The sequence below is a fragment of the Neomonachus schauinslandi genome, chromosome 5, assembly GCF_002201575.2.
Source record: "Neomonachus schauinslandi chromosome 5, ASM220157v2, whole genome shotgun sequence".
NCBI classification, from domain to species: domain Eukaryota; kingdom Metazoa; phylum Chordata; class Mammalia; order Carnivora; family Phocidae; genus Neomonachus; species Neomonachus schauinslandi.
In genome coordinates this window covers 57854007-57923234 of record NC_058407.1, presented here as the reverse complement: position 1 = coordinate 57923234, position 69228 = coordinate 57854007, and the positions used below count along the sequence as shown (strand labels likewise).

Here is a 69228-nt window from a genome sequence, read left to right as displayed (position 1 = left end):
GGGCAGGAGACCCCAAAACAGTTCTTATTCAATGGACTTACCAGGTAGAAAAATGAGAAAATAGAACCTACTGGCAAGTCAGATCAAATCAGAGCAACTTTTGTTTTTATCTTGTTATACCAGCGCAATACCCTAATTAAACACATTCATTACCCTGATAGGACCTCTTTCTAAGCCTGTATCAATGTAGGAATTGATCTTCATTTCTTATTTCTAGGGGTCTAGATGAGAAACTGTAGTCTGGAAAATAGAGAATGATGGCATATGGTGCCTCCTAAAAACTGGTACAGAAATCCCATCATTTTGCCATACAGGTTCCACACTGGTGCTATAACCTATCTCTGGCAGACGGCCAAAGGCATTATTAGGCTAATGAACAAATCCCAGGTTCCTTCTATCTTACTCACTCCTCTCAGCCCCAGGAGGAGCCCTAAGGAGCAAAAAGAAATCAGGGGGAAAAAGTTTTCTAGAACAAGAGGAGTAAGTCTTCAGGGAGCTACTGGGACACAATCCTAAAATTGAGACAGCGAAGAATTGGATCTAGAGGCATCCAACACTGTGGCCTGAAATTCCTGGACTCTAAATCCACAGAGCACCTCAAGGCTCTGCTCCTTCTGGACAGCTCAGGGAAGTTTTTCGACCCTGTCAGATTCTCCCATTTCTGACTTGAGTTCACCATCAATAACTGGGCCTATCCTCGCATCCAGTTTGTTAGTCAGCATCAGCATCATCATCCCCCTCCAGGTGAAAATGGCTTTTGGTTGAAATTCCTCCAATTTCCAACACTAGTGCCTTGGGAGTGACAGGGGAGAGAGAAAAGAATTGTAAACATGGTAGGGGGAGGAAAAATGGTGATGAGTTTGTCTCCAGGACCAAGGAGAAAAATGACAGAAGGATGATGGCAAAAGCAGATTCCCCTCCCCGCCTCCCTACCTTTGCTCCTGTCTTTGTCTTCCACCTGTTCCTCATCAATTCCCATCAGCTGTCAGCTGATTTTTTTTTGGTTGCTGTCTCAATTAGTAGAGGGTTTTTTTTTAGTAGTTTATTTTTTACTATTTTTTTAAAAAAGATTTTATTTATTTGAGAGAGAGAGCAAGAGAGCACAAGCAGGGGGAGGGGCAGAGGAAGAGGGAGAAGCAGGCTCCCCGCTGAGCAAGGAGCCCGAAGTGGGGCTCGATCCCAGGACCCTGGGATCATGACCTGAGCCGAAGGCAGACGCTTTTTTTTTTTTTTTAAGATTTTATTTATTTGAGAGAGAGAGAGAGAGCACACAGGGCGAGCGGCAGGCAGAGGGAGAGGGAGAAGCAGGCTCCCCACTGAGCAGGGACTCTGGGATCAGGACCCGAGCTGAAGGCAGATGCCCAACCGACTGAGCCACCCAGGCATCCCAGTAGTTTATTTTGTAGAGTAGTTTTAGGTTCATAGGAAAATTGAGCATTAAATACAGTCCCCAAATATTAAAATATTTCCGGTATTAACACCTTACATTAGTGTGGTACAATTAATTACATTAAAACTATTTATTATGTATTATTATTACCTAAGTCCCTAGTTTACATTAGGGTTTAATTCTTTGCATCCTATACTTCTTGGTTTTAGGAAATACATAATGTCATACACCTACCTTTATGGTACCATACAGAGTACTTTTCACTGTCCTAAAAATCTTGGGTGTTTTAGCTACCATTCCCTATCAGCCTGGTCTCCCCTGAAATAGGAGGCATCCAAGTTAACTCAATCAGCCCCCTAGAGCAGAGTGGCTGGTACATATGTACTCAACAGACAGCAGTCCTGCTCCTCTCCCGTAGGGACACCAGGGCTCCTCTCCTTCTGCTGGCTTACAGAGGGCCCCCAGGGCTTGGGCTTAGCACTCCTCATCAGGCCCTTGCTCTCCGGAGACCTCAGATTCCAGCTCTGGCTGAAGCTTTCCTCTGAGCCACTTAAAGAATCATCTAACTTGGGGTGCCTGACTGGCTCAGTTGGTAGACCATGTGACTCTTGATCTCGAGGTTGTGTAAGTTCAAGTCCCATGTTGGGTGTAGAGTTACTTAAAAATCAAATCTCAAAAAAAAAAAAAAGAATCCTCTAACTTTCTTGGGCTTCAGCGTGTTTGGATTCCACAGGAAACTTTCCTATGGCATCAAAGAAGTTGAAAATGGCAGCAAAGTGAAAGAACCAGCCTCTAGATCAGCACACTGTTAGTATTAACAGCTACTTTGTGCTTAATACTGCACCGGGGTAGATCTGCAAGTGCTGGGACCCTTATTAATATTGCTTTATTCACCTACATATGCCTAGTCTTTTTTTTTTTTTAAAGATTTTATTTATTTATTTGAGAGAGAGAGAGAGAGCACATGAGAGGGGGGAGGGTCAGAGGGAGAAGCAGACTCCCTGCCAAGCAGGGAGCCCGATGCGGGACTCGATCCTGGGACTCCAGGATCATGACCTGAGCCGAAGGCAGCCGCTTAACCGACTGAGCCACCCAGGCACCCATGCCTAGTCTTTAGTAATCACTCCCAATTAACACCCAAAGCCCAGAATGGCGACCATATAGGAGGCACTGAAAACATGTATTAATTGGATATAGTAATAAATGCACCTTTGGGACCTAAAGGTGAGTAAGACAGTCCTTTCAAGGAGCTCACAATCTAATGGGAAAAGGAACAAACCAGATGAAACACTGTAAGATTGGCACTTTATCAGGGGAATGAACAAATCCCAGCTAGAAAAGTGATTGCTTGTGGTTTGAGGTTCCAAGAATGACAAAGACTGCATCACAAAAGCAAGCCTATCTGAGCTGATGAGATAGGAGTTGGATAGAGCCCACCAGCACAGAGGCTGCCATAATCAACAGTTTTTTTTTTTTTTTTTTTTTAAAGATCTTATTTATTTATTTGAGAGAGAATGAGAGACAGAGAGCACGAGAGGGAAGAGGATCAGAGGGAGAAGCAGACCCCCCGCTGAGCAGGGAGCCCGATGCGGGACTTGATCCTGGGACTCCAGGATCATGACCTGAGCTGAAGGCAGTCACTTAACCGACTGAGCCACCCAGGCGCCCCATAATCAACAGTTTGGTGGCAGGAAAAGGCCTGCTCTGTGAGGGTGATTCAAAATAGTCTGAGGGGCTGGGGCACATGGCGGGCTCCATCAGTAAAGCATGCAACTCTTAATTTCAGGGTTGTAAGTTCGAGCCTCACATTGGTGTACAGATTACTTAAAATAATAGTAATAAAATCTTAAAAAAAAAAAAAAAGTCGGGGGAGGGCAACAGTGTAAAATAAGGCAGTTGAAGCTGCAAAGACTTGCCGAGATGAGGCATGCTATTCTGGATCCAGACTCTGTCCCGAAAGAAATGGGAGACCATCAAATGCTCTTGAGCAGGGCAATGACATGATCGGAACCACATTTTAAAAGGAATTCTGCAGGTAGAATGGAACAAGAATAAAAGGGAAGAGGAGACTGGGACGAGGAATCTTATAGGGTCAGATACTGTAGGAGTCAAGGTCAGAAATGAGGAGCGGTGTACTCTGGGGGTAGAACCAATGTAAGATGTGACTCATTCTCTTAAGCTCCTTTGTAAAGCTTTTTTTTTTAAGATTTTATTTATTTACGGGCGCCTGGGTGGCTCAGTTGGTTAAGCGACTGCCTTCGGCTCAGGTCATGATCCTGGAGTCCCGGGATCGAGTCCCGCATCGGGCTCCCTGCTCGGCAGGGAGTCTCCTTCTCCCTCTGGCCCTCCCCCCTCTCATGTGCTCTCTCTCTCTCTCATTCTCTCTCTCAAATAAATAAATACAATCTTTAAAAAAAAATTTATTTATTTATTTGACAGACACAACGAGAGAGGGAACACAAGCAGGGGGAGTGGGAGAAGGAGAAGCAGGGTTCCTGCCGAGCAGGGAGCCCGATGTGGGGCTTGATCCTAGGACCCTGGGATCGTGACCTGAACCGAAGGCAGACGCTTAACGACTGAGCCACCCAGGTGCCCCAGTGTATTGAATATTTTAAGTCCACTGTTGAGACTTACTGCTCAGAAAAAAAGATTGCTTTCAAAATATTACTGCTCATTGACAATGCACCTGGTCACCCAAGAGCTCTGATGATGTTCAATGAGATTAATGTGGTTTTCATGCCCGCTAACACAATATACACTCTGCAGCCCATGGATCAAGGAGTAATTTTGGCTTTCAAGTCTTATTATTTGAGAAATGCATTTTGTAGGGCTCCCATAGACAGTGATTCCTCTGATGGATCTGAGCCAAGTAAATTGAAAATTTTTTGGAATGGAATCACCATGCTAGATGCCATCAAGAACATTCTTGGGGCACTGGGTGGCTCAGCCGGTTAAGCGTCTGCCCTCAGCTCTGGTCATGATCCCAGGGTGCTGGAATCAAGCCCCACATCGGGCTCCCTGCTCAGTGGGGAGCATGCTTCTCCCTCTCTACTGCTCCTCCTGCTTGTGTGCTCTCGCTCTCTCTGTCAAATAAATAAAATCTTTTTTTTATAAAGATTTTATTTATTTATTTGAGAGAGAGAATGAGAGAGAGCACATGAGCGGGGGGAGGGTCAGAGGGAGAAGCAGACTCCCTGCTGAGCAGGGAGCCCTATGCGGGACTCGATCCCGGGACTCCAGGATCATGACCTGAGCCGAAGACAGTCGCTTAACCAACTGAGCCACCCCGGCGCCCAAATAAATAAAATCTTTAAAAAAAAATAAATTTTAAAGAAGAGAACATTCGTGATTCAGGGCACTTGGGTAGTTCAGTTGGTTAAGCATCCGACTCTTGATTTCAGCTCAGGTCCTGATCTCAGGGTCGTGAGTCTCCAGTCCCATGTGGAGCCCCGCATCGGGCTCTGGGCTCAGCACGGAATCTTTTTCCTCCCTCTCCCTCTGCTACTCCCCACGCTTGCGCTCTCTCTCCCTCAAATATGTAAATCTTAAAAAAAGAAAAGAACATTCATGATTATGGGAAGAGGGCAAAATATCAACATAAACAGGAGTTTGGGAGAAGTTGACTCCAATTCTCAAGAATGACTTTGAGGGGTTCAAGACTTCAATGGAGGAAGTCACTGCAGATGTGGTGGAAATTGCAAGAGAACTAGAATAAGCAGCAGAGACTGAAGATGAGTTGTTGCAATCTCATGATAAAACTTTCCTGGATGGGGCACCTGGGTGGCTCAGCTGGTTAAGCGACTGCCTTCGGCTCAGGTCATGATCCTGGAGTCCCTGGATCGAGTCCTGCATCGGGCTCCCTGCTCGGCAGGGAGTCTGCTTCTCCCTCTGACCCTCCCGACCCTCCCTCCTCTCATGTGCTCTCTCTCTCAGTCTCTCTCTCTCAAATAAATAAATAAAATCTTTAAAAAAAAACAAAACAAAAAAAACTTTCCTGGATGAGTAGGTGCTTCTTATGGATGAGCAAAGAGGGTGGTTTCTTGAGATGGAATTGATTCCCGGTAAAGATGCTGTGAAGATTATTGAAACGACAGCAAAGAAGTTAGAATACTACATAAACTTAGTTGATAAGGCAGTAGCAGGGTTTGAGAGGATTGACTCCAATTGTGAAAGAAGTTCTACTGTAGGTAAATGCTATTGAGCAGCATCGCATGCTACGGAGATATCATTCATGAAAGGAAGAGTCAATCAATGCACCAAACTTGTGTTATTTTAAGAAATTGCCACAATGGGGGTGCCTGGGTGGCTCAGTCGGTTGGGCGTCTGACTCTTGGTTTGGGCTCAGGACATGATCCCGGGGTCCTGGGATTGAGCCCCGCATCGGGCTCCCTGCTCAGCCGGGAGTCTACTTCTCCCTCTGCCCCTCCCCCCGCTCATGCTAGCTCTATCTAATAAATAAATAAAATCTTTTTTAAAAAAAATTCAAAACTATGGGGTAAATAAATGGAAAAGGACAGCAATACCTCTGTACCCAAGTAAATGGTCTATACTTGGTAAGAGAAACTGGTAGAAGAAATTGGGGCTGGAAGTTTCAAAGATGGCTGACAGGTCAGGGCCCCTTTCTGGGCATTTCTTGGAAAGACAGCCAATGGGAACAGCAAGACACAGCAGAGGAGCAGGCAGAGCCCTGCTGAAAAGCAGCAGTGCTCAGGCTGGCAAGTGGGGAAAGGCTGGGCATAAAGATCTACCAAGACCGGTCTGAGCTGGGAAGTGTCTCAGCCCTTGGAAACTTCAATTATCCTGGAGATAGCTTCACCTCTACCTTTAGGGGCTGTGAGAGGAAAAAAAAACACCAAGTTGGAGGAACAAGATAGTCCAAACGCATCCTTTACCTAGGATTCTCCCTGATCTGAATGCTTATTTCCTGAATCTCTCCTTCACCCTACCTTAGCCAGAAATACAGGGAGCCAGAAAGCTGACGGTTTCCAAAAATTGGGAAGGACATGACATTTGTAATCTTTATCCATCTCTTTCTTGCCCAGACTTTATCCTCCACTCTGCCCCAAGGTGGAGAACTGGCTTTTGCTCCTTTGTGGCTCCAGCTTCCTCCTGCCGCGGACATTTGTCACCCCGAAGATTTATCCTAGACAAAGGATCAGGAGGTGAGAATGTTTTCGTGTCTTCTGTAGGGAAGGCAGGAGAAAAGGGACAGGAGATGGTTTCTTTTAACCCGAAGAGTTAAAAGTTCTTCTTCCGAGAACATAGCAGGTGGAAGGCTGGGGTCCTTAGATTGGCACGTCATATCAACGTTGGCAACTTTCAATTTAATTAGACACATTTAATTTAATACCAAACACATTCATCATCTAGCAAGTACTGCATCCTAACCCTACCTCAACTGCAGGAATTAGGTTCAATATGGTGTCTAGGGGGTGATCACAGGAAAGAAACGAGCCTGGGAGCATCTGGTGTCTTTTAAAAATGGTGCAACACCCCCACCGGTCATGTCACAATGCTCCCCATCTGGTGCTGTGACCCACCTCTAGCAGAAAGCCGAAAGGGGTCCAAGGTGCCTTCTATATGTTGCTCACGTCTCCCATTTGATAAGGGGCGCTACGAACCCAAAGAAATGGATCCTAGAAGAGGAGTAAGTCCCCAGAGAGCTACTGAGGCATTCTGCTAAAACTGGGAGAAGCAAGGAGTGACTGCAGAGGAATCCAACAGCTGTTGCCTTTTATTTATTTGACAGAGACACAGCAAGAGAAGGAACACAAGCAGGGGGACTGGGAGAGGGAGAAGCAGGCCTCCCCCGGAGCAGGGAGCCCGATCCGGGGCTCGGTCCTAGGACCCTGGGATCATGACCCCAGCCGAAGGCAGATGCTTAATGACTGAGCCACCCAGGTGTCCCTGCCTGAACTTCCAGAACCGCAGATCCACGGGGAAGCCCAGGACTCTACTGCTTCTGTCTGGTAAGAGGAGTCTCTGGGTCCTGTGTGACCCTCTGAACTCTGACTTAAATTCCCCACCTAAAAATGGTCTACCCCTTCCCCGAAGCTTCTAGGTCTTCAGTCGCTCTCATCTTCATCCTCAATCTGGAACCGTTTCTTCTTTAGGATTTCTGGAGCTCTTGACTCTGGGGCTAGGGGAACGACAGGGGTGAGAAGAGAGAGTAAATATGTTAAGGGAGAAGTGGGGCAGTAGCGTTGATCTTCAGGACTGAGGAGAAGAGTGCTAGAGGTCAGAAGAAAAAGCAGAACCCAGTCAGACTCCCTACCTTTGTTCCTGCCCTCGTCTTCATCCTGTTCCTCATCGCTGTCTAGCAGTTGTCGCTTCCTGGGTGCCATTTTCAGCTGTTCTTTTTCGCCAGCAGCCCCTTCCCCTGAAATGACCATAAGAGGCATGGAATTAGAGAACCGGGCCCTCATATTCTCAAAATACCCTATCAGTCCTCTCGATCAACATGGCTGGCCCATAGTAAGTACCCAATAGGTAAGTGGTCTTACCCCCTGGGGACACCAGGCCGGCTTTCTTTTTTCGGGCTAGCAGGAGGGCCCTTAGGGCTTGTGCACGGTGCTCCTTTTGGTGCTCCTCTTCAGGGCCTTGCTCTCCTGGCACTTTAGGTTCTGGTCCTGGCTGAAGTTCTTCCTCCTCCTCTGGCTGACTCAAAGAAGCCGCTACCTTCCGGAGCTGGGTAGGACTCAGCTTAGCTGGAATTCTCCAGAAGGTTTCCTACAGGAGCAAAGAAGTTGAAAATGGGAGTAACAGGAAAGGAGCAGACTCTAGTTCACCAGATCTTGGTATTATTCATTGAATAGATATGATCCCACATTGGTGAAGATCCACAAAGGTTGTAAATTCTTACTGCTTATTTATCCAATATATGCACAGTGCCTGATACATCCGAAGGTTCCCAGGAAATTCAGTTGTTAATTAAATAAATCAATGAATGGATATCGGGGATCTAAAGGTGAATCAGATATGATCCCTGCTTTCAAGAAACCCACAATCTAGTGGAAGAAAGAACCAACATACTGTAACATCACAGGATTGGGGCTACATCAGGGGAATGAGAAAATCCCAGCTACCAAAGTTACTGCTATCACTTCAGAGGTTGAAGGAGTGATAGGGACACTTCTCTGAGGAGGGGACAACTGAACTGACTCTTGAAGGCTGAGTGGAGGTTCATCAGGAAGACGGGTGACAGGTGAGTGTCGCCTTGTATGTGCAGTCGGAGACATCCAGTGGAGGGACTGGCACGACCAGCTGTTTGGAGGTATGGAAAGTAGTCCAGGATGACAGTGGTGAAAGGGAGGTGTGTGGGTGGCGTGGCCGTGAGGGTGCAAAGGCTGGCCAAGGCCAGGCATGCCACTCAGAGGCTGCGGACTCTGTCCCGCCAACAGTGGGGAACCACCCAGTGCTCTGGACAGGGGAGTGATATACTCAAAACCCTACTTTAGAAAGATAACTTGGGGGGCAGCATGGAAGGTGGAGTAGGGGACGGGGAAACCAGAGAACATGAACAGGACGGGTGCTGCAGGAGCCTCGGTCAGAGCTGACCAGAAAGGAAGTCAGAGATGGCAACTGCAATGAGGAGGAAGAGATGTACTGTAAAGGAGCAGCAACACGCCGCCGTGGCTGAAAGTGGAACCAGGGTATTTACCTGCCCAGAGGCAGGAGGCCGAACCCCAACCTTGCGCAATAGCTGTTGAAACTGCTCATTTTCCATCGCTTCCTCATTTTCTTCCGTCAGCGGCACCAAAGGCACTGCCTGGGAGCAGCCTAGGACAGGGTCAGTGGTCATGTGGTGAAGACCGGAAGCCAGAACTGGTGGTCCATCCCACGGCCAGCATCCCACGGGCACGTGTCCGGCAGCCTCCGCTACCCCAGCCCTGGAAACCGCCATTTATCCGCTCACCATCCTCTTCTCGATTGTCAGCTGCTCGAATCAGACAGCTCTGGAGCCACAGAAGGGGAGCAGAGAAGCCTATGGGAAGGAGGGAAACTTACCATGGGCTCATACTGCTGACCCCTCCACCTGAGACGTCTCTCCCAGCCCAAGTCCTCACCTTCCTGAGACAGGCTTTGCCCAAGGGTCTCAGCTGAAAGGACTGAGCTACCCTCGGCTTGTTCTGCTTCTGAGTCCTCCTCCTCTTTCCCTTCATCCTCGTCACTCTCTGCCTCTGGCCGGTTTTCTCCTTCTTCCAGATCTTCCTGGTAAAAATCTTTCTGGGACTCCTCTCCATTAGGCTAAAATTCAGTGGGGTGGGAAATGAAAAAAGGGGACAAGATGAGGAATGGCGTGGAGTCCTCTGGTTCCTGACCACCCCTGGAAACTGGGGGGACCTAGCCAGAAAGAGCCTAAGGCAGGAACCATCCAGGTGAGCTACCTGTGAGGAGCGCTTCGGGGGTGGGGTGGAGGGCGGCCTGCAGAGCCAGGGAAAGACTGTTACCACGCTTGAGGGCGCCAGCTTCTTGCGGCGTTTCTTATATAGCTCCCGCCGCTCAGCCACCAGTCCCAGAGCCAGCAGCTTCTCCACTATTCGGGCCCGTGAGCGTTTGGCCGTGACATTCTTCATGATATGGCCCAGCACGTCTACAAAGAGGGCAAGTGTAAATACTAGAGCAACAGGGGGAAGGGAGTAGTGAAGGAGAGCAGAGGCCTCTGCAAAGAGGCTAATTCAATTCACTCACAAATGACACCACAAATACAATAAAGGGAAAGAAGGGATGGAACAAGCCTTCCTCGGGAACAGGAGGCAGGGGCAAGACACAGACAGCTCGGCTCTCATCTCAGCGGCTCGGAAGTCCCGCCATCACTTACCATCTGAGTCCTGGAACTCCTCGAACAGCCGCTGCAGCTCTAGCTCCTGATCTTCCGTCCACAGTACAATATGGGTTCCTTTCCTGCTTAAGGACACGTCGGTGGAATAGGGGGCCCAGGGAGCAAATGGAGGACTCCTTATCTCAATGCCCTCCAGAGCATGCACCTCTACCTTTGGAAGTCCTTGACACTGTCAGCCAGGCCCAGCCGTACCAGATGATGGATGACCTGCTTGCGTGTTCGAGGGGTTTTCAGGTGGGCCAAGATGATGTCCACCACATCCTGACCTAAGAGGGAGGGGGAGTGAGGCAGTAAAGGGGGTCCTGGAGCTCAGGCTGCCCACTTCAGAAATCTTCAGATCTCAAGGGCTCATATACCTTCCACATCCCTATGGGCAAGGTACAGTTCCTGAAGCTGGGCCTCCTCCTCCGGGCTCCACATAGGGGGTTTGCGACTGGAGGACCTAAATGGGGAAAGGAGAAAGGGAGCACGTAGGATGTTGGCCCCAAGAGAGGAGACCAAAGGCCCTCTCTGGTCAGCTCTAAAAGGAACAAGAAGGGCAACGCAGGTAACTCAGAGGAGCCAGTTAGCAGAGGCCTAAGGTGTGCTTCCTTTCCCTCATTCTCCCTCCACTTACGATCCCAAAAGTCAAACGAAGAGACTTTCTGGGTTGGGCCTATGGAAGTTGACACAGCAAGGGTTGAGCGGATTATGGGAAAAGGAGAGGAGCTGAGCTACAGGGAAAGAGGGCAAGCATTTCCATGAATCCTCAGTTTCCTGGCACATTTTGGGACGGGGCACATATGGACTCTAAGGGGCCACCCCACTGCCAACTGACCACCCCCCACGAAGGCGGGTGAAGGAAGGAAACCAGAGTAGACAGGAGACGTAGGATCCAGTCCCACTTCCTCTCTCGGGTGATCTCAGGGAAAACATTTCACCTTGGGGGCTTGTTTTCTCACCTATGAAAGGGGAAGAAAGTCAGACTAGCTGATCTGCAAGCTCCTCCAGCTTTGACACTCTGTGACCGTGTCACCCACTATTGCCCATCGGTCCCCATCTTCAAGCTCACCCGCCGTCCAGAGAGCCATAGCCCTCGGCCATCTCTCGGACCACAGCTGTGTTCTTCCAGAACAGCAGCTCCACAAAGGCTTTCTGGTTGACTGCAGCCAACGCAAAGAACTTGCCCAGGATGTACTTGGCGAAAGTCACGAGCTCCTGTGGGCGAGGGAGGCTGCTGTGCGACCTCTGGCCTAAATGTACACATCAACCAGGCCCTCTAGGTACTTTCTGCCTGTTCCCGGCTGCCCCTCCTCACTCAGACTCTCCTAGCCACCCCCCTCCCCCAGCCCCCTCAACCTGCCTGCCTGCTTCCTCACCGTTCTGTCATCTCTCAGCCCTCGGCACCGCTCAGCACCCTTTGTCTCCTGGACACTATCCTTTGTGACCCTAGCACTCCCCTACGCCTCTCGATGCCCGCTGCTTGCTGCGTCCTCACTTTGTAGGCCCCGGCGGCCGGGTCGCTGAGCAGCCGGTTGAAAAGGCAGAAGAGTGAGAGCTGGAAAAGCAGGCCCTCCATCCGGAGGTCGTGGGCCAGGCGGTGCAGCAGCTTGACCACACAGCGGTTGGTGTGGGCGCTGTTCTGTCCGTAGCTCCGCAGCAGGAGCACGCAGGCTCGCACAACAGCTGAGCTTGCAAAACTGCGCCGGGACGGGAGGGAGCGAGCGTGTCAGCATGGGAAGGACACTGCTCACCCTCCCAGCTCTACAGTCTCCACCCTGGGCCTGACTGCGAATGCTCGGCGCGCACCGTTTCAGGTAGTCCAGGAAATTAAATTCTTTCTCTGACACCTGGACCGCTTGCAACTCTTCCTCCTCCTCATCCTCGTCCTCCTCTTCCTCTTCCTCTGCCCCTCGTTCCTCTGGCCCCTGCTGCCCTATAGAAAAAGTGAGGATTACTGGGTCTCTGTGAGGCTGGTTCTAGAGGAGAGCTGGAAGGAAGGGCATGTGAAGGACACGGAGACTCACGGGGAAGCGGGGCGCAGAGGATCTGTTTCAGCAGCTGGATCTCTTCCTCTGCAGAAATGTCTTGAGGGCCAAACACATCTCCTTCTGGCCACACCTCCCTGAAGCACGGAGAGAAAAAAGACCTTAGCCAGGGGGAATCTGAGTTACAATTTGAGGTGGGCGAAGGAATTTGGACTCATCTTTCATCTGTCAGCCAGGAAGAGAATGCAAACTGTTACCTCAAAGATGAAACAAAGACTCTAGGGAAATCCTCCCTCATCAGCCACACTGCACTGAATACCGCACGAACAAAATGCAAACAATCGAAATGTCTCACACTTGGTTGAACAAAGGTACGTCTCACATTGCCATTAACAATTACGGCACTATATCTCATGAGACACGATGCTCATGACATACTGAGAAGTAAAAAAAAAAAACTATAAAACAGGACGTACAATATTTCATTGTTGTAAAAAAAGTTGTGTATGTCTATACATAACACGGAGGGAAAAAAGAAAGATGACTCATCAAAATGTTAAAGATGACTGATTACCTTTAGCCAGTAGAATTATTTGTATTTTTTCCAATTAACGGTGCTTTCTGATATTTCTCAAAAATAAAAGAAAAACGAACAACCCAACCCCCAATATGCCAATCGAAACTGCCCAGGACTCGGTGCTCAGTACAGAGCCCCTGTGCTTCTCATGGGGCTTCTCTCTTTGGAAGACAAAGAAACCTGGACCACCAGGGAAAGCCTCCCTCTGCCCCCAAAAGCCCAGGAGCTGGATCCAGGAGGACGGAGGTGGGGGCGCAGAGCTCTTACCGGGCAGACCTAAGGAGGGCCAGGGCCTGTGGGGCCTGGCCAGCCAGGAGACAGTCTTGGATCCGCACCATGGCTTCTGCCCGCTGCTCTTCCACAGACACCTCTGAAGCCGCATCAAAGGGAACCACGGAGTCCACACTGAGCTCTGGACCCTAGAGCGGGATTAAGGCTATGGGAACAGAGGAGGGAACCCCAGACAGCCCACCAGTGCACTACCCCTGGGAAAGGGAGGGCGTCTGCAGCGACCTACCTGGGCACAGCACTGTAGCTGCTCGGCCAGGGATGGCCACACAGCCTCTAGTGCCCCTGCACCAGAGGGGACATCACCAGAAGCAACAGGCCGATCTAGAACCTTCTTTTTCTTCTTTCTCTTCTTTCGTTTGTTCTTTGGAGAAAGGACTGTTGTTAGGATGGCTGGAAAGCTAAGAGGACGTTTTCCCATCAATGTCCTCTCCAATCATTCATTAGAGGCCTGAATTAATTAATTTGATAGTCACAGAGTGACCACTGTGTGCTATTCATAAGCAATAGGGAAGCAAGAGTGAAGGTCTATTTCCCTGCCCTTGAGGAGCACAGTCCAGTGAAGGAGACAGATAAAGTATATTACAGTATGGGCAAGAACTAGAATATGGCTGGGCATAAAATGCTACGGCAAAACACAGGAATAGTACTTGACTTATTTCTTGGGGTCAGGGATTTCCCCAAAGCAGTGATATCTTAAGCAAAAGTTTACAGAATGAACAGACTGACTACGAGGATACGAAATTCGATATGAAAAGGCTCTGTAAAATGCAAAGCACTATGTACACATAACCTGTATTTTTTTTCTCCTGAAAAGCAGGAAAATGAGAGTCAGCACCCCACCCCTGCTCCCCCAAATCAAGGCTGTGAACCAGTTTGGGGCACAGGCAAATAGGATGGACTAGGAGGCCCTTGAGGCTCACGCTCTATTCAAGAAACTTGTAACACACCAAAAGTTAGTAGCATAAGCTTTGGAGCCCAACAGATCTGGATTTAAGTATTGACACTAGCCACTAGCAAGACCTCGAACAAGCTGCTTCACCACTGTGTGCACAGGTCCTAGCGCTACCATGAGGATGACATGAAAACCTAAGCACAGCGTCTGACACACAGTAAACACTCAATAAGCAACAGCACCTAGTATTTCTGAGAATACAATAGAGCCCTGAATGTAAAAATATCTTTTCATAAGGTCTCACTGGTACTACTTTTAAGTCCAGTTCTGACCAAACTGTAAGCCACAGCAAATAGAATTACAGGAAGATTTTTACAAAGCAGAGTGCCTGTGTCTGCAGGATATACAAATTCATTGAGATTTTCTTCTTGTCTTAGACTTTATCATTGTATTTCATTTTTCTCATCATGATAAGTGTACTCTTTAATCCCCATTCTTTATTTCCCCCATGCCCCCCACCCACCTCCTGTCTGGTAACCATTAGTTTGTTCTCTATCGGTAAGAGTCTGATTTTTGGTTTGTCTCTTTTTCCTCTGCTCGTTTTATTTCTTAAATTCCACATATGAGTGAGATCATATGGTATTTGCCTTTCTCTGCTGACTTATTTCACTTAGCATTATTCTCCCTAGCTCCATTCATGTTGTTGCAAATGGCGAGTTCATCCTTTTTTATGGCTGAATAATATTCTATTCTATATATATATAAATACACATCTTTATCCATTCATCTATGGATAGATACTTGGGCTGCTTCCATAGTGTGGCTATTATAAATAGTGCTGCAATAAACAAAGGGGTGCATGTTTCCCTTTGAATTAGTGTTTTCTTACCCTAGACTTTTATTTATTTATTTATTTTTTATTTATTTATTTATTTATTTTAATTTTTTATTTATTTGCGAGAGAGAATGAGAGACAGAGAGCATGAGAGGGAGGAGGGTCAGAGGGAGAAGCAGACTCCCTGCTGAGCAGGGAGCCCGATGCGGGACTCGATCCCGGGACTCCAGGATCATGACCTGAGCCGAAGGCAGTCGCTTAACCAACTGAGCCACCCACGCGCCCCAAGGATTTTATTTTTAAGTAATCTCTACATCCAACGTGCCGCTCAAACTCCCAACAGTTCAACAGTCACCTGCTCCGAAAACCCAAAAGACTCCACCCCAAAACTGCTAGAACTCATACAGGAATTCAGTAATGTGGCAGAATACAAAATCAATGCATAGAAATCAGTTGCATTTTTATACACCAACAACGAGACAGAAGAAAGAGAAATTAAGGAGTCAATCCCATTTACAATTGCACCAAAAACTGTAAGATACCCTAGGAATAAATCTAACCAAAGAGGCAAAGGATCTGTACTCAGAAAACTATAGAACACTCATGAAAGAAATTGAGGAAGACACAAAGAAATGGAAAAACATTCCATGCTCATGGATTGGAAGAACAAATATTGTTAAAATGTCAATGCTACCTAGAGCAATCTACACATTCAAAGCAATCCCCATCAAAATACCATCAACTTTTTTCACAGAACTAGAACAAATAACCCCAAAATTTGTATGGAACCAAAAAAGACCCTGAATAGCCAGAGGAATGTTGAAAAAGAAAACCAAAGCTGCAGGCATCACATTGCCAGACTTCCAGCTCTATTACAAAGCTGTCATCATCAAGACAGTATGGTACTGGCACAAAAACAGACACATAGATCAATGGAACAGAACAGAGAGCCCAGAAATGGACCCTCAACTCTTGTGGTCAACTCATCTTTGACAAAGCAGGAAAGAATGTCCAATGGAAAAAAGACAGTCTCTTCAACAAATGGTGTTGGGAAAATTGGACAGCCACGTGCAGAAGAATGAAACTGGACCATTTCCTTACACTACACACAAAAATAGACTCAAAATGGAAGAAAGACCTAAATGTGAGACAGGAATCCATCAAAATCCTAGAGGAGAACACAGGCAGCAACCTCTTCGACCTCAGCTGCAGCAACTTCTTCCTAGAAACATCGCCAAAGGCAAGGGAAGCAAGGGCAAAAATGAACTATTGGGACTTCATCAAGATAAAAAGCTTTTCCACAGCAAAGGAAATAGTCAACGAAACCAAAAGACAAACCGACAGAATGGGAGAAGATATTTGCAAATGACAGGCCAGATAAAGGGCTAGTATCCAAAATCTATAAAGAACTTACCAAACTCAACACCCAGGGAACAAATAATCCAATCAAGAAATGGGCAGAGGACATGAACAGACATTTCTCCAAAGAAGACATACAAATAGCCGACACACACATGAAAAAGTGCTCAATATCACTCAGCATCAGGGAAATACAAATCAAAACCACAATGAGATACCACCTCACACCAGTCAGAATAGCTAAAATTAACAAGTCAGGAAATGAAAGATGTTGGCGGGGATGCGGAGAAAGGGGAATCTGTCTACACTGTTGGTGGGAATGCAAGCTGGTGCAGCCACTCTGGAAAACGGTATGGGGGTTCCTCAAAAAGTTGAAAATAGAGCTACCATACGACCCAGCAATTGCACTACTGGGTATTTACCCCAAAGATACAAATGTAGGGATCCGAAGGGGTACATGCACCCCGATGTTTATAGCAGCAATGTCCACAATAGCCAAACTATGGAAAGAGCTCAGATGTCCATCGACAAATGAATGGATAAAAATGTGGTGTATATATATATACAATGGAATATTATGCAGCCAGCAAAAAAAAAAAAAGAAATCTTACCATTTGCAATGACGTGGATGGAACTAGAAGGTATTATGCTAAGTGAAATAAGTCAATCAGAGAAAGACAATTATCATATGATCTCACTGATATGTGGAATTTGAGAAACAAGGCAGAGGATCAGAGGGGAAGAGAGGAAAAAATGAAACAAGAAGAAACCAGAGAGGGAGACAAACCATAAGAGACTCTTAATCTCAGGAAACAAACTGAGGGTTGCTGGAGTGGAGGGGGGTGGGAGGGATGGGGTGGCTGGGTGATGGACATTGGGGAGGGTATGTGCTGTGGTGAGCGCTGTGTGTTGTGTAAGACTGATGAATCACAGACCTATACCCTTGAAACAAATAATATGTTATACGTTAATAATAAAAAAAAATTAAAAAAAAAAAGAGTCACACGCTCCACCGACTGAGCCAGGCAGGTGCCCCTTGTCCAAGACTTTTAGTTTTTTATTTCATTTCAGGCTTATATTACAATCCCATCTTTAGGGATCTGGGGACTGACATGAGTAGCTTGAGTTATCCTAACAATTACTAATATAGGATGAGATTCTAGACCTCCTGGCTTTTAACTTAGGGCTCCTTCCATCTCACTATAGTGCTTATGAAGTATAACCAGAAAGGCTCACAGCATAATTACTAAACTCTAAAATTATGAATCCCCAGAGTTTATATGTTTTGCACATAATAGGTGTTTCGTAAATGTTTCCTGAATGAATTAGGATATTTACATTACACTGGAGATTAATTTAATGAAAGAAGGAAACTATAGTAGACTCACAACGGCAACACCAACAAACTCCTTGCCCTCCTTAGTTCAGAGTAGTGCTAACAGGTCAGCTCAAGCTACAGAAATGTGAGGAGAGTTCCCTGTTCCCCACCCTTCCCTACGGCTCTTTCCACATCCCAGGGCTGCCCAGTACCTGCACCACCAGGTTCCCACGGCTCCGACAGAACCGCTCCAACATCTTGAGGAAGAGGTGGGTGGTTTCCACCAGGTCACGAAGGAAAGAGCGTGGCTGGCATCTCTCATCAAACTTTCGAAAGAGTGCCAGGAAGAGTTCTCGGTACTCCATCACATAGAAAATGTTGTCTAGGAATGGGGAAGAGAAAGGAATGGAAGGACTGGTCTGGAAACTTTGGGAAAGGCAGAGATGGATGAAGTTGGGGCTGGAAAGAGTGAGATTGTGGTCAAGAGATGGGAAAGGCCAGGATTAGACACCAGGCCAGGGCCTCACTCTTGATGATGCGGCTGCTCTCCCTCACAGCCTCGTCCAGGGACATGTCCATCTCATTCACTGTGGCCAACAGCTCCTGATAGGCCTTCAGGGCCAGGTGCATCCTGTGAGATGAGACATAGAGAAAAAATGGAGGACAAACGGGCTTGTGTGAACAGTATCACCCCTACCCCTTCCAAAAAACAGTGCTATCAAAAACCGTGACCCAGCCGGTCCTTGCTCCCCAGCCTGACCACCTTAATCCTGAAACAGGAAAGAAAGTACCACCCAGAATTCAGGCACTCAGATTGCCAGCCAGGCCAAGACGCCCACTCTGACCCCAATTCTCATCCCACTCACCGCCGTGCCCAGGACGCGGCTTCCTTGCGGTCAGTCAGCATCATCTCATAGTAATTGGTGAGGTTCTGTTCAATGAAGTGGAAGGTACGGACACTGAGGGTCTCAGAAACCAGGCCTGGCCGGAAGGAGGCAGCTCGGTTGAAGGCCATGAAGAAAGCCAAGGCCCACATGTAGTAGGTCTCATCATGCTGCTGAGCCTTCTCCCGCAGCAGGTGATCCTAATGACCAGGAAAAAAAAGATCACCCCATGACCCCAGGGCTTCCAACTTTCTCCTTGTCCTATAGGATGATGGGATAGAGCCTGGACACCACTGTAACAATATTCTAGGATTCAGAATTTCCAGCCCTCTCTTGTTCTCCCTAGGTCTCTCCCCTTCCTCTGGGGACTTTCTCTAAACCTTTTTTTTCTTTTTTAATTTTATTTATTTATTTGTCAGAGAGAGAGAGCAAAAGCAGGGGGAGTGGCAGGCAGAGTGAGAAGCAGGCTCCTTGCTGAGCAGGGAGCCCAATGTGGGACTCGATCCCAGGACCCCGGGATCATGACCTGAGCCGAAGGCAGATGCTTAACCAACTGAGCCGTCCAGGCGTCCCTCTCTAAGCCTTTTTAAAATGGCCCCAATAATGCACCCCCTCCCAACATCCCCACCATCTCTCAAGGGTGCCCTATACCCTGCCTGCCTACTAGTCCACACTCTGGGGTCAGCCTCCCATATCCTCCCCTGTTGCGCTTCTTACCCACCACTGGCCCCATTACCACTCTATTCCATCTTTCCCAGGCTCTCACCTTCACCGAGCCCATGAGCCGGTTATAACAGTTCTCCAAGAACTCAGAGCAGAAGTCTCTGAGGAAGAGTCTCACATTGAGGGCAGAGCGGCGCTGAATGGATAGCTCCCGGGCAGCTTGACGACGTTTAGGCACCCTTCGGGGCTGCTTTCCCAAATCCGAACTGTAGTTTTGGAGCTGGGGGTGTGGGTTGGGGGGTTAGAATTAGCCCTCACCACCATCCTCCCCCTGCAGCTCTTTCCACATCCCTAGTGCTACAATTTCCTCAGAAAAAACTCTTAGAAGGTTCCCTCTGGTACTAAGTGAAGTATATAGATAAAGACAATAATGCCGGAGGCTCTATTTCTCCTATTGTCTCCAACTTTTTTTATTTTTTAAGATTTTCTTTCTTTCTTTCTTAAAGATTTTATTTATTTGAGAGAGAGAGAGAGAGAACAAGCACATGTGCACAAAGAGGGGAAGGAGCAGAGGGAGAGGGACAAGCCTGATGCAGGACTAGATCCCAGGACCCCGGGATTATGACCTGAACTGAAGGCAGACCCTTAACCGACTGAGCCACCCAGGTGCCCCCCCCGCCCCTTTTTTGAGATAAGAGAGAGAGTGCGCGAGAGCGCCCACGCACGCACAAGCAGGAAGGAAGGTCAGAGGGCAGGGGAGAAGCAGACTCCCCACTGAGCAGGGAGCCCAATGAAGGGCTCGATCCCAGGACCCCGAGATGATGACCTGAGCCGAAGGCAGACGCTCAACGACTGAGCCACCCAGGTGCCCGTCTCCAACTTTCTAAGCCCAAGAACAAAGACGCTTTACGTCCAGAGATGCTTGTTTACCTTTCTTTTTCTTTTTATGATTTTATCTTTAAGTAATCTCTACACCCAACATGGGGCTTGAACTCACAACCCTGAGATCAAGGGTTGCATGCGCCACTGACTGAGGCAGCCAGGCACCCCCCTGCTTACCTTCCTTAGGCAACCTCAACTCCACAATGTTCCCACCCCACATGGGGAGCGTACTCACATTGTGGAGACCTTTGTGAAAGATGAGGTCCCTCTCCCCAATGGATTTCAAACCCTGGACAATGTAGGAGCCCCCAAATCGAGAATGCCTGCAGTACAAAAAATAGTCCAGGGTGATTCCTCAATTCTCTGGAAGCTTTATCCCCATTCTCTCTCACCAGCACATCGGAGCATATCATGACTGCAAAATGTTATCTGGTCCCCACTGTGTTAGCCTTTGGCCCAAGCCCTCAGCATTCCATACGGAAGGGATGGGAACAGAGGCACAGCACCTCCCTGCCACTCACCTGCTGCCTCGCTGAAGGGCTCGAGTCTTCTTTTCTGCCATCTCTCGCTGGCGCAACACCTCCAGTTCTGCCACATCTGTGCTCCGCTCCTGCGCTAAGCGTCCCTGTCCTACTCCTGCCAGCTGTTCAGGGTTCTAGATTTGAAACAAAGCAAGAGTCAGAAGGGCAGCCATTCCTTGTTCTAGGTTCAGTCCTAGTGGGAACAGAAAGGGTGAATGAACTAGGACTGCTGAAAGTACCCCATACTCAAGACATGGCTACTCTGTCACCCACCTGCTCCCAGGTAATTCAGCCACCATTTCAAGAGTAATTCTGGCTACACAGCAGAAAAGTACATGGGTGAAGGGACTAGGGGAATAAGCCAGGTTCTCACCTGGTCACGAAACATGAGGGAGACAATCTCTAGCACATGCAGGCTCCACTGTTGCTCAGCGGGCGAGCTGGCCAGAAAGAGAAGCAGGTCATCCAGGCCACTGAGGTGAATTGCCCAGAGAAGCTGGTCATGGACACTGGCGTCATTGTCGATCCTCTGAGCAGTGAGTGATAAGGGGAGGAAGAGAGGTCATTCACTTCCACTGCCCTGCCTTGAGGTTCTCCAACTCATTCCTTGACCAAGGATCCCCCCTGACTTGTCAGAGGGCAGAAAAGCAAAAAAGTGCAGCTCAACCTGACCAAGCGGAAGAAAGCAGACAACCCAAGACCCTCTCACCTTCTCCTGATCAAGGTCAGTTGGAACATGGAGAATATTTCTGACCAGCAGCAGGATCCGTTCAATCAGCAAGTTGTCTTCCTCCTGCCGTTCCTCCCAGCCCTAGTCAGAAGGATAGTTAGAGGAAGAAACTCCCTGCGGAAGGCAGGTGGCATCTACCCTGGCTAGGGGACAGAGACCCAGAGGAGAACCAGGATTAAGAAGGAAGAAAAGAGTTCAAGAAGTCCTGAGGCAGCCAGAGACAATGGATGGGGCTTATGTATTGCAAGGACTGGGACCACATCTCCAAACTCCACTGTCCTGACAATGACCAAGCAGCCTGGCGTTCTGCCCAGAGGAGGAGCAAGGCACTAACAGTCCCTCGGGATCCTGGCAGGTGCACCCTCACTCACCAGCTGCAGCAGCTCATACAAAGTTTCACTGAGGACTCCAAAAGCTTTCTCACTGGCAAAGGCCTATAAGATAGGGGAATGGACCTTAAGTGGCACCCACCCTCTCCTTCCCTACTGCCCCAACTTCTGCCCCAGGGACTCTGAAGGAAAACCTCACCTCTTTGTAGGCCTGTAAGTACGCCAGCACCTGCAGAAAATGGTGCCGCAAGCTAGGCTCCTTGGGCACACTGCCAAAACAGAGCAAGGCTGGTTGTGTCAAGTTCACCATCAGCCTGGGGAGACCATGAAGGGGGGAGACGTTGTTCAGTTCCCTCACCAGCGTCAAACACCGAAATCTGTCGGCTCAAACACCAAGGGCTGGCGCACGGTAAAAGTTAAAAAGCTGGGGAACCAACCTGATAACAGCATCAAAAAGAGGCTTGTCCTGGCGGTGTTGGGTAAGGATGGGTAGAAGGTCACTCTGCAGGATCTGGGCCGCCCCCAGCTGCTGCCGCACATGGCGAGTGTCATTCTCGTGCCTCAAGTAGCGGATCAAATCCTTCACGCTCTCTTCAGGGACAGAAAAAACACAAGGAAGCCTAGGAGAAGCTCCACCCTGGCCCACAGGCTAGTCATACCCGTGACTTGAGAAATTCTACAGACCACCTCAATTCAAGCAAGTTTTTTACCTGTTTCCTCAAAAAGGCACTCACCTAAGCAATCTGGTTCCTTGTGGTAAGTGTCTCCCTCTAAGTACCCAAGGGCACTACATGTGGCCAGAAGTTCACAATCCATCCTGTGTAAGTCCATACACCAGTGGGCCAGCCAAGAGACACTGATATAAGGTAGGTGGAGACAGGACCCAGAAATGATGAGGTCTGCAGAGACAGGGAAAGATAACACATGGAGGGGCCCCTCCATGCAAGGGAGAGGGGGACAGAACAGGACCCTAATGCTCAGAGTATTCCAACCAAGGTCCTCAAACGCTTCGCTTTTGTCAAAAGTACCAAAAGTGCTATTCCTATTTCCAGGGAAAGCTTAAATTAAGGCTTCTACCTGATCAAAACCAGGGAGACTCCAAGCCTAAGAATTAAGCACCTGCTCCATATTCTAACTTGGATCTAAAACTATGGAGACAGTCTGTTTCAGAGTCAAGATAATGCATAGAAAGAAAGGTTCGTTAGAGAAAGGCATCAGCTCTGAGACTTTCACCCTCAGAGAGCTCCGTAGCCTTCTGGAGGAAGGGGGGGATGGGCTTCCCTCTCCTTTAAGGCCCCTCCACCTTCCACAGCCCCTCCACATACCATGTTACAGCTCTATGTACCACAAGGGCTAAGAAACCCAGCTTTGACCATACAGTGATTCTACTTAGGATCTGACATTCCTAGGAGTCCGGAGGCTTCTGAGGCACTGGGCATGCAGAGAGGAAGTTCCTTCACTCTCCTCCCCAAAGTTACTCTTAAATTTTGGGGATCTTAGTAGAAGCTAGTGTCTAACAGAATGGGTGAGGAGAAGAATTAAATAGGAACCAGTTAAACTCCCCATCATTCTCCCCAGAAGAACCATCTTCCTTTTCTGAGGCTTGTCCCTTTTGATTAAGATCCCTAAACCCTCATCAGATAATCAGGTAGGTGGAGATCCTGAATCTTTTTTTTTTTTAATTAAAGATTTTTATTTATTTATTTGACAGAGAGAGAGACAGCGAGAGAGGGAACACAAGCAGGGGGAGAGGGAGAGGGAGAAGCAGGCTTCCCGCCGAGCAGGGAGCCCGATGCGGGGCTCGATCCCAGAACCCTGGGATCACAACCTGAGCCAAAGGCAGACGCTTAACGACTGAGCCACCCAGGCGCACCAGGAGATCCTGAATCTTGGATATTTCAGAACCTGACCCTAATAACACAGACACACACAAATACGTTGCATTCACTAACCTGTTCCTGTGGAAAACTGGGAATGTCTGTTAATCTTGGCCCCGTAGTTATTCAGCTACACTGCTCTCAGCCCTTGGCAGCTTCCTCTGAAGAGACCTTTCCCTGTTCCATAGCTACCTCTAGCCCCTAACTCCACCCCTGTTCCCCAGGAGTAAATGGGTAGTGTCCAAAGGACTAAGGTTTAATGCCTGAGGTCATCTCCTTGCATTTATGTAATCGGTCTACTTCTCTAGGCTACCTGCTATCCTTCTACCCTCACCCAGTGCTAATCTACTTTCCGAATGCTCGGCCCAGCAAGCGTGAGCCTGTAAAACACTGAAGGACCAGGAGTCTGAAGGGAGACTTCTTTTTTTCTTTTTTTTAAAGATTTTATTTATTTATTCATGAGGGACAGAGAGAGAGACAGAGGCAGAGGGAGAAGCAGGCTCCCCGCGGAGCAGGGAGCCCGATGCGGGACTCGATCGCAGGACCCTGGGATCATGACCTGAGCCGAAGGCAGACGCTTAACCGACTGAGCCACCCAGGCGTCCCTGAAGGGAGACTTCTCTTCAGTGCCCTGTCTCATGGGACCTGTCGCCCCTCAGACCTGGACTCCAGTGTGGTAGGTGCAGTGTGTGGGATCTCTGATTCTCCCCTTAGACACATCAGCTTTTTCAGATAGATCACTGGTGTGTTTACGTATGTACGTGCGCACACCCAGACTGAAGGGCTTCCCTCTCTGCTCTCTCCAAGTGGCAGCCTAGGAAGCTGACAAAAACGGTCTATAAAGATGCTGAGCCAGCACATCCTCTTTAAAGTAAGACCCAGCATCACACTCTGGTACTGAAAGGTGTGACAGGATAAAGTCTTCTAACAACAGAGACAAAGCCATGGCTGGGAGGCTCTAAGACAGACAACCTCATACACTCCCAGCTCCCCTTCCCCCATACCTTTGTAGTTTGTAGACCAATGCTATGTAAAGATTCAATATTTGTAAAAGTGGCCCCAGCAGAGTACTCAGATATCTGCTTTCAAAACATCACTTTACCTGAAAGGCAAAAATAACAAGGTAGTAACAGCTACCTGTTACCTGGCTACCAAACTAAGAGGGGGAGGGGAAAGGAGATGTCCTTGCAGACTTGAGAAGGGAAGAGGTTATGTTAAGAGACCCAGGACTTCAGATTCTAATCCCCTGGAGTTTTATGGTTCCCCCCCCAACCCCCCCCCCCCCCCCCGCAGTTTTGACAAAACCAGAGAGCAACAGGCAAAGCAGAGGAAGAAATGGGTCAGATGACCTATTGTAAAGCTCTCAGGTCATGAAGCAAGCTGGCAGTCTTGGGCCTATTCATTAGAACTGGAATCAAACAGCTCTCACAGGTGTTTCAGCCATTCCGGGTGGAAACACGCTATTAAAAAATCATCCAGGGACAGAAAACTTAAAGAGTTCACTCTTTTCATTCATTTAACTAGAAGCTACTCACTTTGTCTGTCTGGTCTCATCTTCCTCTCCTAGACTACTTATAATCTGATTGGCTTATGCATTTCTGAATGCACTCAATTTCTTTCATTTGGGAATCATTCAGTAAAAACTAACACAAAGAATAGGACAATGGTCACAAGGTGGGGTCAGGGTCCTGGCTTCCCTGCCTCCTTCTCTGTTCTTCACCAAGGCAGTCAGTCACAGAAAAGATGCTGCGGCAGCCATGGACGTGCCCGCTCAGAGATTTCTCATCAAGAAAGAGCTTGTTGGGGCGCCTGGGTGGCTCAGTCGGTTGAGCATCTGCCTTCGGCTCAGGTCATGATCCCACGGTTCTGGGATCGAGTCCTGCATTGGGCTCCCTGCTCAGGGGGGAGCCTGCTTCTCCCTCTGCCTGCTGTTCCCCCTGCTTGTGCTCTCTCTCTGACAAACAAAATCTTAAAAAAAAAAAAAAAAAAAAAAAGCTTGTCATTCAGCTGCAAAGAATGTGGCTCGCTGACAGTACCTCCAGGACCCACCCCAGCGCTATGCTTCCTGGGCAGCCCCTCGGAAAATGATAAGCACAGGGGTCCTTGGTCCTAGCCATTTCTGTCCAACAAGGACTCCTCTACCAGTCAAGCCTTGCTTCTGAGTTTCTCACTGGCTCGGCTGAGACTGGCAGATCAGCCCTATGGGCTGAGCCTCTTGCTGCCCCCAAACTCGCTGCCTTCTTGGTCTATCACAGGCACTCCTCTCTCCACTCAGTGCCTGCTCCCTGGACCTGAACTGACAGATACCTACTCCACTTCCATTATATGGTTATTGTATTGTGAGAATCCAGGTAAGTTATATCACAGCACGTTGTAAGCGCAGATGGATAATACAAAGTTAAAATAAAAATCAGTGGTTCCCATGCTTCATGATTTCACGTACCAGTATATATCCCCCCAAACTGGAGAAGCAATCTTGACTGGTAAGGGTATTAAAGATAGGGATATTAATGGGGCACCTGGGTGGCTCAGTCGGTAAGCGTCTGCCTTCGGCTCAGGTCATGATCCCAGGGTCCTGGGATTGAGTCCCGCATCGGGCTCCCTGCTCCATGGGAAGCCTGCTTCTCCCTCTCCTACTCCCCCTGCTTGTGTTCCCTTTCTCGCTGTGTCTGTCAAATAAATAAATAAAATCTTAAAAAAAAAAAAAGATAGGCATATTAAAAATAAAAACACTTTTTTTTTTAAAAAAGATTTTATTTATTTATTTGAGAGAGAGAGAATGAGAGACAGAGAGCATGAGAGGGAGGAGGGTCAGAGGGAGAAGCAGACTCCCTGCCGAGCAGGGAGCCCGACGCCGGACTCGATCCAGGGACTCCAGGATCATGACCTGAGCCGAAGGCAGTCGCTTAACCAACTGAGCCACCCAGGCGCCCCTACAAACACGTTTTTAAAACCCCACAATGGGGCGCCTGGGTGGCTCAGTTGGTTGGGCGACTGCCTTCGGCTCAGGTCGTGATCCTGGAGTCCCGGGATCGAGTCCCGCGTCGGGCTCCCTGCTCGGCGGGGAGTCTGCTTCTCCCTCTGACCCTCCCCCATCTCATGCTCTCTCATTTTCTCTCTCTCAAATAAATAAATAAATAAAATCTTAAAAGATAAATAAATAAATAAAAAACAAAACCCCACTAACAGGGGTGCCTGGGTGGCTCCCAGTCGTTTAGCGTCTGCCTTCAGCCCAGGTCATGATTCCAGGTCCTGGGATCAAGCCCGCATTGGGCTCCCTGCTCTGCGGGAAGCCTGCTTCTCCCTCTCCCACTCCCCCTGCTTGTGTTCCCTCTCTGGCTGTTTCTCTGTCAAATAAATAAAATCTTAAAAAAAAAAAAAAACCCACTAACATCTATTAACACCAATGTTTCATATAAGAAAGAAACAGCTTAACACACACACAAAAAGTAGATGTTATATAATCTCAGCTATGCCCATTCTTTAAGGTACATAAACAAGTCTTTATGAAAAACTCCCTACATTGTCCTTCTTTTTCTCATTTGACTTCAGGCTGATAGAAATGTTTTCATAGACTAGTACTGTTCTGCTCACTGGCACTTAGGAATCATCGATTTATTTATTTTTTATTTTTTTAAGATTTTATTTATTTGACACAGAGAGAGAGACAGTGAGAGCAGGAACACAAGCAGGGGGAGCAGGAGAGGGAGAAGCAGGCTTCCCGCCAAGCAGGGAGCCCGATGCGGGGCTCAATCCCAGAACCTCGGGATCATGACCTGAGCCAAAGGCAGACGCTTAACGACTGAGCCACCCAGGCGCCCCAGGAATCATCGATTTATATATTTATATGATAATATTAAAAGTCATAAACCAGCCCAACAAAAGGAAAGCTCCCTGAGGGCAATGTTTCATTTTACTGTTTAGTGCTATACTCCTCAATGCCTAGAACATGCGTATAGTGAGCATGTAATACATAGTTGTTGAATGAATTAATTTTGAATTAACGGATTATCCTGGGTCATAACCTCTGAACCAGTGAGCCCATTTTGGAGATTATAACCCAAGAAAACAATTCAAAAAAGAGAGGAAATCACTTACACAAAAACAAATATAATACCTCTTCCTAGTATATTCTAGTTTATAACATGCTTTCATAGCTTTATTACACTTTGAACCTCACAACAGTCATAAGTGATAGATACAATCATTTCCATTTTACAGATGAAGAAACAGAGGCTCAGAGAGAATGAACACTTCAGGAAGATGTTTATAGATGAGTTATCTTTTTTTTTTTTAAAGATTTTATTTATTTATTTGACAGAGAAAGAGATAGCGAGAGCAGGAACACAAGCAGGGGGAGTGGGAGAGGGAGAAGCCTGCTTCCTGCCGAGCAGGGAGCCGGATGTGGGACTCCATCCCAGGACCCTGCGACCATGACCTGAGCCGAAGGCAGACGCTTAACGACTGAGCCACCCAGGCGCTCTGTAGATGAGTTATCTTTAATGGTAAAGGCTTGGAAACAAGCCAGATATCCCACGCCTGAGGAACAGCTAGGAAAACTAGAGAATACCAATAAATAATATGTCCTATAAAAACTAACTGCACACTAAAATTCAAAAGCTTACATTAAAAAAGGGCACGTAGGGTCGCCTGGGTGGCTCAGTCGGTTAAGGGGCTGACTCTTGATTTTGGCTCAGGTCATGATCTTGGGGTCTTGGGACTGAATCCTGTGTCAGGCTCCCTGCTCAGTGGGGAGTCTGCTTGAGATTCTCTCTCCCTCTGCCCCTCCCCTGCCTCACACTCTCAAATCTTAAAAAAATAAAAATAAAAAAGGGCACATAAAGTAGAATGTTCACAATAACAACTACATAAAAATGTGAATGATCTGAAGCAGAAGAGGGATCTTGGAAATTAATAATAAAGATACATCTTGTAGGAGGCGCCTGGGTGGCTCAGTTGTTAAGCGTCTGCCTTCGGCTCAGGTCATGATCCCAGGGTACTGAGATTGAGCCCCGCGTCCAGCGGGAGCCTGCTTCTCCCTCTCCCACTCCCCCTGCTTGTGTTCCCTCTCTCACTGTCTCTCTCTGTCAAATAAATAAATAAAATCTTAAAAAAAAAAAAAGATACATCTTGTATTTAAAAATAAAGGTATTCAGGGGTGCCTGGGTGGCTCAGTAGCTTAAGCATCTGCCTTCAGCTCAGGTCATGATTCTGGGTTCCTGGGATCCAACCGGAGTGGGGCTCCCTGCTCAGCAGGGAGTCTGCTTCTCCCTCTCCCTCTGCCCCTCTCCCTGCTCATGAGTGCGCATCACTTTCTCTTTCAAATGAATAAATAAATAAAATCTTAAAAAAAAAAAAGTTAATTCTGATGCACAGACAAGAGTGGGGTCTCACTATAGTTACCTCCAATAAATCTTTTCCTCCTGCACAGGAGGAAAAGGAGAAACCGCATGTACTATTTCCAGGCATGGGACAGAATAAACACAAGTCTGTAATTTCTCTTTGTTCTAATAAGCATTTTATTACACTTCCTGGATTTTCTGCTTTGAAAGCGATTCCCCCCATGCTGCCTCTTTCACTCACAACAGAGGCAAAACAGGAAAACCAGCCATTCTGGCTTGCCAAAGAACCAACTAAAAAGAAATTCTTTTTTTTCATCAATAAACTCCTGGATAGGTTTTTGGGTTTTTTGATTTGTTTTGTGAAATACAGTGGCTTCCAAACTTCTGGGTTTCATAGGTGGGTCTTTAATTTTTTGTTTCTTAATTTAGGGTGACTAACATAAGGTTGCCAACTTTACATTTTGTAACTTAAGGACACTTACACACACACACACACACACCTCCCCCCTCATATTGCTGACTACAAAATGGTTCAGCTGCTGTGGAAAATAGGCAATTCGTCAAAATGTTAAACACAGAGTTATTCTAAGACCCAGCAATTCCACTCTTAGTTATTTATCTGAGAGAAATAAAAAGTACGTCCACACAGAAACGTGTACGTGAATGTTCATAGCAACATCATTTATAGTAGTCACAATGTGGGAAAAAACCCAAATGTCCATCAACTGATGAACAGATAAACAAAAAGTGGTATATCTATACAATGGAATATTTGACAATGAAAAGGAACAAAGTGCTGATACATGCTACAATATGGATGAAACTTGAGAACATTATTTTCAGTGGAAGAAGACAAATACAAAAGGTTACATACTGTATGATTCCATTTATATGAAATGTCCAGAATAGGCAAACCCATATAGACACAAAGTAGATTAGTGGTTGCCAGGGCCTGGGAGAAGGAGAGGTAGAATACAGCTAGTAGGTACATATAGAGTAACTTTGGGGGAGGGGTTGAAAATACTCTAATGTTAGATAGTGCTAATGGTTATACAACTCTGTGGACTGTACCCTTTAAAAGGGTGAATTTTATGGTCTGTAAATTATATCTCAATAAAGCTGTTACAAAAAAAATCCCACGCAATTACTATATATTCTATTTTCTATTTAAACATAAAAAACAAAAACAAAAAAACTAAGAACAAAATCTCAGGATAAAATACAGTCCATTAAATTTGATAACTAGAATTTATGAAAAAACTAATTATATTTTACTTTCACAGTTCATCTTAGACAGATGGGAACTTTGTCAAACATCTTAGACTCAGCAGACATTTAAAAGGATGTCAGTTACTTTTCCCACTCAACTAACTACCAGGTGGTTCAAACGAAGCAATATTCCTCTGAAATTAATACTTGTAGGCCTCAAAATGCAAGAACCAAATAAAAACAAAGGAGAAAATATTAAATACACTTGCTATTGAAAATAGAAAATTAACTCACTTCTTGAAAACAAAATAAAGCCAAACAAAAAACTCCGCCCCAAACCAACTCTAAGAACCAGCTTTGAGAATCACTAGTATGAAAAGAATGACATTTGGCATTTGGATTCCAGGTCTGTCCAGTACTAAACTGGTGATCTTGAGTTTGTGGCTTAACCTAAACTTCAGTTTCCTTGTCAGTATACTGAGAAATTTAAATGAGATCATGCGTGGAAAGCAGCGCTACTCAAAGCATGGTATGCGGACCACTGCTGGTCCACAAGCTGCTGGTCTGCATTAAGTACAGACACGAAGCATAAGCATTTAGAACATCTTACAGCAAGGTAAGAGTTAATGTTTGTTGAATCTAATAATTTTTTAAAAGATGTATTTATCTATTTGAGAGAGAGAGCGAGCGATCAGGGATGGGCAGAGGGAGAGTCCAACGCAGGGCTCGATCCCACGACTCCGAGATCAGGGCCCTGAGATCAGGACCCAAGCTGAAACCAAGAGTCAGCTGCTCAACTGCGCCATCCAGGCGCCCCTTGAATCTAATAATTTTAAAAACTCTATATTCTGTATGTTTTTTTCATGTTATTTTTCTGGTAATTTAATTTAGTTCAAGCCCTGCGTATCTCTAGCTTAGATGATTCAACTGCTTCCTAACCTCTTTCCCTGCCTTAGTTAAGTCTATCCATAATATGGTTACCAGATTTGACCATATAACCACCCTACCCAAAACCCTTCAATGGATACATAAAAAACTTCGTGATTATCTCTGGGGAGAATGGGGGTGTCTGGGGTAGGAGAAACATTTATCTCATTTGTCTTTCACTTTAGTACTATCTTAATTGTCTATCATTAGTAATTACATAGTTCCAGTGTTTTACCAAAGTGTTTTTAAAAAAGTACTTTATATGTCCCTTATAACTCAGTAAACGTGGGGATGGGGGAAGAAAGAAAGAAAGAAAAGTACTGATTTGTAACACCTTGGGGGGGGGAAAAACCTACCTGGTCCTTTACCAAGATAGTTTGAGAAGCACTGATACCAGGCACTTCACTGAATGCTGAGCACAAAGTAAGAAATCTCAAAATGTAAATTTCCTCTCTGCCTACGGGACTCTATCATCAGTCACTAAATGCTTACGATGAGCCCCCAAAGCGAAGAAAAGATAAATGTTGCGCAGGTGCTAAAGCAATTTAAGAAATGTAGTTGCAGAAATAAAACCCGCCTAATAGAAAAGAAATAAGGTAAAAGACAATCAGTATAAGCTCTAATTAAGTGATACTGAAAAAAATATTCTGACAAACTAGGGTTCTTTTCAGGTGAAAGTGGTCAAGGAGGTTTGGTCAGAGGAAGTGTGACTAGATCGGGGCCTTTGAAGGCTCCACAGTGTTCACGCAGCTGAGAGGAGGTGGGGCATTTAGGCAGAGAACTACCAGAGTGAAAGCAGAGAGGGAAACACTTCAGGTAGCTGAAACTAACAGGACAGCAGTAGAAAGGAGGGGTTGGAACTGACTTTATGGGACAACCTTGTCTTTGTCTACCAATTCAAGGATTTAAACAAAAACCAAGAAGTCATTGAAGATTTTTTGAGCTGAAAAACAAAATGATCAAACTGGGGTCACACAAGCAGTACCACATGACCTGCTATTGTTATCACTACATATCACTCTCTGTGAGGTGTCAATCTTTTTCCTTTCGTTGCATTCAACCCTGCAAAAGATCCCAACCTCAGATCAGTCTAACCATCCACTTTCTAGACTCCTGAACTTAAATCCTGACTTAGATTTGCTGAAGAAAACCAAACCCTGCAGAATGATACACAACTACTGTGTAGTCTCCAACCTGAGCAGGGCCCTCAGCCTGGCCCAGCCAATCTTTTTTAGTGTTCCTGGCCCACTTCCTCTTCTCTTTCCCAAGGACCAACTGTTTCTAGCTTTCACGGTTATCCTCAAGCCCCTCTACTCCATTGCCTCCCAGATCTTTCAGCCAGTGTCTCTGCCCCCTTCCTCTGAGGAACAAATGAGGTCAGTCATCAGACAAGGAAGAACTCTTTCAACTTTCTCCACCCAAGCCTAAAAACATACATATTTCAAATGCCCACCCAGACTTCTTTGCTTCTAACCTAAGTCCTCCATTTGTGATTTATCAATCACTTCCTGTCCCTTAGTTGGTTGTTCCTCATTTCTTTTTTTTTTTTAAGATATTATTTTTTTTAAGTAATCTCCACACCCAACGTGGGATTCGAACTCCCCACCCTGAGATCAAGAATCACATGCTCTATCGACTGAGCCAGCCAGGTGCCCCGGTTGTCCCTCATTTCTCATTTGTTTCCAATCTTCTCTTTATATCAGCCCATATAAGTTGCTCAAAGCTCTTCCATCTCAGGGAGGAAAAAACCCAACATAAAACAAAATCTTTCTTTGACGCCATATTGGCTTCCCCTTCTCAAACACAGATGTCCATAGGCCTTCATCTTCAGTTCTCTTCCTGTCTTATTCTACACAGCCTCCTTGGGCAAACTCATCCATTCCCATGTCTTCAGCTACTATCTCTGAGTCATTAGCCAGCAAATCTGTACTCTTGCCATACTGAGCTCCCATGATGTCAATCTCACATTCCACTACCGAATAGCATTCTCCATCTTTATGTGTCATTGATACCTCACGTTAAACATGTCCAAAATGGAGTATCTTCCCCCTAAATTTGTCTCTACTTCTATTGTGGATCTCTTTAAGGACTGACACTATCTATTTCGTCATTCATACAGAAAGCTAGGTGTCATCCTAGATACCTCAAGTCATTAACTCAGGCTAATTCTACTTCCTTAAGCTCTCCTATCCAACCCCTATAAATCCCCATTGCTCCTGCCTTCATTCAGACCCTGACTACCTCTAGCTTAGGTTACTCAACCACTTCCTAACCTCCTTTTCTGCTTCCAGCGTTGTTCCCTTAAATCTATTCACAAAATAGTTACTAGATTTGGCCATATAACTACCCTGCTTGAAACCCTTCAATGGATACGTAAGAAACTTCATGGTGATTGTCTCTGGGGAAAATGGGGAGGGAGCTACAATAGGAGGAAATATTTACCTTTCACTTTAGTACTATCTGAATCATTTACTACAGCATGCACTACAAAACTAAAGTTTCAGCAGCTTCAAATGCCTACAATACAAGGTCCTTCATAATCTCCCTACTGGTTACCTTTAAGCTGCTCTCTCAAGTTACTCTTCTGTCCTGAATGCCCTCCAGTCTATCCTTTCATCTTTTAAGACTCTGCCCAAATGGTACTTCCTCCCAACTTTTCCATCCCGAAGAGACCTCCCTCTCCTTTATGTCTACTTTGTGCCGTAAATATACTTCCATCATGGCATCTACAGATCATGTTATACGTCATATTTAAACAGATTGTTTGAAATGTCTGTCTCCCTCCTTTAGTCTTAGATTCCGAGGGCATAAAGTATTTCTTACTCATCTCTGAATTTCCAGAGTCTAGAGAATCAGAACTTGCAGAGGGTGGAGCTTGGATTAGAGTGTTTTGAAAATGCTCATAGTGATTCTAACTCACTATCCTGTTAACAACTGATCTAAATTATAAACTCCTTAAGATCAGGAATCATTGTGACCAGCACAATGTGAATGATCAATAAATGGTTTCTAAACTGAAACTGAAGCAGACAAGTCCTGAAATTGAGGGAGGAAAGGTTGGAGCTGGAGATTTGGAGGCATCAAAATACAAGAAGATGTGTGAAGCTGTGGCAGTAAATAAGCTTACTCAAGAGAGTACAAAGTGAGAGGACTTAGGAAGCCAGGGCAGACTTCTTTGTCACCCAGTAACTGCAGAGGACTCATTTACATGTGTTTTTCCATCCAGACTGTGAGTTCCTTAAGGTCAGGAACTCTGTCCTATTCATCTCTGTTCACCTGTCACTGAGCACAGTGCACAGTACCTGTTAGGAGCTTAGGAACTTTTTACTGGTCTGTATCAGTGACACTGATAATAGAAGGAGGTACAATACTTCAAGAACACAAAGGAAGAAATGACTACTTTGGCCAGGGAGGTGGGGGCTGGAAATAGAGGTTTTCAGAGGGACAAGTGAGCTCAGTCCTGAAAGAGAAGTTCATTTGGCAGAGAAGTGGCCAGAACTTCAAGCAGAGAGAACAGCAGGAGCGTAGGTACCAAGGCATGAAAGAGCACAACGCAGACACACCCCTTCCACGTGGCTGGGATTCGAGGGCATCACACAGGAAAAATGTTAGGGAGCTTTAGAAAATGAGGCTGAGAGGATCAGACTGTGAAGGATTTAAACCTGACTGTGGGTGGCCAAAGAGAAATTTTAAATTTAATCTGAAATGACCAGACCGACTTTCTAACTCGTGGCAGTACGAAGGGCAGAGTCTTTAAAGAACTGAGACCCAAGGGAAGGAGCTTAATTAGCAGCTCCCCGCCCAGCTAACAAACCCAAGCAAGGGCTGTATCCTCCTTAAGCCTGACACCCGAGAGAAAGGAGGGAAGGGAATGAGAAATCCATTCTATAAAAACCCAAGATTTAAGTCAAGCGAATTCCGAATTCCGACTCCTGCTTGGGCCACCAAGCTGCACTTGTTTCTTCGGGTCTGAACTGGATGGAAAGTTCCAAAGTGGAAATGCCCGGGAGCCTTCTGTTCTACCTTAGGGGTTCCAAGGCACTTCCCATCACAGCCCCACCCCTGCGCGAGGACCACCTGTATAGAGAGGCGCGGGGACAACGCAGGAGCTTCTCAGGCGAAAGCGGAACGCCGCGGCCCCTACTCGGGACTCGGGGTGGAGAATTGCGCGTGCGCATCTATCGCGCAAGCCCCGCCCCCTGCCTCGAAAGCCGGTGGCGGGAAACCGGGCTCAGCGACTCTCGACAGTGCCCCCGCGCCTCCGAAAGGACGCTGTCCCCTAGAGCCCTCTCTCCCACACACTCACCCGCTCCCCGCCGGTCCTCAGGATCCCTGCGGAGCCAGCAGCCCTCACGCGCCGCGCCGCAGCCTTTCCCGCCACCCGACCCGGCGGGACTAGTCCCCGCCTGCGTGCGGAGTGGGGCGGGGCGAGCCGGGCTGGTCCATGTAACTCCAAGCGAGCGGGGTGGTGGTGGAGGTGGTGGTGATGAAGTAAGGAAAAGGGAAGCGAGTACAAGTACTGTTTTGTCTGAGTCGATCCCCTATGTCGAGCTAAGAACCACAGCGCTATGAATTTTCTGCTGACTTAAGAAAGTAGGGATCAAAGTCCGATTAGAGGTAAATTTACAAACATTCTTCCCCTTCTCCTAGTCAAGTGGATTTTCCCAAAGTCTCACTGGTTAGTTAGAAAAATTAGGCTTTATTTGGGAGGAAGTGGAGAGTTGAGCTACGGGCTAGAGGGGTCTTTGCGGGCGGGGTGTCTTTCATGCTAGAGGTATAGGTTTAAAAGCTTGCGAAGCGTGCAGGCTCCTAAAAGGAAGAGAACAACAATAAATATTCATGGGTAAGTTGAGGATCTCCTCTGGACTCTGCTGAGATTGAGTGTATTTTGCCGATGACAAAAGAAGATAGGGCTCAGACGAATAATTATCTCCTGAATTATTAATCATTTGAATAGAAAGAATCAGTTTCTGGGACATGAAGGGAGTTAGAAGAGATTTGCTGAAGATGAAAGGACACATGAGAGAAAAATGAAAGGACGCACACAAAAAGAGGAAAATAAAGAAGACTATAAAACTAGGGGTAAAAGCAGAAAGATACCATTTGAAGAGTGTTTTGATCTGCTCTAACTAAATTAAAACTCCGAGGGTCAAAGCCTCTCCCTCCTACGGCCCCCCACCCCTACCTCTGCATTTGCTCCAGGCATCAGATTTCCTGTTTTGACCTTAGGGAGCTCTTTGGCTTAAGTACCAGCTGCCTGGAAGCCCCTCTGGGGATGTCTGGCAGAATCGCTAAACTACTTAAATTTTCTAGATTCTAGGCTCACCCTACCCCTTTTTTAGGTTGGGAGCTCACTGGCCCAGGGCCTCCAAAGAGATCCATCATACCAGAATGAATACAAAACCCAGCCGGTGGATGTAGACAAGTTTATGTGGCTTTACAGAACAGTTCAAACCCCAGTGTTCACTTTTCTCAGAGCTACTTCCCCACCCAAGTCCCTGGGGCAAGCATCCCTGAGATAAGTAGGCTACACTCTCCTGTTAACTTCCCCAACTTTTTTTGGTACAATTGCAGCCTGATCTGGGGCTCATACCTCCATTTTCTCTCTCCCTGCCCCCAGCCCCTTCTCCCAATCCTTGGAATGCCTTGTCTCCATCTGCCTCCTGTGAGGAGTACTCCCTGCTTCCCTGCTCCCGCATAAACCTAGGGCCCTAATAAACTTGACTGGCAGCAGGGTGAAGGCCAGAAGCTTAAAGGTCTTGGTTCCCTGTGCTCACCACACTGGGTTGGGAGAGGAAGGTATAGGGTGACACCTTTTTTCCCTTCCCTACCTCTCCTGCTGTGCCCCAAAACTCAGACACAGCCACATTCACTCACATTCATACCATTCATACGCACAATCATGCACACACAGCGGCGAAGAGAGGTGGGATGGGGAGAAAGGGAAGGGAAGTTTGCACAAATCAGCTCATGAATGCAACTTGAAAGATTTCACACGGCAAAAGGCAAAAAAACACACATAAATTAAAAAATAAAGAAGTACATGTCCCTCCCCCAGTCTCTTTCTTCATCCAGGGGCTGGCTCAGCCCCTCCGAGTAAACCCAGAAGCTTCCTACTCCCTCTAGCCAACTGGAGCTTTCACAGGGCCTGGGTCTTCAGTTCAACAGGTTCCCCAGTGCTCTCTGGTTGTCCATTGGAGTCACTGGGCCTGGCACCCTTGAGAATAGACAGTCTCTCAGAAACACTCTTGAGCCGGGGGAAGAGGAGAAAGTCGTAGAGGAGACTGCCTAGTCCCCCTCCAATGATTGGGCCCACCCAGTATACCTGTAGGAAAAGGAGAGGAATAATCAGACTTGGGGAAGGGATCAAGAGCAAGGCTTCTCTTTTTCCAACTCTATGGGTAGAAAACAGACATCTGTACTTGGCATATACAACTGGGCACTATTTAAGCAGAAACCAGTGTTTGTTTTTAAATTCTAAACTGCTCTACTGCCTGTACCTCGAAACTTACCATTTCTTTTCTGACTCACCAGATTAGTCCTTTATCCCACATATATATTCTATTTCTTGTTATCAGTTTTCACTAGTTTATAGATTGCTTTGAAAAAAATGTTTTAATTGTGGTAAAACATATAACGTAAAATTTACCACCTTAACCAATTCTAAGTGTACAGTACAGATATATGTTAAGTATATCATATTGTTGTGCAACAAATCTCCAGAACTCCTTCATCTTGCCAACCTGAATCTCTATACCCATTAAATAACAGCTGCCCATTGCCCCCTCTCCTGAACCCCCATCAAGTACCCTTTTGCTTTGTTTCAATGATTTTTGACTACTCTAGATACTTCACATAAGTGGAGTTATACAGTATTTGTCATTTGGTGACTGGTGTATTTCATGCAGCATAATGTCCTCAAAGCTCATACAAGTTGTAGCCTGTGACAGGACTTCCTTCTTTGTAAGGCTGAATACTATTCCAGTGCATGTAGAGACTACATTTTGCTTATCCACTCACTTGTGAGGGACACTTGGGTTGCTTTCACCTTTTGGTTATTGTGAATAATGCTGCCATGAAAATAGGCTTACAGCTTTGAAAAATTTTTTAAAATTATTTCTGTATATTTGGCTGGCATATGGCCAAACAACACAAACATAGCCAATTTTTATTGAGGTCTTAGTCCATACCAGATTCTGTGCTAAATATTTCACATATATAATGTTCACACTTATTTCTCTTAACACCCCATTTTATGGTAAGGAAACTGGGGTGCAGAATGACAGAGTCATTTGCTGTGGTCACACACAAGGCCAATAACGTGCTAGAACTGGGATGAGGCACAGGCCCATCTGTACTCATATACATCCTGAGCTCTGAGAGTAGAAGGTTTTGACTCCTTGTTCAGTTGTCTATCCTCAAAGTGCTAGTTTTAGAATCCTGTGGATACTTAGTAAAAATCCCTGACCAACCAGTGAAGGAACAATATGAGCAAGAGCCTCTCTTTCTGGGGCGCCTGGGTGGCTCAGTCGTTAAGCGTCTGCCTTCGGCTCGGGTCATGATCCCAGGGTCCTGGGATCGAGCCCCGCATCGGGCTCCCTGCTCGGCGGGGAGCCTGCTTCTCCCTCTCCCGCTCCCCCTGCTTGTGTTCCCTCTCTCGCTGTGTCTCTGTCAAATAAATAAATAAAATCTTTAAAAAAAAAAAAAAAAAAAAAAAAAGAGCCTCTCTTTCTAGCAAAATAATGAATCCTGTTCACACAGGCATGCCAAACTCTGTGACAGCCCCTTTAGCTGGGTGCTAGCAAAGCAGTTAACACATCCAGATGGAAAGCAGGAACCACACATGGAGCCTGCAGCCCACACCCACACAGGAAGGCTTCAGGATCTTGCCCTTCTCCCCTCACTCACCCAGTGGTTGGTGAAGTTTCTGGTGAGAATGGCAGGAGCAAAGGAGCGGGCAGGGTTCATGCCTGCACCAGTATAATACATCTGCAAAAGACATAGTCATAACTGAGACACTTTCCCCTCCTCTACCTCAGCTTCTCTCCCTACAACCCACATACCCCTGAGGGCTGGCACCTTGCCCCCAGCCAGCAGCAAGTAGGGAAGGACAAACTACGTGGGGGCTCCACAGTGGAGGAAAGGCACTGATACCTTATCTGGGGTCAGACTATGGATCCATAGACAAAGCCCGCATCTACCCATGATGCATACATTTCCACCTTGGGGTCAAGAAGGACCAGATACAGAGGTCACAGAAGAGAGGACTAGAACAGTGTTGAATCCTCTTGTTGCCGACTGAAACAGAGTGAGGTGGACTATGTTCATGTTTGACAGTGAGCTGGGCAGAAAGAAACTTCAAAAGCTGCGAAAGGGCGAGGGGCCCTAGAATCCTTAAACGAGAAGTTTCTCCCCTTTCCTGCTTACCCCAAAGAGGTGCCCCAGGGTGAGGGAGAAGCCAACAGCCAGGGCTACAGATCCCAGGCGGCCATTCCGCCTCTCGTCGTATGTGGCAAAGATGCAGAGCACAAACTGGAGCGTCAGGAAGATCTCCACCGTGGTGGCCTGGCCCACACTCACCCCAGGGTGCAACTGGGCAAAGGAAGAAGAAAGGAGGCAGCTCGTTAGGGTTGCCACAATGTTACCTCCTCAAGGCTTCCCACACAGCACCCCCCTTATGGCCATCAGTTCCCTGGAGAGGGAGGATACAACCCCCCTCACAGTAATTGTATTTCTTTCTTAATTTCTCCTAATAATACCCCTTCGTGGTAGAAAGAATTGTACCCACTTATGCAGATGAGGAAGCTGAGGCTCCAGGCCCCGTCAGGTAAAATAAGTTTCCTCAACAAACTGCAAGGAGTTGGAAGGAAAGCTGAAACCAGAACTCGGGTCTCTTGAGTCAGTCCAGGCCTTTATGCCTTCCTACTCCTCCAAACTACCTTTGACACATGCGCGTGCGCACACAAACACGGACACACAGACACACACACAGACACACAGACACGCACACAATGTCCCACACCCCTGAGGAGCTGATCGGCCTCCACCAGGCGGGGAGTCAGGGTACCAGGTTCCTCCAGCCCCACTTAGCTGACCATTACCGTATTAAGTGCTAGGTTTCCTCGGACGGCAGGCGGGGTGACACTATACAGCACGGCGGCCCCAGCCACAGCTCCCAGGAGTTGGGCTGCCATATAGCAGAAGGCACGGAGCAGAGACATCTGGGAACCCACAAGGAAGGCGAAAGTGACTGCAGGATTGACATGGGCCCCGCTGATGTGGCCCACAGCCTGCACCAGTGTAGCCAGGGCCAGGCCAAAGGCCAGAGCCACCTGCAGGACATGCAGGGGTCCGGGGGCCCAACGCAGTGAGGCCCCCAATCCGAAAAAGACATAGAAGAGGGTGGCAAAGAACTCAGCAAATATGGCCCTCCAGAAGGAGGCTGACCGCAGTTCCCACATGGCAGGGGGGATGGGCACAATGCTTGGGTCCCTGATACCCCCCTGGCCGATCTGGGTGGACAGTCCCCTTTATAGAGGACTCTTAATCCCTGGGAGGGGCAGGCTGAAGTGGCTGGCCCAGCCTCTTAACCCCTTCACAGCTGCAGAGGGCTGGGCCCACTCTTATGCATCTGATAAAGCTGCTGGATTTTCCCCTCCCTCTTCCATGGGAGAAGAGCCATGGGTGTTGGTTAGGGTGGGGGTTGGAGTCAGGGCTAGAGAGCCTCTGAGAGAAAAGGACCAAGAACAGGGGGACTGTAAAAAGTCTGTTTTTCTTTTTGTGTCAAAGTTGGGGATCGTGATCCTGATTGACATCTATATTAGAACACTCCTCAACTCTGTTTGGAAGATCAGTCAAACTGAGTTCACTTCGTAGGGTATGAGACTGTGCTCCTGGGGGCCTTCATTCTTCTCTGAGTCGGCCAGGGGTAAGGGTGGGGGTGGGGGTCAGGGGTGGGGTCCAGCAGGGAAGTTGGATAACTGAAGAGAATTCTTTAGTTCTCTGGGATTAGAGGGCCTTTTCCCATTGGTTGGTTTGGTCTGGAATCTGTGGACCCTGCAGCTCTGGGACAGAATAGTTCTGCTGTGTCTGGTTTTCTCCAAGCCCAGGTTCCCTACCCCCAATCCATGCCGGCACCTCCCTTTCCAAACCCTCAGCCTGGCCTTGTAAACCACAGAGACAGGAGGAAGAACCTATCTGCCATGGATAGGTTGGGCGTGGGGCTGGGGGATTGCAGAGGAGAAAAGGGCTTAGTAGCTAAATTTCAGAACCAGCTTAAACTTCATCTTTCCTAACTCATAAAGTCCTAGCAGTAAGTACTGAAAAGAAAGTACTGAAACTGAGTCATAGCTATGGAGCAATGGGAGGGTCTAATGCCTCCTAATATGGTCCTAATCAGGACCCTGGGGTCTTAAATTTGATCCCTAAGGAAAAGCCTGGGGATAGGGGTGTCTGGAGAAGCAGGCTGATCAAGGAGAGAGAAGAGGACAAAATGGGGTAGGAGAGTATGGGGAAAGAGGTGCAGTTGTGCTCAGGCTTGATGAGGGACCTGGGACCTAGAGGTGGGGGCTCTGCAGTGGTAGAGAAGGCAGAATGGGACACACTGGTAGGTTCTACCATTTCTACATCATGGCAAGTCATGCAGGTCACAAGCTTTTCCCATGAAGCACCAGAGGAGAACAAAAATTTAAAGGAAAGTTCTGCAATATTGGTCCCCAGCATTGGTCCCATCCAGTATACCTGTGGGGAGAGAGGAGGAACACAGATTAGGGCCTGTGTGCCTCTCTTCCTCCAATATCCAGCTTGGGAATGGATAGGAACAGTTACAGCGAAGGCAGAGAGCCCATCTAACCCACCCACATGTAGAAAGTTGCTGAGAACAGGTCAAAGGGCACCCAAGAAGACTGGAGCTCCCAATTTTACAGAAGAGAAACAATCCATTAGAGATCCTTGGATCTTTTGGGTTTTAGAAGCCCCACCAATCTCCTCACTTTAGGCCCTGTAACCCTTGTTGCATCTCATCCAAAGATGCTCCCAGTTCCCAGTCACCTCTGTTGGCCCCAGGGAGTATGTAGGGTCCATGCTGATTCTGGGAAAGGAGCCCGGGACAGGACAGAGGGTAGTACGTCATGGTGTTAAGAGCAGAGACTCTGGCAACAGATACTTTGGTTCAGATGTGGATGAGAATACAAAGTGACAGAACTAGTTAAGACTGCCTGCCAGTGGGAGTGGGCGCCTGGGTGGCTCAGAGGGTTAAGCGTCTGCCTTTGGCTCGGGTCATGATCCCAGGGTCCTGGGATCGAGTACCGCATTGGGCTCCCTGCTCCTTGGGAGCCTGCTTCTCCCTCTGCTTCTCTCTCTCTCTCTCGCTCTCTCTCTGTCTCTCATGAATAAATAAATAAAATCTTTAAAAAAAAAAAAAGACTGCTAGTGGGAGTACAAATTGGGATTATCACTTTTTTTAAAAAAAGATTTTATTTATTTGACAGAGAGAGACACAGCAAGAGAGGGAACACAAGCAGGGGGAGTGGGAGAGGGAGAAACAGGCTTCCTGCCAAGCAGGGAGCCCAACGCAGAACTCGAAGAGGGACTTGGGACCTCGAGGTGGGGGCTCTGCGGTGGTAGACCCTGGGATCGTGACCTGAGCCGAAGGCAGATGCTTTTTTTTTTTTTTTTTTTTAGATTTTTATTTATTTATTTATTTATTTGACAGAGAGAGACACAGCGAGAGAGGGAACACAAGCAGGGGGAGTGGGAGAGGGAGAAGCAGGCTCCCCGCAGAGCAGGGAGCCCAATGCGGGACTCGATCCCAGGACCCTGGGATCATGACCTGAGCTGAAGGCAGTCGCTCAACCAACTGAGCCACCCAGGCCCCCTCTTTCTTTCTTTCTGGAGAAAGGAGAAAGAGAGGGGAGGGAGAGGGAGAGAGGGAAAGGGAGAGAGAATCCTAAGCAGGCTCCACGCCTGGTCAGATGCTTAACTGACTGAGCCATGCAGGCATCCCCCAAAAGAAACTTTTCTATACCTACACCAGGATACATGTACGAGAATGTTGAGAGCAGCACTGTTCACAATAGCAAAAAAACTTGAAGCAACCCAAATACCCATTGATAGAAAAATGGATATATAGACACTGATATATGTGTCTGTCTGTATATATACATATATTTCACACAATGGAAAATTATTCGGCAGTCAAAATGAGCGAACCTGGGGTACCTGGGTGGCTCAGTCAGTTAAACGTCTGACTCCTGATCATAGCTTAGTTCTCCATCTCAGGGTTGCGAGCTCAAGCCCTGCGTTGGGCTCCATGCTGGGCGTGGAGACTACTTAAAAAAAAAAAAAAAAAAGAGTGAACCACCACAGTGATACTCAATAATAGGGAGGAATTTTAGCAATAAAATATCAAGTAAAAGAACCTTTTTATAAAGTTAAAAAAAAATCGGGGTGCCTGGCTGGCTCAGTCAGTAGAGCATGAGACTCTTGATCTCAGGGTTGAGTTTGAGTCCCACGTTGGGTGCAGAGATTACTTTTAAAAAATCTTTAAAATATCTAAAATAAAAATATGCTTTTCAGAACACATACAGATAAGATGAAACTACACAAAAAAGAAAACAAAAAATGATGAACACAGGATTCAGGATGGTGTTTACCTCAGGCTGGGGCAGCAAGGGGATGAAGTGGAATATTTGTAGATTTCTGTGATTCTCAAGGTTCTAGTTTTTCTGTTACATGGTTGGTTAATGATCATGCTTTTTTTTTTTTTTTAAGATTTTATTTATTTGTTTGACAGAGAGAGACACAGCGAGAGAGGGAACACAAGCAGGGAGAGTGGGAGAGGGGGAGGGGGAGAGGGAGAAGCAGGCTTCTGCCGAGCAGGAAGCCCGATGCGGGGCTCATAACCTGAGCGGAAGGCAGACGCTCAATGACTGAGCCACCCAGGCGCCCCGGTTAATGATCATGCTTAATTGAGGTGCCTACATGGCTTAGTTGGCGAAGCATATGGCTCTTGATCTCCGGGTGTGAGTTCAAGCCCTCCATTGGGTACAGAGATTACTTAAAAAGCAAAATGATGGGGGCGCCTGGGTGGCTCAGTCGTTAAGCGTCTGCCTTCGGCTCAGGTCATGATCCCAACGTCCTGGGATCGAGCCCCACATCGGGCTCCCTGCTCCGCCGGAAGCCTGCTTCTCCCTCTCCCACTCCCCCTGCTTGTGTTCCTGCTCTCGCTATCTCTCTCTCTGTCAAATAAATAAAATATTAAAAAACAAAAAAAAACAAACAAAAAAACAAAATGATGTGGGGTGCCTGGGTCGAGCCCCACAACTGAGCCACGCAGGCGTCCCTAAGGAAACCTTTAAAACAAAACAAAACAAAACAAAAAACAAAATGATGCTTAGTTTGCTACTTAAAAAAAAACAACAACAACGAATTAGGGGTGCCTGGGTGGCTTAGTTGGTTAAACCTCCAACTCTGATTTCAGTTCAGGTCGTGATCTCAGGGTCCTGGGATCAAGCCCCATGTCAGGCTCTGCACTCAGCATGGAGTCTGCTTGGGATTCTCTCTCCCAGCTCCCTCTGTCTCTCCCCCCCCCCCCGCACCCCCCCCTCCGTGCCCCACAAGCTTGCACTAGCGTGCGCCTAGCATACACTATCTCTCACAAATAAATAAATAAATCTTAAAAAAAAATTAGGGGAGGGGCACCTGGGTGGCTCAGTCGTTGGGCATCTGCCTTGGGCTCAAGTCATGATCCCAGGGTCCTGGGATCAAGCCCCACATTGGGCTCCCTGCTTGGCGGGAAGCCTGCTTCTCCCTCTCCCACTCCCCCTGCTTGTGTTCCCTCTCTCGCTGTGTCTCTGTCAAATAAATAAATAAAATCTTAAAAAAAAAATTAGGGGAATCCATATACAGGCCAATGAGGAGGGGATGTCATAAACGAAGGAATATCCCATGCACTTGAAATCCATAAAAAACAACAGAAACAACAAAAATCCTGGCTAAAGTTATCCCCACTAGATATAAATTCCAGAAGGGCAGGGATGTGCCTGATTTGTTTACCACTGCAAACCCCAAGCATAACACACAGTAGACAATAAATAAATCTTTGTTGAATAAATTAACATAAGCTCTCTGAGCCTCAGTTTCCTCTGGATCAAATAACATAATGTAAGTAAAGGCTTAATATACTGCCTGGTACAGAATAAAGCACTTAATAAAATAAATAGGAGCGATTTGATGAAGGTTTTATTAACAGCAAAAGCTTATCCCTAAGCGCCAACTCTACAATCTCTTGTAATAAGGAACAGAAGGGCAAAGTGCAGCTAATTTGATGCCCTTGTAGTCATCAAATAATATTTAGATTTCCTTATTTGAAGCTATCAACTTTTTTTTTTAAACTTTCTTTTTTCTTTTTTTAAAGTAATCTCTATGCCCAATGTAGGGCTCAAACTCATGACCTGAGATCAAGAGTTGCACGCTACACCAACTGAGCCACCTAGGCACCCAAATTTCTTCTCTTTATTCTTCACCAATCATTGACAAAAATCTCATGGAGAACTGAACCCTGGCCCATTTCCTTTCACGTTGGCCACATAGCTGAATGCCAAACTTCCAAACCCAATATAAACTCTCAAAAACTCACTTGAGTTTTTGCATAGATTTACATATAACTAATATCCATTGTTTTCTACTAGCCTAGCTTCTTTATTTTATTTCTTTAAAGAATGACTTATTGGGGCGCCTGGGTGGCTCAGTCGTTAAGCGTCTGCCTTCAGCTCAGGTCGTGATCCCAGAGTCCTGGGATCGAGCCCCGCACCGGGCTCCCTGCTCAGCGGGAAGCCTGCTTCTCCTTCTCCCACTCCCCCTGCTTGTGTTCCCTCTCTCACTGTGTCTCTCTCTGTGTCAAAAAATAAATAAAAAATCTTAAAAAAAAAAAGAAGAATGACTTATTTGAAGGGTGCCTGGGTAGCTCAGTTGTTAAGCGTCTGCCTTCAGCCCAGGTCATGATCCCAGGTCCTGGGATCGAGCCCTGCATTGGGTTGGGCTCCCTGCTCCGCAGGAAGCCTGCTTCTCCCTCTCCCACTCTCCCTGTTTGTGTTCCCTCTCTCGCTGTGTCTCTTTCTGTCAAATAAATAAATAAAATCTTAAAAAAAATGACTTATTTGAGAGAGAGAGAGAGAACACATACACAAAGGGAGAAGCAGGCTCCCCGCTGAGGAGGGAGCCTGACATGGGGCTGGATCCCAGGACCCAGGACCCTGGGATCATGACCTGAGCCGAAGGCAGATGCTTAACCGACTGAGCTGCTCAGGCGCCCCTAGCCTAGCCTCTTTAAATGGAAAAAAAAAAAAGCTGTGTCTCCCTTGAGGAGTGGAACCCAGTCTTCCCCAAGCCCCCGCTTGGTATAGGTTGGGTTCTTAACAATGCCAGTTCTCCAGCAGTCACTGAGCAACCCGCTGCTGGGCTGCCTGGGCTACCTGCTTCCTGTCACTGCTGGTGAGCCACAGCAAACGTGGTGAGTACCTGCTGGATAGTAGAGAAAAACTCCACCCCCCCAGAGCTTGGCCTGTGACTCTTCCTGCTAACCTGGATCTGACCAGAGATGCTAGGGCCAGGGTGGGAGGACACAAACATCCCCCCACTGCTCCCCAGACCCCACCAGCTATCTACCAAGGAAGCTTTAAGCAAAGGATCTGCAGCAAGTTACCCAAATTCTTGAGTTGTTGAGCCTAACTCATTGGCTTATTTGCATCATACTGAAGGTAGCTGAATGAGAGGATGCACAGAGCAGGGGTGCCCCCTCTTTTGTCCATTCCTTAAAGTCCTATCAGCCATCTGCCCTCATCACCTACCTGGTGTCACCCTACTGAGGAAGGGGGGCTGCTACTTACCTGGATGAGTAGTTGGGATGCAGCCACCTGGGGCAGTGCTAGATAGAGGACCTAGGCCAGGATGGCTGCTGTGCTCTGGGCAAGGACATAGGACAGCCCCTGGAGGGGCTCAAGCCAGTGGGCACAGCGCAGTGCCAGAGTGAGGGCAGGATTTGTCTGGGCCCCACTGATCTCATCAAATATCTATGCCAGGCTCACCACCACCAGCTCTTCAGGCAAGAGCTGAGGGACTGTGCCTGGCACACAGCTCCCACTGGGGCATGAGGCCCTAAGGACAACCCCTACAAAGACCAGGGTGCCTAGGTCTTCAGCCAGCACATCTCTCCCAAACCATTGGCTCAATAGGTCCTGGGGCAGAGGTCGGGGAGGGGAAGGCAAGATCAGGCTGGCTGTCTGGGCTGGCAGTGTCTTCTCCCACTGGTCTCCCACCTCTCTCTTCCTCTTCCTCTCTCTGTTCCCCTCCCCCTCAACAAACTCTCCCAACTAGGCCTCAGCCTCTTCATCCTGCACCTACTGCCCCCCAAGCACCTGTTATGAGAAGATGGGAGAAGGACTGAAGGACAGAATAAGGGAGTAGTCAGAGAATAAGCCCCCACTTGCTTTGACTGGGATTTAACAGTGGAGAAGAGGAATAGTCTCAGTTTCAATAGGACAAGGAAGGAATCTATAGAAAAAGATGGTGGTTTCTCCTGCAGAGATGCTAGGGCCAGGGTGGAAGGACACAAACATCCCCCCACTGCAGGAATCTCATCTCCCAGATCACCATTTCACCAGTCTGGTTCAGAGTCCCTGTCGAGTGTCCTGCTCCAGTTTGGAGACTGCTTTTCTAGGTCTAGGTGAGTAGAGTTGGGATGAGGAGCAAGTGTTTCAGGTGCTTTCTCTGAAGGAGGTAGCCCGAGAGGGGAGAGCTCCACTCCTGTGATTAGAGAACGTTTCGTGTTCTTCCTTCAGCCAATAGAGAGGAACCTTATCCCTCAATCTGCCACCCCTCCACAGTCAGTGCTCTCCCGAAGGGAGCCTTAGACTTTTATACTCACACCTAAACATTCAGTATCCCCAACCTTGGCCATTCTCTCTCCTACCAATCTCTTTCTTCCTCTTTAGCCCTCCAACCCAGACTCACCAAGGGAAGGGCAAGAGCTTATAATGGCTTCTGTCTACCAGAGCTGCTCACAGTGAAAGCAGAGACTCATCCTTCCACTTCCCAATCATCTTTACAAACTTGGGTTTCAGGAGCCAGAGAAGTAAAGAGGAAAGCTAACATGAGGATCTGGAAGACAAGGAGAATTCCAGGGAAGGCAAGGCAAGGATATTTCCATTCCTCATCAGAAACAGAGCAAGCCAGTGAGAAGGCACCGATGCTAAATTGGCAACTGGACCATTGGAATCTGCAAAGGAAAGTTCCTTTGAGGAATTGCCTGAGAGTGCAGGGGATTCCTGGGGTCTAACACTCCTGGGATTACCCAGGACACACTCCAACTCATCTTTGTCTACTTTTCTGGTTAGCTTGTTCACTTTTTTTTGGCTATCACTCTACTTCATTGTTGTATTTGAGGTTATTTTCGGGGGTTGCCAAAAATTTTTTTTTTTTAAAGATTTTATTTATTTATTTGACAGAGAGAGACACAGCGAGAGAGGGAACACAAGCAAGGGGAGTGGGAGAGGGAGAAGCAGGCTCCCCGCAGAGCAGGGAGCCCAATGTGGGACTCGATCCCAGGACCCTGGGATCATGACCTGAGCTGAAGGCAGTTGCTTAACCGACTGAGCCACCCAGGCGCCCCAAAATTTTTTTTTTCTTAAAGATTTTATTTATTTGACAGAGAGAGACATACTGAGAGAGGGAACGCAAGCAGGGGGAGTGGGAGAGGGAGAAGCAGGCTTCCTGCGGAGCAGGGAGCCCGATGCGGGGCTCGATCCCAGGACCCTGGGACCATGACCTGAGCCGAAGGCAGACACTTAACGACTGAGCCACCCAGGCGCCCCGGTTGCCAAAATTTTAAATTCTAGATTCTTCCCATTTCTTTCTTCTGGGCTTGAGTAAGCATACAAACATTTTTGAATTGTTTTTTCTACTAAGAACTATGGCAGTGGAGGAAAGGGGAAAAGGGATTTGTAAAATAACAAACTTGGAGTAGTTACAAAGTTACTTCAAGTATTAACCACTTGTATAGTGATCATCCTGGAGTCTCATTTGTCTCTACACTAGACTGAGTTACCTCTTGATTACTAACAATCAGCCTTCTAAACTCTTTATATTCCTGGGGCTAGGGATCCTAAATTTATTATACCCCCTTCAATAAAGAAGGCTCCATTTCTCAGTCTCTAAGAGGTGCCATAGGAAGCATAATCCATAATATTAGGGAGCAAGTACATCTATAAATCTCAGGGAATCTGCAGGCAGAGCTATTTGCCTTGTCTCATTTCTCCACAGTGGGTCTCATGTGATTACCATAGCCACCTCTGACGTTATCCAGGACCAGTTTACTACCTCTCTGAAGCTACTCCACAGCCAGCCCATATTATCAAGACCTAAAGAATAACCTAGGTCTGAGTTCCATAAAAATATCTAATTTGCTGATCTTACAGGATTGTATGAGGATCAAATGAGATATACCCAGGCAATACACACATGTTAAGTTAGCTGCCTTCAAATGTAAATGAAGTGATTCATGAACTAATCAGATATAAACATAATTTATGATTATCAAGTATTGAACATCCTCTCTGGCAATTACAATATACGGTGAATCGAGATATGGTCCTGAGGGGCTGGGTGAACATCTATCTCTGTATCCACCACGTGGAATCTCTATCCTAGCCCCATATTCAGAATGCCAGATCAGCATGTAACCCAGCTCCATTGTGTGGACAGTTTCATAGGACAAAGGCCCTAGCATAGCACAAGCCAGCCTAGCAGCCCCTTTGGCTAGCTCCTGAGGGCCCCCTTTCTCTCTCTTTCTCTGGTTATGCTTTGCTGACTGCTGACTTCCTGGCAAAGTCCAGAACAATCACCAAGCTCTGAGCGCATCATCCCTCTCCCATCTATAGTTAAGGGCTCCAATTAGCACTTGGATCAGGTGAGGCCCTCCACATGTTAGAAATGGGGTAATCTAAGAAATAGAGTGAAAACAGACTGACCCATCCTGTACTTGCCTCCTTCTCCCCTGCTCTTTCTAGGGAGTCAGATATAACCCCAAGCCAGACAAATCAATGTTCACTATGGTTAGAACCTGTTCTGCGTACTTAACAGTATATGTGTTATCTCAGATACTGGTTTTACTAGGATCGTACTGTCAGTTTATTCTCTACCTGTTCAGCTGACAGCCTCTCCTTGGATGACTTCGCCTATTCCACTCTCCCTCAAATGTATATCCACATATTTACAGAACATTTTCACCTGTGTGTCCCGTAGACACCTCAAGTACAGCCTGTCTGAAACAGAATGATCTTCCCCCATTAAAACATGCTTTTCCTGGGGCGCCCGGGTGGCTCAGTTGTTAAGCATCTGCCTTTGGCTCAGGTCATGATCCCAGGATCCTGGGATCCAGCCCCGCATCAGGCTCCCTGCTCAGTGGGAACCTGCTTCTCCCTATCCCACTCCCCCTGCTTGTGTTTCTGTTCTCGCTCGCTCTCTCTCTCTGTCAAATAAATAAAAATAAAAATCTTAAAAACACACACACACACACAAAAACCCCCACATGCTTTTCTTTTGTATCCCCTCATTAAATCAGAAACCTATGAATCAGCTTTGACTCCTTTCCCCTATCCTCTCACTCTCACCTAACCAGTCACCAAAACTCTATCAATTCTACCTCTTAGATGGCTTAACCCACACCATCTCTCACCTGAGGACTCTAGTGGCTTCAGACCCCATTTGACCCTGTTTCTGGTCTCATTCCCTCCAATTCATTCTCCATGTTGCTATCAGTTTTATCTTTATAAAAGTGCCCGTAGGGGCACTTGGGTGGCTCAGTTGGTTAAGCAACTTACTTCAGCTCAGATCATGATCTTGGGGAGTCTGCTTTTCCGTCTCCCTCTTCCCCTCCCCCCACTCATATTCTTCCTCTCAAATAAATAAAATCTTTAATAAAAGTACCTGTAATTTGTCATCTCCTTGTGTCCCTTCAACAGTTCCTAAACGCCTGAAAGACATTCTTACTATGAATACATGACTCTTCATAATTCAGCCTCAACTTTTCCAACCTTCTCTATATCTCCCCAGCATGAGGCCCTGACAATTTTGTGCTTCTTGTGGCTCTCAAATACCTCATTCTATTTCATTACCCAGTGCTTTAGCAGAAGTTGTTCCCTATACCTTGAATGTCTTTTCCCCTTTTGTCTGTCAAATGAAACTCTATCACTTCTTAATTATTATGCATGGAAATGTTAAGAATTAATTACTTTAAGACAAAACCAGAGAGGGAGACAAACCATAAGAGACTCTTAATCTCAGGAAACAAACTGAGGGTTGCTGGAGTGGAGGGGTGGGAGGGATGGGGTGGCTGGGTGATGGACATTGGGGAGGGTATGTGCTATGGTGAGCGCTGTGAATTGTGTAAGACTGATGAATCACAGACCTGTACCCCTGAGACAAATAATATATTATATGTTAATTTAAAAAATTTTAAAAAAGAATTAATTACTTGTATATTAGCAACAAGGTAGGTAAATCACCTGAATAATGAAGGTGAGTTTATCAGGTGGATGGTCAGTCTGCAAAAGTGAAATAATACAAGAGATGACAGGCAAAAATCTATTTCCTGAGTGGGAATAAAGTAACAGAGGTATGTCTAAGTGACAGTGTGAGGAATGTGCAGTGATTGCTTTAGCTCTCACACCTAGGATGGAACCTAGGAGAAAAACTACAGAAACAGAACCCAGGAACGTTCCTCTCATTACCACCAAGATGCAAAGTATTGACAGAGCATAACTTTTCTGAAGGAAATCTGTCCTCCACGCCTTTGCTCCTGTACTTACGAGTAACAGAAACCACTCTTCTCACACTTTAGGCAGGTTGTAAAGACTGGACCGGGCTGACCCCTACTGGGCAATGAGCCAGCCACTGCACTCCAAGAACATGGGCACAAAACTTTCTCCCTTCATGCTCATTCATTTAATTCAAAAACAACAGTACAGGGCATCTGAGTGGCTCAGTTGTTAAGCGTATGCCTTGGGCTCAGGTCTTGATCTCAGGGTTCTGGGATAGAGTCCCACCTCCAGCTCCCTGCTCAGTGGGAAGCCTGCTTCTCCCTCTCCCACTCCCCCTGCTTGTGTTCCCTCTCTCACTGCGTCTCTCTGTGTCAAATAAATAAATAAAATCTTAAAAAAACAAAAACAAAAACACAGTACATTTACTCTGTGCTCAGCGGGGAGTCGCCTTCTCCCTTTGCCCCTCCCCCCGCTCATGCTCTCTCTCTCAAATATGTAAAATCTTAAAACAAAAACACCTAATAGGTGAGATATGTAGTTGCCTCTTTAAACGTTCCCTCCTCGCAGCACTGGGGAGAATGAGGAGTCCAGTTAGAAGGCTAATGCAATAGTCCAGGGGAGAAATGATGTGATTGGGGTTCAAGGACAATCAGATATGTGAGATGAGGGAGACAAAGAAGTCAAGGACTTCCAGGTTTCTGGCCTGGGCAGCTGGTTGGTTATGGGTTGCAGTTCACAGAAGTCAGGGAACCTACGCAGAGGAGGAAGCTTGTGTAGGAAGACAAAGTAAGTTTTAGAACAAAGTAAGTTTTAGACATGTTAAGTTTGAGGTGACTGGCTGGCGGGGTGAGTGGGGGGAAGGGAACATCCAGGCAGAAATGTCTAATAGGATGTTGGATATACAAATCTGCAAATCAGCAAAGAAATAAACGGTGGAGATTTTGAGTCCTTCTCCAATAACCCTGAAAATACAAAACCAACATTTACAGTATTTACACATTATTATTTATTAAAACAACCTGCCACTTAACCTAGTGGTTGCTATTTGTCAAGTTGTATTCTAAGTTATTCTCTCATTTAATTTTTACCAACGTCTAAAGGTTATTGTTTTTGTTTACAAATGAAAACACTAAGCCTCGGAGAAGTTAAGTGATTTGCCCAAAGTCACACAGTGGAGCTGGGTTCGAATTCGATTGTTGCTTAATTCTAAAATCTATACTTTTGATATCTTGCTACACCATCTTTTTAAAGGTCCTACTTGGTAAAAACGTGAGCAGTATTCCCCTCAGGCAAAAAACGCTACCAACCACGGGCAGACCTAGAGCAGAACTCACTAAAATGGCGGCTCCCCTACTAGGCGCTGGCTCTCTTACGTCATCATAGTGCGCGGCGGTCGCTCGCGCACTACGTCGGAAAGGAGCAGGAGGGCAGGTGGCGAGGTCTCAGGCGGGGGGGGCGTGCGCCGTTTATCCCCGGCGCAAGATGGCGCTGCCTTTTGTACGTTCGCTCTGCCTGTGCCGCTGGGGAGCCAAACGATTGGGGGTTGCCGCAGCCGAAGCCCGCAGAGGTAAAATTATTTCCTCTTACTCTCTTTTATCTCCAAAATGGTTTCAGTTATTCCCGGGAGCCCTTTTGGGTCATTTCCCCTCCCGATCTGCGTTGGTCTTGAGAGTCCAAACATGGGGCACGATCTTTTTTTTTTTTTTATCCCGAGGCGTCCCCAGTCCGAAGGCCCATATTAAAGTGTCCCACTCTTGCCCGCGTGACATTCTGACTCTTTCCCGTGTACTCGTGAACTCCTGACTGCCTTTCAGATCGTAATATGTATGTATCACTTCTAACCCCCGTCATCATTCAATCTCTTTGCTCTGCTCGCAGCCATCAGCTTCAAACTGGAAGAAAAAACCGCCCACAGCAGCCTGGCGCTCTTCAAAGGTGACACAGGTGTCAAATATGGCATAGTGGGATTGGAGCCCACCAAGTTGGCCCTGAATGTGGAGCGCTTCCGGGAGTGGGCAGTGGTCCTGGCAGACACGGCTGTCACCAGTGGCAGGCACTACTGGGAGGTGACAGTGAAACGTTCCCACCAGTTCCGGATAGGAGTGGCAGATGTGGACATGTCCCGGGATAGTTGCATCGGTGTGGACGATCGTTCCTGGGTGTTCACCTATGCCCAGCGCAGGTGGCACACCATGTTGGCCAATGAAAAAGCCCCTATTGAGGGCATTGGGCAGCCAGAGAAGGTGGGGCTACTGCTGGAGTATGAGGCCCAGAAGCTGAGCCTGGTGGATGTGAGCAGGGTCGCTGTGGTCCACACACTACAGACAGATTTCCGAGGTCCAGTGGTACCTGCCTTTGCCCTTTGGGATGGAGAGCTGCTGACCCACTCAGGGCTTGAGGTGCCTGAAGGCCTCTAGTGTGTCCCTCACTGGAGTCCCTAATCATGCTCTTGGCCATTCTCCTCTGAAAGTGTCTGAAACCTTTTAATTTTGCCACCAAGCAATCTCTAATTCTCGAAATGCAGTGTTGGGCCCTCTGTGCAATATCTAAGTCTTCTCTCCCATACCCTGTGAAAGCTGGGCATACAGCCACCCTTCCCCTCCCGCAAACTACTGCCAATTTCCTAAGCTATCATGAGTGTACTTTGCCTGACTGGCTTCCTTTAGTCACTCTGCCTCCCTGTGCCCGGACCTTTCTCAGACTGCATTCAGTCCTGGGGTATTAGCTTTCAACTTTGTTTGAATTATTCATCACTGTGATACCTCTGCCTCCCTTTGCCCCCATGTAATTTTTTTTCCCCCTTGGGACTCTAGGATCTCTCCAGAGTAAATCCTTTCTACCTCTGGCTGGAGGAGTGGTGCAATGACTTGGCCCTTTCTCTCTATAGCAATAGAGTCTGGGCTCTGGCTCCCTCAGGAAGTGCTTTACTGTGTCTGAATGAAACAGAGCCCTCCTTCCCCAGTACCTCAGTGCCAGACTCTTAGCCCCACACTGCTGCAGCTATCACCACCCAGAGTCCATCTGCCTTAATCTGCACACCTCTGACATTTGGTCAATCTGTTATAATCACTGGGCCAGTTACAGCCATGCCCAAAGGAGACAAGATAGTTTTGCCACAGTTGGAACTTCCAGAGCAAGGAGGGAGGCCTGAGGTCTTGCACAATCCATTTTTGGGCCTGCTCAGTCCCAAACCCTCACGTATTACCGCCCCGCTCCCCTACCCAACCTGACCTCTGGCAGCAGAATACAGTTAACCTATAGTAATATTTAGGGTTGAGGAAAACGTGGTGGGATGAGTATGTACGTGAAATAGGTATTCTCAGGCTCTGTCTGACCTTGTGGTTCCCTCCTATTCTACCTTTGATGGCAATGCAGCTAGATACCCCTAGGGGAGAGGGAGAAGGACTGGGTTTAACAAAAATAATAATTTGTGTAATTAAAGTTTATTTGAGCACAAAATACTTTCTCTGTCTATAAAATTAGCAGTAGCAGCGGTACTTTCCAGCCAACGAGGGCAGACCTGTCCAGACTATTAAAGCCTGGTACATGGCTGTCCCACTTCCTTTGTGGATATACCTGTGCATGGTGGCTAGGGCCCCTTTACCAGAGTATCTCTGTCTCTCTCATAATGGTTTCTTTAGGGAGAAGGAGAGGGGACCTGGGTGAAGACCTGGGATGATTTTGAGTGGGCCAAACCATTAGGCTGTACCTCGAGGAAGCTCATCGTCTCCATGGATTGCTCTACTGCATGTGTCCACCAAGGCACTTCTCTATACTCTGTCTGCCAAGGGAATGGGGTATTTTCACTCTCACAGAAAGCAGTGGCCTAAGTCTTGGTCCCCGCTGAAGCAGTGTGGCTCTCCATAGCATGTTTGGTGGTTATGGATTGAGTGTGTGGCCAGCTCATGCTTTTCCTCGAGCAGGGACCGTGTGCATGTCCCATGCTCACACCATGCTCTCTAAGTTCTCTTTGGACAGGGCCTCAGCCTCTGCCTCAGCCTGAGTCTCCGATGGTGTGTAGGAGTCCTGGTAATCCTGAAGCAGTTTCACCACCTCCAGGTGGTTGAACTGCACAGCATCATCCAGGGGAATGTTGCCCCACCTAAAAGGAACGAAGACCGTGATCGGGCAAAGAAGACATCCCCAGTGCTATGGTTATATACATGACTGGTGGCAGGAGGGTGGTGGTAGAGAAGCTGCTGCCCAAGCCCCACCCCCTTTTAGCTTAATCTTACTTACCTATCCTTGACAAAAGGATTCACTTTGCAAGCTTCAATCAGGAATTTAACAACTTCGATGTGTCCTAGGAATATGAGCAGAAGGAACATGAGATGGTACAGATCCTCAACCTTTTGGTGTTAACATTAGTACAGACCTTGGCAGGTGGAGTCTGAACCAAGAGGGGAGGGGGAAAGGCCTCTTCCCATTTTGCTCCCTGTGGCACCCAATAATAGTTGGCCTGCAAACTGCAGGGCATCTGGACAAAACTAGTTGCAGCCCCTGTAACCTTAAGGGCATATATAACGGGGAGTACTCTTGGTAGAAAGGAAGGGGTCTTGGGGGTGCCTGGCTGGCTTAGTTGGTAGAGCATGCAACTCTTGATCTCAGGGTTGTGAGTTCGAGTCCCATGTTGGGAGTAGAGTTTACTTAAAAAAAAAAAAAGCATAAAATATTTTAAAAAAGGAAAAAGAAAGGGTCTTAAGATCTGTTTCCCCTTTTATTTAACCTTCAGATACCTTCAGCTGCAGCAACATGCAGGGCTGTGCGGGAGTCATAGTCTTTCTGTTCCATGTCCATGGCTGACAAGGCAAACCTGAGGGTAGTGGAAAGCAGCTGGAGTTACCCAGATCAGCCTAGAATCACTAGTGTCTTTTCTGAAGTGGGGTTCCAGACTGGATGGGTTCCAGAAAAAGGAAAACAGCTTGCTAAGATGTGTAGACCCTGCATAATCATGTTCTATACCCAGATGAGACTGTTACTCCCAAATCAGACAGGGGTGTGATGCTTCCAGAAACATCACCGCCTACCCCTGGTAGGTGCCCAGTACATGTTTGTTGATGTTGGTGATCTACTTGAGGCAGGGTCCTTACTTACCTCCTAGGACTCTGCTCTTAACACCGCGGTTAATCATAACATGGCTGCCATTATTTAAATTCTTATCACAAGGCAGTCACTGTACTTAAAATAATCTCATTTAAATGCAGTCTGTATCCATTCTATCTGGCTCTAAAGCTGAAGCACTTAACTATTTTGCTGTGTTGACTCCTAATGAGATCTCTGACCAGGAGGATTTTACTGTGTTTATTTGGTACCTTCGAAGGGCTGAGACATCTCCACTATAGGCAGCAAATAACAGGTTCACCACAGTCTTGTTCTGGAAAACAAATACCCACCTGAGATTGACTGTGACTTTGAGCTCACCCATGCCCAGCTCTGCCCTGTGACCCTTCTCCAAAGATGCTTAGCCAAGGGTATTGCTAAAGCATTAATGGAATGTTCTATTCTGAAATATATATATATATTTTTTCCTATTCTGAAATATTCTTACAAGCCACCTGGGGTTTTCCTTACCCGAACTTCTCCCCCTTCACGCCGTGGGTCTAACTTGCGAGCACAGTGCCTCAGGTTATCGTAGTTGTGGAAATTGAAGAGAGACACCAACTTCTAGAATTGTAAACCAAAGAGATTGTTTACTTACTCTCTGTACTTAGTAGGAGCTCAAAGTTGTTTCATTTACTCATTTAAAACCATTAAGACCCTTATGCAAAGTAACTCACCTGGCAGAAGCTGATGCCCCTACGGCTGTTCCCTAGTTTGTCCAATGGAGGTGACAGACACATCATTCCCATTACATTGGGTACCACTAGGAGGATGGCTCCTGACACAGCTGACTTGGCTGGCAGGCCCACCTTGGGGATAAAGTTGAGACTGAGGATGAGCTAGAGGTGCCCTCAAGTCTAGATTAATACGTTAGTCTATCCCAAATGACTGCACAGGCAAAGTCATGTCCATCTCAACCTCCTGGCTTGTTACTTAGCTTCTTTTCTTACTCCTCTCCTGTCCTGTCCCCCTTAAACTCATGGCTTCACTAAGTAATACTTGTTGAGGGTCTATGCTGTGCCTGATGCTGCCCTAGAACTAGGACGGTCTCTTTTGATTTCATCCCGGTGGTAGGAGATAGATGATCAAGAGACAAAAAGAATCATAGCTTATGAGAAAACATGGGAGGAAAGAAGCAGGGTGCTGTGACAGAGAATGCAGTGGGAGGGGGTGCCTACCGGAGGCAGGATGGTAGTAAAGCCTCTCTGAGGAAGTGACCTCTACACTGAGGCCTAGAGGAGAAGTGCCAGGAACATGAAGGGTGGCAGAAGTGGGGTTCAGAAGCTGCAACATCACGTATTGATGTGTTTGAGGGACGCAGTGTGTTTGACAAACTCCCCGAAGGACTCTCAGCCTAACTGCCTGGCTGGAAGTTAGTGACGGGGAGGCAGGAAGAAGCCTGTCCTCACTTTTTGGCTCTGGACCAGTGGCAAACGGATGGCAGGGCCAGAAGCACTCACATGGAAAGCAAACTGGCCTGAGAAGTCGTACATGCCGCAGGAGTGCATGAGGCTGAGGGTGTTGCGCACTGCTTCAGCACTCAGTACACTCTCTCCTGTGATGGGGCAGATCCCGCCGTTGGCCAGGGTGGCTGCCATGACACTGCCTGACTCACAGGTCACCTCCACGGAGCACAGCTATGGAGACAAGGCAGAGGTGAGGGTGCAGTGTGGATCATGAGCACTGTGTTCTTGGGAGCAGAGCCACGTTCTTAGCATCTTGATCTTTCAAAAAGTTCCCCTGGTGTTTCTGAAGGACACCAGAATCCCTGGAGAGGAGCATCCCTCTTGTGGATCAGAGCAAGGATGGCAGTCTGTCCTGTTCCCTTGGCCCTGAGCTGAACAGCAGTGTTTGCTCACCTGGAAATAGAGATCAAGAGCAGCCATCATGTCCTCCCCCTTAGGAAAGCACTGTAAGGAAGAAGAAGGGAGAGCATTTCTTTTCAGACCATCAGCAGACCCTGTCACACTGCCAGGATCTCAACCGAAGTCCCCAACCCCATGTGCCCTTCTACCAGCTGCAGAATTCCCAGGGACTTTCTCTACCAGCCTTTCCCAGTTACCTTCTTTTCCTTTAGATAATAGCCGATGGCATAATTCCGATCCCCTGTTTCCTTCTCTGACTGGAATCTGAAGCAAACACCCAATTTAGTACTTGACATTTGAGGGGTGGGTATAAGGAGAAGGGGAAAAAATACCTTCCCTAAGAGAGACAGAACTAGATCACACATGTCAAACTGACTTCTCACGGTAATCCTGGAGGAAACTTCTGACCCTGAGCAAGCACTGGCCATAGCTTTATTGTAAAGTGTAAAAAAGAAACCCCCAAACCCCAAATTGTCTAGTCATCTAGTTTGGAAAAACTGATGAGGTTTTTGGCTTTGAGAGGCTTGGCAAGAAAGGGCTTAGGGATAAAGCCTCATACTGCCTCTCTAAATACTAAATAGAAATGGAACAAATTCTTTTACAAAGTAAACAAATGTCAATGAATGGGTTCAGAGGAAGCTGGGTGGCCAAAACTCCCCTGCATTTCTTCCTCTTAAGATTCTATCATCCCCCTTCTCTATCGCACATGCACCTATCCCACAATGTATTCAGCCAATCCTGCAAATGGGGCCTTACGTGGCATTGCTGAAACCCATGTATTCGTTCCCAGCCATTTTGTTCAGATACTGTAACACCTAAAAGAGAAAAAGCGGCATGAAAGGCATCACGTGGGTGAGGACCCCTACTCAACACATACTAGCCTGACTAACCCTTCTGAACTCCTAAGTCCTTATCCCAGCAGGGACACAGGAGGCTTTCCCTCTGAGGCCACGGATTCCCACACCTCTGGAAATAAGGCTTCTAGTATGGGCTGGTGCACTATCAAAGTGGGGTTAGAGCCAGGCACTGGGGCAGCTGGACGGGACAACATGCCGTGGAGAAAAGCAGCCAGGGGCTGAGTAGCAAGGGAACTTACAAAATCAAACTTCTCTGCTTTGTTACAGTCCATCTGCAAAGAGAGAAAGAAAAACAGAGAGGGAGGGAGAGAGAGAGAGAGAGAGATCAGCATTCCAAGCCTAGGATGATGACAGGGAAGTGTCAGGAGGACTTAGTGGAGTTTAATGTCTTTTTTTTTTTTTTAAAGATTTTATTTATTTATTTGACAGAGAGAGACACAGTGAGAGAGGGAACACAAGCAGGGGGAGTGGGAGAGGGAGAAGCAGGCTTCCCGCAGAGCAGGGAGCCCGATGCAGGGCTCGATCCCAGGACTCTGGGATCATGACCTGAGCCGAAGGCAGACGCTTAATGACTGAGCCACCCAGGTGCCCCTGGAGTTTAATGTCTTATACTGGTTTTGCTACTGGGAATATTTTACATTTTACAATGACTTTTTTTTTTTTTTACAACTGAGATTTTTTTTTGTATGCCTGCATATCTAGTGATCTTAAAAACCAAACCATTTAGATTTTATTATCAAGTAATGAGTACAGATAACTTCACCCCATCCGTGAGTCTTACCCATCTGAGTCTCACTTCCAATTCCATTCTCAATCCCAGACCTCATCCCTGACTCTCACTTCCATTCTCCTGATTCCAGTCCTGTCCCCAAGCCCCACTCCTATTCCTGATCCCCATCCTCATCCCTTACAGCCCAGGCTGGAGCCATACTCTATCGTATCCCTGACTCCTAGAGCCATCTCCAACTGGACTGACAGGAATGGGATGAGAGGTGTGTTGCATATAATATTGTTATATCAATGAGCGCCTGGGTGGCTCAGACGGTTAAGCGTCTGCCTTTGGCTCAGGTCATAATCTCAGGGTCCTGGGATCGAGTCCCGCATCGGGCTCCCTGCTCCTTGGGAGCCTGCTTCTCCCTCTGCCTCTCTCTCTCTGTCTCTAATGAATAAATAAATAAAATCTTTTAAAAAATATTGTTATATCAATATATTGATAACTGAAGTAAAGCTGAAGATTTTAGCTGAGAGTCAGGTCCAAAAGTCCTGCTTAGATGGGAATAGGATGAGGCAGGTGCAGGTTACAGGGCTGTAGACAGAGCTATCCCAGGGCAAGGGGAGAGCCTGAGCCTGGTCTCCCACCCCACCCCCACCACACCCCATTGCTTCCTACACATGTCAACCACAGTGTCAACACCATAGGGACTCTGACACCTGAGTCCCTTGGGGGAGGGTTCCTAACACCACCTTCCTCAGGAGGGGTTGTGATTGGCTCTGGAGTGTTGCTGCCCACACTGTTCTCAGGTTCTTGCTCAAGCCCTGGGAGACCTACAGCTGACAGGCCAGCCTGATACCCTTGCTCAAGGCCAACTCACAGTTTCAGGTGACGTGAATAGCTGCCCTGGCCTGGCCATTCACCCTTCCTTCTGTGTCTCTCACCCAGAAGTGGCCAATCAGTGCCCAACAGTCCTGTCCTCCCCCTGTATCTGGCATGTGGCCCTTGGTCCTAGGCAGGGGTCAAGACCTGCTCACTTCTCTAAGGGCCAGGAAGCTCTGTGCTCCAGACTCATGGGTGGGAGCAGAGGTACAGTTCCTTTTACTCACATCTTCAACATAGGTGGGTCCTTGCTGTGCCCTCACTGCCTCCTGGGGACCCTCAAGTCAACCCCCTGAAGAGCTGGGTAGATACGAGGAATATAGGAACAAGGGAGTTTAGAGAACAGTACCTACCATAAGGCTAGGATGGCACTGACCTTGATCAGGGAGCTCACGACAATGGCGCCAGCATTGACCATGGGGTTATGGGGGATTCCTGGGGAAATACAAACCACCCAGTCTTATTAGCTGCTGCGCAAAGCCTCCTTTACAGTCCACCCACTCCGCAGGCTAGACAAGAAGGATTTCTTTGCCGGGGAGGATGAAATGACAGAGCTAATGAGGAAGGTCAGGGAAATAAACAGGGCGGCAGGGATAGGTGGGAATAAGAAGGGGGAGAGCTGTGAGTCCGGCTGAGCTCTGGTGGTGCTCACCTTCCTCATTGAGGGAGAGCTTGTTGTAGCGTAGGCCACTGGGCTCCTTGCCCACAAACTTGTGCACGTAGTCAGTGCCTAGGGTGCTGATGGAGATGGCATAGGTGAGGGGCTTCACACAGGACTGCAGGCAGAAGGGAATCTTTGTGTGGCCCACGGAGTGCCTGGAGGCAGACAGGTGCAGCGAAAGGGGTCAGCCTATGTTCTGCACCTGTGACCCGCCTCCCCTTCCTCTCGCCCAGCATCTCACCGCTGACCATCCACAGTGCACAGGGAGACGCCCCACAGGTCTGGATTGGACTTGGCCAGCTGAGGGATATAGGCCGCCACCTGGGCACGAGTGGGGACAGAGAACAGACAGAACAGAGATATGGATGTAGAGAGGGGGAACAGAGCTGAGGTTCAGGGTCAGGAGAATCTTTTAGATAAAAGTGAAAATTCTGTCTTCTGCAGGGCAAAGGGTTCCCTCCTGCCCGTTGTTTCCAGGGACACCCAAGCCTTAAGTCCAAGAAGGCCTTATCTTTCTGTAGCCCTATTCCTATAGAGATGGCACTAAAGCCTATGGAAGGTAAAAAGAGGAGAATTCTGGGTCAGCTTCCCTTTTTGGGTCTTGGGCTTAATTACTCTATAGGTCTCTTTCAAAGTTCTATTGAATCCTTTATGCTAATTGTCCCCTTCAAAACTTTGGATTCCCTCATCTGCTCCAGAAATTACATGTATAGAAATATATAAAGCCCTTGTCCCCATTTTTAGAGGTTCTGTTTCTCATCTCTCAATCACGGATTCCCAGCCCCAGGAAATTTCCAAGAAGCAAGGTATATCTGGCCCAGAGCCCTTGCCCCTCCCCTAGTCCCCTTGCCCTCACTTTGCCTCCAGTGAGCTCTTTGGCATCCTCAAAGATGCGATCCACATGGCTCGTGAACTCCTCAAAATCAGGAATGACAAACTTCTTTCGGAATGCCTGGGTCAGGAGCACAATGTTGCTGCTCACACACCTGGATCCCAGACACGATTGGGTTAGGGGGCTGGAGAGATGCAGCTGTGACTCACTCCGGAGCCATGGAAGTTGGGAATAAGGAAAGTGCGAGTGGTCATTAGGTTTGGGACCAACAGCTGTATGACCTTCGGCATGTCACTTTTTCTTTCTGGGTCTCAAGTTTCTTTTGCCTCTAAAATGAGGGGTTGTAATGATGTGGAAAGATAGCTCAAGACACAGTGTCTTGGGATATGAGAAAAAAATAAATACCCAAATAATATGTGTAGTGGGTCACCTTAATATTTTAAAAATCCTAAATCATATAAGTATATTTACATATATTCCTATATGTACATAAATGTATAGGACATTATCTAGAAGATACACACTAATTTGTTAACAATGTTTACCTCTGGGAAAAGGGACTGGGGTTGGGGAGACAGGGAAAGGAGAACATGTATTTCTATATTGTTTGCACTTTTATAATGAGTATATGAACATTCATATGTTACTTGTATAATAAATAAGTAATACAGTGAGGGGCTGGACTATCCAATCCCCAAGAGCCCTCCCTGCTGTTATAGTCTATGTCCACAGAACAGTTTTGAGAATGGTGCCCTTGATTCTGGGGCCCTCACTTTTGGAAGAGATCTCGGTCCAAGAGGCCACCACTGCTGGACTCTCGAACCATGCGGCGCATCTGGCTCATGCAGTCCCGGAGCCGGGGATCTGATGTCTGCAGTCCAGTGGCCTTCAGTGCCTTTAGGGGAAAGAAGAAGCCTGGTAAGTTCAACTACAAGGAAAGCAATGCAATCCTAATATTCTTTCCCAGTGGATAACAATGAGCTCAACCCCAGCTACCACAACAGATGGAACAAATGGGTTTGCAGAGTAGAAAAGGAGGGAATGGTGCAGCTTTGAAGGCTAATAAGGGTTTCCTGCCCTTTTTCATCACGGCAGCTGGTTTCTGAACCCCTTGGGGCCAAGTCTCAAACCAAGAATATAGGTTGAATCAGATGGTTTAATCTTCCCAGCCTGGAGCAGAGATGGGATTGCCTATGAGCCTAGATATCTACTGCCATCTACTATTTTTCACCCTCATGAAGCAACCCATTAGCAGCCCTACACTTGTCCTGCCCTCCTTTTCCCGCTTTGCAGAGATCCTGAGGGCTCAGCATTCTGAACAGGTAGAGGAGAACTTACAGTAGTGAACTTGTGGATAGGAATTCGTTCCTGTCCTTCAGCAATAGTGTAGAAGAGCAGATCACCCAGGCGGGATAGCATGCCACTCTCTGAGGAGTCACTGGGGGCAGAGATAGGGAAGGAGGATAGAAACGTGAGAACCGCTCCCTGCTTCTCCTAGAACATGGCCTTATAAATACGTAGGTGTCCCTGGGGTGCCTGGGTGGCTCAGTCGGTTATGTGTCTGCCTTCGGATCAGGTCATGAGGTCTTGAGGTCGGGCTCCCTGCTCAGCAGGGAGCTTGCTTCTCCCTCTGCCCCTCCCCCCACTCCTATTCTCTCTCACTCGCTGTCTGAAATAAATAAAATCTTGAAAACAAACAAACAAACAAAGGTAGGTAGGTGTCCTCACTCTACCTTACTCAGCCCTCCTGCCTGAATCATCTGATCTCTCCCTAAACCTCCAACTTTCACATCTTTTCTGGGAAGTCTTAAATCTTACTCTCTAGCTTTCTTTTGTTCCTAACCTTCAGATCTTTATTTCTAGCTGCCTTCTAGACACTTCCATTTCTAGATGTCTCATAGGCACCGACAACTCAAAATGTCCAAACCTGACATTATCTCGCCTCCCTCCCTCTGCTCCTCCTCCTGTGCTCATTTGGGTTAATAGTGGTATCATTCACCCAGGTGCCAAGCTGGAAACATGGAATCATTTAGAAAATTCTCATACCTTCCATCCATGTTCAGTTGGTACCCCACATTATGGTAACTACCATAATGTCTCTCAAATCCACCCTCTTTTCTTCCCCTGTGCCAGCATGGTATAGTAGAAAGTACCAGAATTTGCCCCTTAAAAGCTATGTGACCTTAATAGGGATAGTAAGTCAGGTTATTTAATCTTGCTGAACCTGCTTCCTCATCTGTAAAATAAGGGTAATAATGTCTATTTTACATGGGTGAAGTAGGCTTAATTAACATAACATTTTGTGAAAAAGTCTTTCACAAAGTAAATGCTCAGTAAACCATGCTTCTTTATCATCAGTCCACATTGTCTGTTCCCTAACTGCTACTACACTCCCTCGACTTCCAACCCATCTTCCACAATGTGCCAGTTCTTTCTAAAACTCAAATATAATTTCTCTACTCAAAAACCTTTGTTAGATCCCCAGTGCCTACAAAATAAGTTCTTATTTCTTGGTATGGCATTTAAGGCTCTTTAAAACCTGCCAACAGGGGCACCTGGGTGGCTCAGTTGGTTAAGCGTTGGACTCTTGGTTTTGGTTCAGGTTGTGATCTCCTGAGTCATGGGATTGAGCCCCGAGTCAAGCTAAGTTGGGCTCCATGCTTAGCGGGGAATCTTCTTGAAGAGTCTCTCCCTTTGCCCCTTCCCCGACATGTACATGCTATCTCTAAGATAAGTAACTCTTAAAAAGCAAAACAAAACAAAAAAAAACAACCTGCCAAACTTCCTTTCCTATTCTCCACTGTGCCCTGACACTCCAGTTATGCCAGATAATAGGTAGGTGTTCAAATGGTCCAGGCATTGTCAGGCTTCCTGGCCTTTGCTTATGCTGCAACTTCTGTATGGAATGACATTTTTCTCCTTCAGTTGGGACAGTCCTGCGCATCCTTCAAGGTCCAGGTCAAATGTACTAATTCTGTAAAGGCTTTCTCAAACTTCCCAATATTGTTTATGCTGTTGGTATGACACAACCCACCATCTTACTGACAGAAGAATCTCCCTTGCTCCACTGTTAGGTTTTTGTGGGTTTTTTTTTTTTTAGAGTCTACATTCATTACTTTTCTAAATTAGAAGTACATTGCAAAATCAAAACAGATATGATATTTTAGGTTATAGATTAAATGCAGAATAAAAAGATGACAAAATTTCTTTTTTTTTAAGATTTTATTTTTAAGTAATCTCTACACTCAATATGGGGCTCGAACTCATGATACGGAGATCAAGAGTTGCATGCTCCATTGACTGAGCCAGCCAGGTGCCCCAAGATGTAAAAATTTCTTTTTTTAAGATATAAAGATTTCTAATTCCAATTCTTCCGTGTTTTTTTTTTTTTTTTTTTTGACAGAGAGAGACACAGCAAGAGAGGGAACACAAGCAGGGGGAGTGGGAGAGGGAGAAGCAGGCTTCCCGCGGAGCAGGGAGCCCGATGTGGGGCTCGATCCCAGGACCCTGGGGTCATGACCTGAGCTGAAGGCAGACGCTTAACGACTGAGCCACCCAGGCGCCCCTTCTTCCGTTTTTTTTAAGGCTGTATTTCCCACACCCCCACCCATTTTGCCCATTCTCCCACCCCCTCCCTCTTTATGCATCTTTATATATCTATATATATACATCCCTCTATAAATCTTTGTCTTCCTGGGACGCCTGGGTGACTCAGTTGGTTAAGCGACTGCCTTGGGCTCAGGTCATGATCCCAGGGTCCCGGGATCGAGCCCTGCATCGGGCTCCCTGTTCAGTGGGGAGCCTGCTTCTCCCTCTCCCTCTGCCCCTACCTCTGCTCCTTCTCTCTCTCTCTCTCAAATAAATAAATAAAACCTTAAAAAAAAGGAGCAGCCATTAAAATGACAATATCACACACATATATTCAATATTAAAAGCTGTTCATAAACAAAAAAGATAAGTTACCAAAGAATATGAATACTATGATCCTATTTTTGTCAAATTTTATACATACATATATAGGGTATATATGGATATAATGATATTAACTGGTTACCTCTATTATTGGGATCTTTATTTTCTTCTTGATACTCTATCTTGTTTTTTTTTTATAATCAGAAATGATAAAGGTAAATATTAAAAAACAAACAAGAACCTGAATAGCAGGGCATTTTCTCTTTTCTGCCTTCCTTTCCCCCCTCAAATACAAGAACCCCTCCCCATCATGGTATCACCCCCAGAGCCCATCCTCTGTCAGTGCTTTGAACTCCTTCTGCCTACGGGAACACCAGCAGTCGGTCAGAAGCAGGAGGATCAAGGTTCCCCAAAACACTTCCATCACCTGACTCCACTGGATAAGGAAGTGTGTGTGGAAGGAATCAGGGATACCGCTTGCTCCCCATCCCACAGAAAGTTTGAAGGTGAGGGAAGTTAAGGCTTTGCTCTATCCTACCGTTTCTCCCATGGTGATTATTTGGGAAAAGTTGGAGTAGAGAGTAGAATGGGAGAGAGAGGGCTTATTCTTTAAAGTTTGCATGTTCCATGTTTCCTTGAGAAGAGGCTGATAGACATAAAATTAATAAGTAAATCATACCTTACTGGTCTGTTACCTTCAGGACAGAGGTTCCAGTGGTGGTGAGACAGTGAGTGCTGTGTCTGTCTGGCTACTTTACAATGTGCATGTCTTTCTGAATGTCATCGGTACATGTCAATGACAGGGAGATGGTCCATTTTCTGTTCCTGCTATAATAGGGCAGGGGCTACTGAGGCAGTGTCTATGTTGGCTTCTAGAAAGGACAAAATTTCCTGCTCAGCTCCGTCTGCATTTCGGAGAAAAGAGGCTCAGCCACCCAGTGTTCCTGGGTGGTGGAAGAGAGAGGTGCAGCCGCAGCCTCTGGGGCAGAATAATAACCCAAGGGAAGCAAACCCTTTATTATTATATTATATTATATTATTTATTTTTAAGAGAACCCTTTAAATCAGGGAGCCCGAGCAGCACAAACAACGGCTCTGACTCGTTCTGGTTTGGGAAATCTGCGTCTTATGATTTTTTCCCCATTACGACTTTCCTCATTCAACAACCAATTGGAAACTACCCTTATTCTACAGATTTGAGAACCCTGACAACGCATACATCCAACACATAAGCAAACGACACACGCACATACCTGCGCACTAATACACGCGCATCACACACTACACGCCGAGGACATGCCCAAACACAGACACACCATACAGCTGGACAGACCCAAGTACACCAGGACTCGAGACAGGAGATTGTTCCCTACCCACTCATCCCCTAAAATACACCCGTGGACCTCGAATGAGAGGGAGGGTGAGGCTGCGCGGTGCGCACACGGCCCTGCACTCAGACACGTGCATCAAGCAACACTCCGCGCCCCTCTGCGATCCCAGTTAAGTACGCACCTTGGACAGGCACCATCCCGAGGACCGACCTGCCCAAACGCCCTCCCGGGCAGACGGCATGTTACCGCCCGAGCGCGGCGTACCCAAAGCCCCAAATCTAAAGGAAAAGGCATCGCAGGCTAGTGAGCGAGGAGAAGAGAGGGGAGATGAGATGCGCTCTCGGGGGTAAGGGGACTCGGGAGCTGGCGAGAACGACAGTGGGAGTGCGAGGGAGCCTGTCCCCTGCCCCTGTCCCGCAAGCCTTACTGATCCTGGTGCTGCGGCTGGTGGCTGTGCGGCGTCTCCCTGCCCAGCGCCGCGGCCTCACTGAGGTGGTGCCGGACGCCCCCGCCAAGGAGAGGGCTCCGGCTCAGGTGACCCCAGCCTCCCAGCCAGCAGTGACTGCCGGCCCCGCTCAGCGCGTTCTGCAGAGCCCTCATAGAGCGCATCCCCCCAGCACGCCTCCGGCTCGGCCTGAGCGCCCGAGGAGTCTGAGCGTTGGTTGGAGGGAGGGGCGGAGGAATCCCGAACGTCGCAAGGTGGGGAGAGCTCGGTGTTGGAGCGCGGCGCCTAGGATGTGGAGGGGAGGGGAGGGGCCCAGTGGGTGGGGTCGGAGCAGGGGGAGGGGCCGGTCCCTAAATGTCTCGGACCACTGCGAGATGCTCTCAATCCCCGCCTAGACAGGGGATACGCGAAGAGTGGATAGGAGAGAAAATGGGGCGGAGGGCGTTTAGTGGGTGGTAAAAAAAGGGGGCGGTGCCCGGAGTTGGGATGGACAACTCCTAGGTCCAATCATCGGGGAAGCAAAGACCTTGGGGGCGGAGAAAAGATGAGGCTACCCAATGAGAGCAAGGCGGTGGGCCGTCCGCGAAAGCCCTGTGAATTCCTCCGTGCCCTGGCACCTTGCGGCGGCCTTGCGTGCGGACGTTGAGGGCGGGAAAGCCGAGGCTTGGCGCTTTGCGAAGCCTGGCGAGCTCTTGGAGGACGCGGCGGCGTTAGAACGATGGAGCTGTCAGAGAGAGAGGGGAGCGGTACCTCTCTACACTCGGATAAGAGTGAGCCCTTTTTAAGAGGCCACCTAAGTGACCTTCAGCGTTCGAAGGCCAGAGCCGAACACAGTAACCCGCCGCGTAGAGCGGCATGGAGGTCAAATGAACGCCTAGTCTCCGGCACGCGGTATTGGTGAGTGAGGAGTCAGATGGCCGGAAAATAGCCCGACCAGAAACAGCCCCTGGGCACTTCAGGGAGGTCCGGAGGCGGTTGAA

At 47.4% G+C, this 69228-nt stretch overlaps 4 protein-coding genes across 4 annotated transcripts; 1 reads left to right on the top strand and 3 right to left on the bottom strand.

Moving 5' to 3' along the window:
* Positions 1-7380: 7380 nt before the first annotated feature.
* Positions 7381-22311, bottom strand: TIMELESS (timeless circadian regulator). The gene is made up of 28 exons (XM_021687257.1): positions 22215-22311; positions 21918-22071; positions 21680-21794; positions 21523-21585; positions 21131-21232; positions 20795-20950; positions 20422-20555; positions 20136-20223; positions 19122-19298; positions 18338-18555; positions 17999-18102; positions 17684-17853; positions 13294-13428; positions 13044-13195; positions 12239-12336; positions 12021-12147; positions 11710-11911; positions 11284-11429; positions 10589-10674; positions 10384-10498; positions 10212-10294; positions 9841-9983; positions 9457-9637; positions 9306-9374; positions 9051-9169; positions 7894-8119; positions 7665-7769; positions 7381-7529 (listed from the first exon to the last, which is right to left on the bottom strand). The coding sequence occupies exons 1-28, from the start codon at positions 22309-22311 to the stop codon at positions 7456-7458; spliced, it is 3639 nt and encodes a 1212-aa protein (XP_021542932.1). The 3' UTR covers positions 7381-7455.
* A 13203-nt stretch (positions 22312-35514) lies between these two features.
* Positions 35515-40324, bottom strand: LOC110577821 (major intrinsic protein of lens fiber). The gene is made up of 6 exons (XM_021687258.1): positions 39937-40324; positions 39263-39427; positions 38744-38824; positions 36953-37160; positions 36021-36114; positions 35515-35644 (listed from the first exon to the last, which is right to left on the bottom strand). The coding sequence occupies exons 1-4, from the start codon at positions 40294-40296 to the stop codon at positions 36975-36977; spliced, it is 792 nt and encodes a 263-aa protein (XP_021542933.1). The 5' UTR covers positions 40297-40324; the 3' UTR covers positions 35515-35644; positions 36021-36114; positions 36953-36974.
* A 12288-nt stretch (positions 40325-52612) lies between these two features.
* Positions 52613-55055, top strand: SPRYD4 (SPRY domain containing 4). Its single transcript, XM_021687259.1, has 2 exons — positions 52613-53218; positions 53530-55055. Exons 1-2 carry the CDS (start codon positions 53134-53136, stop codon positions 54066-54068), a joined length of 624 nt encoding a protein of 207 aa, XP_021542934.1. The 5' UTR covers positions 52613-53133; the 3' UTR covers positions 54069-55055.
* Positions 55056-55196: 141 nt separating this feature from the next.
* GLS2 (glutaminase 2) lies at positions 55197-68470 on the bottom strand. The gene is made up of 18 exons (XM_021687260.2): positions 68231-68470; positions 63899-63998; positions 63334-63455; positions 62585-62714; positions 61970-62049; positions 61720-61883; positions 61444-61502; positions 59713-59745; positions 59373-59431; positions 58814-58880; positions 58611-58661; positions 58212-58388; positions 57429-57560; positions 57223-57315; positions 56964-57025; positions 56388-56464; positions 55891-55954; positions 55197-55753 (listed from the first exon to the last, which is right to left on the bottom strand). The coding sequence occupies exons 1-18, from the start codon at positions 68410-68412 to the stop codon at positions 55597-55599; spliced, it is 1809 nt and encodes a 602-aa protein (XP_021542935.1). The 5' UTR covers positions 68413-68470; the 3' UTR covers positions 55197-55596.
* Positions 68471-69228: the final 758 nt, after the last annotated feature.

Excerpts from the sequence above, each read along its gene's own strand:
- TIMELESS (XM_021687257.1), bottom strand. The coding sequence starts at position 22,311 with ATGGACTTACACAGGATGGATTGTGAACTTCTGGCCACATGTAGTGCC. Across the intron at positions 18,556-19,121 it reads GGCTCATGGGCTCGGTGAAG|GATCACCTGCTGCGGGAGAA; the intron begins GTGAGAGCCTGG and ends CCTGGTCATTAG. Across the intron at positions 13,196-13,293 it reads AGCTACAGTGCTGTGCCCAG|GGTCCAGAGCTCAGTGTGGA; the intron begins GTAGGTCGCTGC and ends ATCCCGCTCTAG.
- LOC110577821 (XM_021687258.1), bottom strand. The coding sequence starts at position 40,296 with ATGTGGGAACTGCGGTCAGCCTCCTTCTGGAGGGCCATATTTGCTGAG. Across the intron at positions 39,428-39,936 it reads GAAACCTAGCACTTAATACG|TTGCACCCTGGGGTGAGTGT; the intron begins GTAATGGTCAGC and ends TCCTTTGCCCAG. Across the intron at positions 38,825-39,262 it reads CCCTGGGGCACCTCTTTGGG|ATGTATTATACTGGTGCAGG; the intron begins GTAAGCAGGAAA and ends TGTCTTTTGCAG.
- SPRYD4 (XM_021687259.1), top strand. The coding sequence starts at position 53,134 with ATGGCGCTGCCTTTTGTACGTTCGCTCTGCCTGTGCCGCTGGGGAGCC. Across the intron at positions 53,219-53,529 it reads CGCAGCCGAAGCCCGCAGAG|CCATCAGCTTCAAACTGGAA; the intron begins GTAAAATTATTT and ends CTCTGCTCGCAG.
- GLS2 (XM_021687260.2), bottom strand. The coding sequence starts at position 68,412 with ATGCGCTCTATGAGGGCTCTGCAGAACGCGCTGAGCGGGGCCGGCAGT. Across the intron at positions 62,715-63,333 it reads GACCGAGATCTCTTCCAAAA|GTGTGTGAGCAGCAACATTG; the intron begins GTGAGGGCCCCA and ends TCTGGGATCCAG. Across the intron at positions 55,955-56,387 it reads GCATGTTGCTGCAGCTGAAG|GACACATCGAAGTTGTTAAA; the intron begins GTATCTGAAGGT and ends TCATATTCCTAG.